Here is a 72,089-nt window from a genome sequence, read left to right on the forward strand (position 1 = left end):
GTGCCACACTAATGATTCACAATGGTCCCCACGTCTTAATTGCAAAGCCACAAAGATTCTCATTTAATTTTGATTAAACTTTTATTTTATTTATAAATAGAAAAAGATATTATTTAGCTTTAGAAAATATATTTTACATTTAATTAGGATTAGATATAAAAGGAAAAAGAATCACCCCTTCGGGCTTTTCTCTTTTCTTCTACCTCATTCCGCACTTTACAGTTTTACAGAATCTTAATTTTCTCTTTGAGCCATGAGCAACTAAACCTCTTCTGTTAAGGTTAGGAGCTCTGTTTATTCTATGGATTAATACTATTACTGTTCTATTTTAATTCATGTATTTATTTCAATTTCAAGAATTGTTTTCATTTTTTATCTTATGAATCTTGGTGGAACGGAAGTATGACCCTTGTTCTAATTGAGTTCTTATAAAACTTGGAAAAGCTCTTTACTTGAACAACAACTTGAAAACAATTTCTCCTAAATTTCTAATTATCTGGACTTAACGGGATACGTAACATATAATCCTCTTATATTTGGGTAATTGGGATTTCTGTGGCATATAAACTAGAATTGAACTTAACCCTCTAATTGAAATCAAGTGACCAAGGAATTGGCGGTTGATGAAGGTTAGAGGAGACTAAAAAGGTCTAAGAAATTAGGGTTTAGTCACATATAGTTTGCCATGAATTGAATCTTGCATGATTGAAGTAGTTGGTAAGAAAAGTTTATCCGGAAAATAAATATCTCTGAAACTTTAACTATTTTCTCCTATATTATTCACAATCCATTTACTGCTTGCTTTTTGATATTCTGAATTTACTGTTAATGTTTTTTAACACTCAAAACACCATTTTCTGTTTGTCTAACTAAGCAAATCACTTAACCATTGTTGCTTAATCCATCAATCCTCGTGGGATCGACCCTCACTCACCTGAGGTATTACTTGGTACGACCTGGTGCACTTGTCGGTTAGTTTGTGGGTTATAAATTCCAACCAGTGATCCTTGTTCTATATATACTAATCTAATAACTCAGGATTACAAGAAATAAGATAAACTAGTCTTGTAGTACAAAAATCCACTTTTCGGGCCCACTTGGTGAGTGTTTAGGCTGAGCTTGAGTGAAGCCACGAATTGGTACTCCCTTTGGGGCGTTAGACGCCATCTTTGGACTTCTTTTTGGGCGTTGGATGCCAGCTGCTCCCTTTTGGGCGTCCAACGCCAGGAATGGGATACGTAGTTGGCGTTGAATGCCAGTTTTGGGCCTTCATTTCCAGAGCAAAGTATAGACTATTATATATTTCTAGAAAGCCCTAGATGTTAGCTTTCCATAGCCATTAAGAGCACACCATTTGGACTTCTGTAACTCTAGAAATGTTCCTTCGACATGAATGGAGGTCAGAATTTGATAGCATCTGCAGTCCTTTCTCTGTCTCTGAATCAGACTTTTCCAAAGCTCCTCAATTTCAGCCAGAAAATACTTGAAATCATCATAAAACACACAAACTCAAAGTAGAATAAAAAAATATGAATTTTGCACTAAAACCTATGAAAATATAGCAAAAATTAAACAAAACCTAATAAAAACTATATGAAAATAATGCCAAAAAGTGTATAAAATATCCGCTTATCAACTATTCAGTCAAATAATCTGATATGTTCTTTAAATCTTAGATAAGTAAATTGATCATGCAGCTAACCAAAAATATAAATAAATTTATCATATATCACTTAAAATATTATATAAAAATATTATTTATGCATCAAAATCAGTTATTAAATATTTATATTGTTTAACTTATTTTGAATATATATTTTATTTTTAGTTATTTACAGTATTCCTCAATCCGATAGATTAAGGACTAATTCGTTATAGATTTGAGCTTCATTTAAGAGTCTGCCACTGGGTAATAGATTACTGCATGCACAAGACGGAATTCGAACCTCCCGACATTTTTATAAGCGGACGAGTGACCTAACTACTCGATCAACTCAAATTAGTTGGTTAATATATATTTTATATTTCAATATATATTATACCTTAGTGACCGGATTTAGTAATTAATTTTAGTGTGCACTTTCATGGTTGAAAATTATATTATGATTAAGCTATTATAACTTGACGCCGGGACGTCATTTGGGTCACCAATCTTGACGAGGTTAACAACCCCACTATGGTGACATAGTTTAAATTCACCAATCTTGACGAAGTTAGCAACTCCACTATAGTGAAAGTATATAGCTATGAACCCTTCTTGGTTGGCCAAACCAAGGATGCAAACTAGACTTCTTACTCTAAAGAAAGCCTAGAGTAAAATAAGCACCAAACTTATATCATATTCAACTCAACTCCATTTTATAAACAAAAAGTCCATGAGTCATTTATACTAGTGGGAAAGAGAAAAGTCTTCATGACTTAGACAATGTGGGACTAATACATAACACAAAGTTTACTATTCTAAACAACATAGGACTTGTATTCCCTTATTACAATTAACTAATATAATTAACCTACTAACTCTACTTGCTCCCGCATCATAACTAGTGATTAGTTTTGTTTCTCTTATAAGCATTCTGTTATAATAGTTAGCTCTAGCTATCTGAGATGTTGCTAAGTCTAATAATCACAACAAACTCGGTTTTCTTAAGAGATAAGTAACCTCACTTATGTTCTCATCTTCTGTGAAGTCTTTCTTCCCCTCACTGATCAACCTATGTTCTTGCTGCTATGTATAAGAGAAAGTCTAGCAGACTAACTAGTGGTCTAACTAATTAGAGTCAATTAAGATAAAAATAATTCCAAAAAAATTTAAAAATTAAAAATCACCCAAATTTAAATCTAATTTCACCTTCACATATATTTAGAGTATATAATGAATAAAATAACCACACCAACCCTAAATATCTATCTTCTAAGATCCCACGCTATGCTGCCCTTTATCCTAAGCCCTCCGCATGGCCGTTCGTCAGGCTGCCACCGCGTTGCCTCTGCAGTCACCGCTGTTGACGCAAGAACCCTCGTGAAGGCAAGAAAGCAGTCGCGCAATGCGTCGTTCAGAAATATGTTACCCTTCGTCCGTGACGAAATCAGCCGCAGCCACTGCCTTCATTGCTGTTCATGCAGGGGCGCTCATCATGGAGGAAGAAACAATGAGGAAAATGCTCACGCTGTCCATGCAGCAACGTCTCCCACCTCGTCATCATCACCACTGAAGTCGCAACCGCCTCTCCCCCTCCATCCGGGCAAGTTGTAGGTTGTCGGCGATGACTTTTTTCTTCTTCCTCCTCTTCCTTCTTCTTTTTCATATCGCTTCTGTCGCCGCTTCTTCTTCTTCTCTTTGCTTTTTCCGTGATGCCCTTCATTTTAGATTTTTTTGGTCTTAGATTTTGAATTTTTTCTATATTTTTAGATGTTTTTTTCCAAATTTTTGGATGTTTCTTTTCTAATAATTTTGGATGTCTAGTTTTGTAAAGTTTTGAATTTTTAAAATAAATTTTGAAATTTTACAATTTTAAAATAATTTTGAATTTTGAAAATAGTTTTAGATGGTTTTCTTAATATTTTAGATATTTTTTATTAGGATTTAGATATTTCTCGTGATAATTTGAATTGACGTTCCTTTCAAAGAAATTTTAAAAAATTTTTAGATATCTCATTTTTTGCTTGGTCATATTATGTTTCGGATGTTTTTTTTTTTGGTTTTTCATTATTCTTTTTACTGGTTTTGGATGTTTCTTTTTCTTAAGTTTCGAATGTTTTTTCTTATGCTTTTGATGTTTCTTTGTTTTGAATTTTAGATGATTTTTTAAATAATTTTAGGTGTTTTTTTCTTAATTTTTGGATGTTCTTTTTCTAATATTTTTTGAATGTCTCGTTTGTTTAAGTTTTAAAGTTTTTAAAATGATTTTGGATAATTTTTTTTTGTTAGATTTTGGATTTTTTTTGTTACGTTTCGGATATTTTTATTAGAAATTTTAAAAATAATTTTTAAAATGATTTTATAATTTTTATAATGAATTTTGAAAATTTTAAGATGATTTGAAATTTTAAAATGAATTTTGGAATTTTTAAGATAATTTTAGAATTTTTAAATGAAATTTGGAATTTAAAAAATAATTTTGAATGTTTAAAATAAATTTTAGAACTTTTAAAATATTTAAAATAGATTTTTAAAATAATTTATATAATTTTAGATATTTGTTATTATCGGAATTAGATGTTTTATTTTTTAAATTTTGGATTTTTTTTGTGAAGGTTTAAATTTTTTTTATGATAATTTAAATTTATATTCTCTCTAGAAAAAGTCAAAAAAACAAAATTAATTGATGGTTAACTACCGTTAGTTATTTTTTGTTGGTTTTCTAATGGAATTGTATATATATTGCTTTCACTCACGAGCAATGCAAGGATGGCGTTGAATTTTCTTTTCCATGCTTCGTTTTTTGTCTCCCCATAATTTTTGGATAGACCTCTCGTTGATTGGTTGAATTTGTAATTTGTATTGACTAATTCGTGCATTTGGTTTCCAAACCAAAAAATATATAGCACTGCTCTAAAATATTTCATCTATACATATATATATAATCCTTTCGTGATATGAAGTTTTGAGTGCTATATATGTATATGTCTAGCATTTGTACTATAAAAATTTTGTCCATATTTTTCTGGCTGTATACCTTTAATGCTTGTTAGTCAACTAACTTCACTTCTTTCGTACCAAAAATTGTCCAAATTGGATTATATTGCATATTGCATATTCTCTAATAGAAATTAAAAAGTATATGTAACTAATTTTACATTAGTCGTTGTTGTTAGCCAAATTTTTTTTATTAGTATATTTTTGAGGATTTAAAATTTATAATTAGATATTAGGATTAAGGATTTATAATTTAAATTTAAAATTTAAAATAAACAAAAGAATTTTTAAAAAATTAGTTGACGTTGATTAAAAAAATTTTTCTCCTAAGATTATTGTCTATTATCTATTCACTAACACATCCAAAATTAACTTATGTATATACATTAACCTTATTATTTTTGCATTACAAAAATATTAACACGCGCGGTCATGATATTATTATTTTTATTTTATAGTTTTTTAAGTAGAATAACAAAAATTAAATACTAAATTTTTTTATCGTAGACATTTTGATATCATATTAAGATATTATTTTTTTTAAAAAAATTTAAATTAATAAAAAAAGACACCAGAATAATTATATTTCTAGAAAAATAAGAAGCTAAGCCCTGTAAATCAATAATGGATTAAAAAATCTATCATTTTGCCGCTAAGAATGGAATCCTTTTATGAATGAGTTTAGGAAATATATAGATCATTCTCATTTTCACAGTCATGACATGGTGATTCTATTGCAAGCTAAGCTAGTTAGGTTCTAGCACAATAATCATGTCGCCATGAAGCAATAAAAGTACGTTGCATGTTGATCTGAGTTATCATATCCTCATCAAGATATGTCTCTACATGCGAAAACATATTCTCTACATGCATATATATTTGCTGATCTGATTTTGAATTGCTTCCATTCCCTTAGCTTGCTTGCGTGATGATCTTGCTCATCCGTTTCCATATACATTGATGATGGTTACTGAAATAGAAGAAGAGTTGGAGGGGAATTACCAGCCATCATCAAGTTCCGTTCCCGCCCTGAAGAATTTGATTCATGATGAATCGTTGTTGGTTTGAGATCGTTGTTTTCAGCTGATGATGATGATGAAGGAATGCTGATAGTGAGATCAAGGTTTAAATCCGGCAATAATAAGCCTTTATTGTTATTATTATTATTATTAGACTCATCCTCTTCTGATGAGACTACTTGATGATAACTATAGTTATGAATGTTATTGGATTTATTGGTTGTTGCCTCATCATTATTCTTGTTTTTCTTTTTCAATAAGCCAGACGATGATGAGTTTGAACAATCGGAAATGGGTGGAGTAGGGATTAGATTTTTTTGGGTTATTAAACGGTGGTTATTTGGATCAATGCCTTTGCTAATTAGCTTTCTTCTTATGTGAGAGTTCCAATAGTTCTTCACTTCATTGTCCGTCCGTCCCGGCAATCTTCCCGCTATTAGTGACCACCTATATAATTAAAAATACAATTTATTTTGTTTTGTATTATTAACGGTACAAAAAAGGTTTTTACGCATATCCAATCATATATACAGAAATTTAAGAAGAAATAGACCGAGTTTATATTATACTTATAGATTCGCACCGGTTGCCTAGAAGTGCATGAAGCTTGATGATGAGATCTTCTTCATCTTCAGCAAAGTTGCCTCTTTTAAGGTCTGGGCGCAAATAGTTTATCCATCTTAGCCTACAGCTTTTGCCACACCTTAATAGACCTAATCAACAACAATTTCTTAATTCTTAATGTGTAATGTGTTACATTAAATCAGATATATAGGTAGAACTACTTTATATGCATCAAAACGAACCCCTAATTATATTATTCCAACCTACAAATAGTTCTTTTATTTTTCCATGTATGGGAGTTTCTATGATACCCACGTTTGCAAGCTTCTAATTATAAAACATTCTAGTAAATCCATTAGTATAACGAAACATCAATGGACAAAACCCATAATCATACTTTTTGTCTTTTTTAATGTGTACCATGCTATTATATATTCTTAAAGAGAAATTATAGAAAATCGGTTTACATTAGTTAATTTTAGAATTTATAATTTAATATTTAAAGTTACAGATTCATAATTTAGGATTTCAAATTTAAGATAAATAAAATTATTTTAAAAATTAACTAATGATGTATGAAAAGTTAATTCTCTCCTAGTATTACTCATTTTTAAATCAGTATTTCATTTAGATCGATTAATCTAATTAAAATTATATAAAAAATTGCAATTACAAAAATAAAAGAGCACCAAAGTATATAAAATTAATATGCCTTATTGACTCTATATGAATTATATTTTATTTATTTCATAATATCTTTTACTTAAAAATTTCACATATAGATGATTTAGTATATTTACATACAATGTATCAATTTTAAAAATGAAAAATATTTTATAACAAATCGTTGTATATACCTGCAGCTTGAGGGAGGGTACGCCAGCAAACATCGCCATGTTTGTTGATATAGTCAATGAGTTTTTGGTCTTCTTGTTTGGACCAAGCTCCTTTGTTCATGTCTTTGTTGGTTTCACAGCATGGCTTCCTCATTATTATTATGTTTTCTATCTAGCTACCTTCAATTCCTTCCTTTAAGGCCAATAACGCAATGCAAGAAAGAGAGAGAGAAAGAGATTTATTTGAGGAAGCCCAAGAGGACAAGGAGGAAAATATATAGTAGCTAGTAAGAAAAAAAGAAGAAGAAGAGAGAGTAGGTACGGTTTGGATAAATAATAATTGAAGACAAAAAGAAATAAAGAGAGTTGACTTGGACCGGTGGTTTAATTTGCTCCCATATGCATGCATGCGAGACTGCGTGGTTTGTGCGTGCGTCACTCACTCACTCACAACACACATTCAGAGAGAATGAAATAATAATGGCAGAGTTGTTTTGGAAGTTTGGATCATGCATAATTTGTTTTTTTTTTTTTTTTTTTATTTAGCCACTCAAATACCAGTGTAATGTTGGTACCTTAGAACATATATATTCTACATGGCAATCTCTTGCACACTTAGCTTTAGCTTTGTTGAGATCATATCAAACATACATATATATTTTTAATAATAAATAACGAAAACATTTAGAAAATTTTAATGTAATATCATAAATTAAGATAGATTGACACCAAAATAAAAAAATAATAATAAATTAAGATAGATGAGTAGGTAGTAGTAATGGAATATGGATTTCTGCAACTACAGTATTATATATTTCACTATGGCAATACTACGAACTTGATTTGTCCAAAAAATATAAAAAAAATTATTTAAAATATAGGGTTTATTTTTTTAAAAACAACAACAACAACAAAGCTTTATCCCACTAAGTAGGGTCGGCTACATGAATCAAACGACGCCATTGTGCTCTGTCATGTATCATGTCTACAGAGAGACCGTTTACATGTAGATTTCGTTTGACCACCTCATGGATGGTCTTCTTAGGTCTTCCTCTGCCTTTCGCCCTTTGTCCATCTTCCATCTCATCCACCCTCTTGACTGGATGTTCTATCGGTCTTCTTCTCACATGTCCAAACCACCTGAGACGCGATTCAACCATCTTTTCCACAATGGGTGCTACTCCAACTCTCTCCCTTATATCTTCATTTCTTATTTTATCCAATCGCGTATGACCACTCATCCATCTCAACATCTTCATCTCTGCCACACTCAACTTATGTTCGTGCTCCCCTTTAACCGCCCAACACTCAGTACCATAAAGCATAGCCGGTCTTATAACGGTGCGATAGAATTTACCTTTAAGTTTTAAAGGCACTTTTTTGTCGCATATAAATTACCTTTTTTTAGAATTCAGCTAGAAAATTAATTTTTTCAGCTAATTTTTAAATTTTAAATTTTAAATATTAAAATTTTTAAAAATAAAGGTAAAAAAAATTATAATTTTACGATAAAAAGTTAGTTACTAAAAAGTTGTTTCCTAGAATTTAGAGATATATCTATTTATTTTGCCCTCTATTATTAACTTAAGTTTTTGAAAAAAATTATATCATAGCATAATATTAGAACTTCTATGAACTAATTAAAGAGTTAGTGTTCAATTCTTGTTGACCTCAAAAAAAAAAAAAATTTAGCATAAGGCTAATGAAAAAAAAATTTATATAAAAGTTATACAAATCAAAAAAAATTTATTGTATACAAAATATATTAGAGATATAATTATTTATATATTTCTTTCTATTAATTTAAATCTTAAGTATTTAGAAGAAATAGTATCATGAGACCTATATTTTTTCTCATTCTTATTTAATAATTTCTTTTGCCAAATTGGGAGGAAGACATTCGGTTGTTTTTAATGTGATGAGAAGTGAGGTTGGTTACTCTAAATTGGATCAAACTTACCCCTCAACATTTGAATCCGCATATAGAATAGAAAGGTTTCAAATGTGAGAACATGCTTAAATAAAAGTAAAAATAAAAGTGACAAATGTAGAAGGGAGATTGAGAAGATTTTGTATATGGCATGGGTGGTTCGTGACTCATTAGTCCGTTGTTGACTGTTAGTTTTTAATTTCATATATTGTTCTTCTATGTGGAGAATATAAAAACCGGATCATTAGAATAAGGTGGATGCATGGCTTGGTAAGCAGGGTACTTCTCTTTCTTCTTTTGTATATGGGGTAGGATAGAAATTGACTTTTAAGGATTATTTCCATTTTCATCAATATAATAAAGTTTGGTGTTTATATTTCGGTGCGATACTTAATTTTTACGTATCGATATAATAAACCAATAAATAAATAAAAAATTGTCATATATAAATTATATTTTTTTAATCATTATTTAATATTTATTTATTTTTAAAAACTATTAAATTAATGTATATACTAAAATATCTTTATAAATAATTTTAAATAATTATATATATTCGTATGATTATTTTTATTAAAGACCAAATAACTCTTCTTATTGATATGATCAAAATATTGTTTTATAATAAAAAAATCAGATCTTAGTCTAATAATTTTAAAACAGAAAAACGAAAAGCAAAACCAAATTTCCAGAAACAAATTGTAAACTTGTTAATCTCCTCTTCTCATATCTTTCACATATAAGAAGCATAAAACGCACCAAATCCTTCTTCACTCAATCACCCTTGTAACCATTTTTACTCATCAATTGGAGCCTCTGCTTCACTATGTAGCGACGACACCAGAAGTGCCATGAGCAATGCGTTTATTAGAGTTTCCAAGGCCCATGGCAGCGATGCCGCGGTAGAGCGGAGGGACCCTCTGATTGGAGAATTGAACAGAGGTTAGGACGGATCCTCACTAACTTCATGGGAAAACTATGTGATTTGGTTTTGAATCCAAATTGTTATATGAAAAATGGGATTTTTTGAAGCTGGGGTTATTTAGGGTGGTGTAATTGGGTAGGGTTTGAATTTGACTTTTGCTTTGTTATTGGGTTGACATAAACGATTAAACTAGGATTAATTTCATTACTCTGAATTAGGGGTGTGTATGGCCCGGTCCGGCCCGAAGATCCGGCCCGGTCTCAAACACTTTAGGGGCTAATTTGATGTGATTTCATCGGGTCTAAGGTCGGGTATGGGTCTCAAAAGTAGATCCGGTCATTATTTCGGGTCGGGTCGGGTCTGACCATAGCTCGGGTCACCCGAAATCGGCCCGGTGGCCCGGTCATCATACACAATTAATATTTTGTGTTATTAGTGATGGATGATGGCTATTATTATATGAAATTTAAGTATTGTAAACCTTAATATTTTGTGTTATTAGTCATTATATATAAGACTATAAGTTAATGTTTTATGTTTAAAATGCATAAGACTTTAGACTAATGCATAATCTTGTGTTATTTGTATTGATTTAAATATTTGGTGTTATTAGGCAATATTAGTATTGATTATGGTTATACTTTAATTTTAGAGAAGAGTTAGTTCTTATTATATTTTTCTAAGTGAATTTTACCATGTCAAATAATGGTTGGAGTCTTAGAAATTTGGATATTTTTACATGCTAACTTACAAGAAGGTATCAAGGTAATATAATGTTAACGACCCGGTTTTTACCCGGTTTTTACCCGGTATAATCGTGGCCCGAAAGTGTATAGGTTTCATCGGGTCTAAGGTTGGGTTCGGGTCTAACAAATAGGCGCGGTATATATTTCGGATCGGGTCTGGGTCACATCAAACCCGGTTTCACCCGACCCATGCACACCCCTACTCTGAATGGTGCGTGGGTGATGCTGGATTTCCAATTTGTTTTCTGGAAATATAGTTTTATTTTGTGATTATTATTAGATTAGAATTTGATTTTAATTATTTTATTGTAAAAAATATTTTAGTCAGAACAATAAAAAAAGATTATTTAATCTTTTAACAAAAAATAATCATATGAATATATATGTCTATTTATAAAAATATTTTAGTATTTATATTGATATTTTAGTATTTAACTATTATAAAGATATAATATTTTTATATGAATATATATAAATTAGTTATCGTACACCTAATAATTTTGTGAATGATCTTCTCATTGATAATTCAATATTTCGGGTGCAGCAAAAATAGTAACGAATTTTCTTCAATTTATAAAAAAAGGTTACGGTAAATTGCTTAAAACAAAATCATCATTAATTAATAAAAAGGTAAAAATATGTACCTCAAATAATTATTTATTATGTAGCAGTATATGGTATTTTATATTGGACTTTAATCTGCTAAGATGACAGTGGAAAGTAGGGTGACTATTATTCTAGAGGAGTATTAGGTGCCAACACATAGCGAGAATAATAAAATAATTTAAATCAAATATACTTATCTAAATACGTTTTAGTTATCAGTAAAAATATTTGTTTTTCGATTAAACGAAGGTCTTATACACATATCTGATCTATATGGATGTCAATTTTTACTATCAACTCTTTGATCAAAATAATAAAAGTTTGACATAAATCAAGAAATTCTTTGTACCAGAATTATTCTTTAAGAATTATATTACATATTTATGTATATAGATGTCCAGGGAGGAATAAGATTGTGAATAGAATTCTATGCCTTTTATTTACTAATGCTATATATATATATATATATATATATATATATATATATATATATATATATATATATATATATATATATATATATATATATATATATATATATATATATGACGTCTTTTGATAGTTTTCAAATCTTTTTTTTTTTTTTTTTCAAATTGAATCAGAACATATCTTAATTTAAAAGAAATTATATATGATTTTATTTAAACTTAAAACTTAAATTAAAACTCAACTAAAATAATTTATCATTCTTAATTAATATTTAGCATTTTCAATTATCATATTATTATTATTGATATTATATAATACTATTTTGATTGAGATAATTAATTATTTAGTCAAATAAAAATAAGAATGTTGTTATTTTGTGTCTTAATAACATAGGTTAAGTATACCATAAAAAAATATTTTAATATTATTTATTATAAAAATAAATTATTTTATGTTTTTAATGGATAAAAATAATAAATAATATTAAAAATATTTTTTTATAATATTTTTAATTTATGTCTTTAGGACACAAAATAGCAAAATTTTAAAAATAATAATTAAATAATTCTTTAACAAAAATTATAACACTCATTAGTATTATGTATTTTTATATATAAAAGTTTAATATTAAGTAGTAGTAATACATAATTATGCTAAATTTACTAATCAAAGTTGATGTGTAGTAATACTTTTCGGCGATTTGATATTATAAAAAAAAAATACAATAATACCCTACAACAAAGTGAATTACCTAATCAAATCCAACTAAGTTAGTATAACCTCTTTTACATCCATGCGCCACTTATATATAACTAGCTACCTTTTGATGTAAATGGATTCTTTCTTTGCGTTTCTATGCGAATTTTGTTTTTTTTTCTGTGTTCTCTACGAATTTTTTTCTCTTTTTTTCTATAAATTTTTCCTTTTATGATCAATGATGTTTGATCTGAATTCGTTTTCGATCAAATTATTAGCTGTTTCGTTGTGATTCTAGTTTTTTTTTTAAATCAAGTAGTGAAATTAGATTTGTATAGGTTTTTCATTTTCAAAAACAATGAATGATGCAAGTTCAAATCAGTTGAACCAGAGCGAATTAGATCATTGTTCTAAATCGAATCAAGTCAACGAGGTTTAATTCCTTCCTAGTTAATGTAGTTTGTTAGTAATTGATGCTGGTGTACATTACAAGAAACAGTGTTTTTCTCGACGTTAAAAATCGACGATTATCTCTCCCGTCGATATTTTTCGATAGCAAAGCTATTGATATGGTTAAAAAAAGATAACTGAAAATAAAATATTAAAATCGACAGCGAGTTCATCGATTTTTTTTATAATACATTAAACCATTCCTATTATCATCACATTGTCGACAAATTGTAGGTGAAAAATATTTTTATTTAAAAATCAATGAACATGACGTCTATTTTATTATTTAAAATATCGATACCGTCTTACTATCAATATATTTAAACGATCAAGATCACTTTCCAAAATCAAATAAATGGTTTAGATTTAATGTAAAAAATAAATCCTTAGATTATTCTTTTTTTTTTCAAATTAAAATCGACAACAGTGCGGTTGATTTTTAACACTAAAACCACACACCCGCGTCCACTTTCCGCGTACAAAATTCAGAAACACAATTCACCAATTTTCCCAAATTTTTCATTCATCACCAACCCTCATTTTACCCCAAATTCACCATTTTCAACCCTCATTCTCCGCTGTCACCGTCACTCCATCATGGTTGCACCACCATCGATCCTCTTGCACGCGCCATCGTCGCGTTCTATTGCTGCTGTGCTGTTGTCGGTCCTCACGTTCGCGTCACTGTCGCTCTTCACGCTCGCGGTACCATCGCTCCTCACGCTCGCGCCACTATCACTCCTTTTGCTCGCACCACCGTCGCTCCGCTACTGTCATGCTGCCATCCCTCCTTCTCTTTATTGCCGCTACCCTAATATTTCTCTTGAATTAAAAGTGGTCAACCAAAAATCAGTTACTCTCTCTTTCTTTCATTTTTCATTGATTTTTTTCATCAATTTTTTGGATAAAAAATTTTAGATGATTCACTACTTTTCTCAATGATATAGGTCTTTAAAGATTGATTTGGTGAGTGTGTGTGACAGCATTATAGTCTTTGAATTTCCTCCAGAAGTTACGACCTCCTTCTGTGCTATTCAATTTCATTGCCCTAACTATGTACATTTTCATCAAATATTCAATTGTTCGTTTCTTTCGCATATACAACTTCTTTTTATTTTGATTCTTTGTTTCTTTTCGATAGCTAACAAAATATTTGAGAAATAGATATGGCTAGGAGTGGTAGGTGAAAAAAAAGGGTGAGGGTATTTATGAAAAATCTTTGGTTTTGGTAGGAATGATGGAAATTTCTTATGAGGAATTGGAAAATACGAAACTGGTGGTAATGGTGGAAATCTCTTGTGAGGAATTGGAAAATGTGAAACTGGTGGAATCTTAGGCAAGTGAGGGTGTTTGAAAAGAGGGTGCTTGAAGAGAGGGTGGTGTAGTGTTTGAACAAAGGCTAGAAGAATTTTGAAAGGCTTGTAACTAATGAAAACTTAGTTTTTCAGCCGTGCTTATGGAACAAATTTTCCAATTTTATTTCTATGCTTTTCTGCTTACACACTCTCTTGCTCAAATTCTATCAATGGTTGAGTAATTATTTGGTATTTTTTTTATAAATTCCACTAAAAATATTTGTTTGCGAATGGGAAAGTTAAGGATATAATACAATTTATTATATGCACATTTGGGAGAAGGTATTCCCCTGAATATTTTTAGATTCAAACATCTTGAATTCATTCAAGGATGTATAATATTAATGGATGTGTTTACTTTTTCTTTAACAAACATCAACAAAATTTGTTTCTGCCTTATTTTCTCTTTCTTTCCCGGTGGGCAGCTATGTAACGACCTAATTCCTAGTACGTCATGATCATATTAAAAATCGAGTGTCACCAACTTGCTTACCTAAAACTTTAACTATTTATTATTAAGCCTGTAATCATATTAGCGCACTATCGAATTTTCGGGAAAATTTTTTCTTTATATAAAGATTTGCGAGGGCAACTAATTAAACATATATAAGCCATATAAAGAAATTAAGAAAAACATACACAAGGCCAACATTATATATAAACATAACATATATCATAGATCATACATACGTATAAGGGTACTGTCATACATACATACATATATATATATATATATATATATATATATATATATATATGTAATTTAGCGTACAATCCTTCACATCTTGCTATTATATACCTAATTAACACTCCGGACCTTGGTCCATATAGGAAGGCCCTAAGCTGACGCCCGAAACTAGCCTAGTCAACTATTTATATCCTATCCTCTCAGTGAGTCTACTCAAAAGTGAGAGACTAAAACACAAAAGCTAGACTAACACAAAAAAACTCCCAAAAGCCACTTCCTCAGCTTCCAAGCTTCAACTGTCGTCGTCAGAGAAAATCACAATCATATCTGAACACTCATGATCCTCGACCTTATCATCAGAAATCTCAATAATCTCAGGAGGGGCCCTGGCACTCGTACTACTGGTCTGGCTGACACTCGTCGGTCCACTAATGGAGGTGGTGTGCGACTCCTCAGATGACGGCTTAGACGAAGATACTGAGATCTGCTCTACAGGAATATCCTCCTCAAGTATAGGCTCTGTTATATGCTCCTCCATAGACTCAGGCTCAGGGTCCAGCTGATCCTCAGGCTGATCTGGGTGCTGATGTGGTACAAGTTTGTTTTAAGAACCAAAAATAATTAACCGATAACTTAGAATAAAATAATAAATTAATTGCCAGAAAATAGGTAAAAAATATAGAAGTCTAAATTTTAAAATTTGAAAGTGAGATTTGAATTTAGTAGATTTTTTCGAGTGGAAAAATGTAATTTTTTGCGAAAAATTGCATAAAAATACGTACCGGTAATTTAGCCAGAAGTACCGGCTTAAATCTATTTGGTACTATATGAGGATAATGAAAACAGTTGAAAAACTTAGAAAAATATTTAGAATTAAAAATCGGGCACTAATATTAAAAGTTTTGGCACAAAGTTGGGCCAAATGAACCTAAAACACTAACGGGTTAGACTGGGCCCAAACCCAACATATATATGTGATCATTAAGAGGCATTCAGCCTCATTTTTCAGAAAAGAGAGAGAGAGGGACGGTGAGAAGAGAGAAGAGAAGGGGTTTGGGATTTCACTATTCACTCAAACCTTGTTATGCTCATAACTTAAGCTATAGTACTCCGATTGACGAGTCATTTATGGCCACGCGAAGCTCTCACCAAGTCTGTCATTTTTAGCTAGGCATTGTTGGTAAGAAATTAAAACTCAAACTTTAGTTTCTAGTCCTAACAATTCTGTACTTTTGGGTTTGGATTTTGAGTAAGTTTTGTGATTTTGATTGTTTAGGTGAACTCTAGTAGCAAGTAATTGTCGGACTTTGCCCCAATTATTGTCGGATAAGGTAATGAACCTCTACATCCTTGTGGTTTGGTGTATTGTGAGCTTTAGTTATTAATATATAGAAAAATTGTATGTATGAAGCTTAAATTTGGTGATTTTGGAGTTGGTTCTGACATTTGGTTTGGCTTTGGTAGATTAGAGCTTGGTGGAGGCTTGTTGGAATCAAGTTTTGGTGTTTGAGCATATTGGGAATCATCCAATGTATGGTTTTGATTTTCTTTAGGTAATATGTAATGTTTCATGAAACTTAGGCTAGTGGACGCTAAGATAGCATTGAATAATGTTGGTGTATGATTAATTATACGTAAATTTATGTTTGATGATGAAGAGAATGATATGGAGTGTTGGGATGTGTGATATATGAATTATGATGATAATATGATGAGTATTGATGTTGTTTATGATTATAATGATTGATGATAGATATTGATGATTATTGATGATTATGATGTAAACCAAACACTCTATTATATCTGTATTTAACTAGTCGGACTAAACTCCGCGGGATACGGCTGGTATCCTTTTGACTATCAAACTTATATATATGTATATGTACCTAGATTATTAGTGTACTATGTCGTATTTTGTCTCTTTACGCTTGTAGTTATCGTGTGTGAACATTTCGAGTTTTGTAATTTCGCTTCATGCAAATGAGCTTTTACTCCTTCGCCGGGCTTCTAGTATTACTATTTCTTTCTATATATATAGTATGGTATGAGCTTTAGAACTGTCATGGCACTTTGTTATCCTTCGCTTTACGGCTAGAGGTAGGTGTTACATTTAGTGGTATCAGAGCGGTTCGTCCTCGTGAGCCTGAGGGATGAACCGATTGTGCTTTATTGTATACTCTGGGTCATTTTTCTTTTGTGCTATTTAGGATATCTATTTGATATGCATAGCATGCTTATTTGTGAGTGCCTTTTTGGGATAATTGAAGAAATAGGCTTGAGATATTGAGACTGATCACCTTGATATTGATTGTTTGGTATGGACAGGACCCTAAATGGCAACTCGCAGACGAGGTCAGACACATACTCGGAGAAAAAATGAGTGTAACCCGTCGCTGAGCAATCATGTTGAATTCATGACGGCGATGACTAACTTGGTTAACACGATTCAAGCGGGCACTGCAGCGACTATTCATGCTATGGGAAGCACAAGGCAACCAGTTGGGAACGGAAATGGAGAAGGGACTGGGAATAGTTTAGGTGATGTCCCGAGAACTCTAGCTGCTTTTTTGAAAGTTAACCTACCGGTTTTCAAAGGATCGACAAAACCTACTGAAGCAGACAACTGGTTTCAAGCTGTGGAGCGTGCATTGAGAACTCAACATGTATTGTATAACTAGTTCGTAGAAAATGCGGCTTATCAATTAGTGGGAGAAGCTCAGTAATGGTGGCAAGGAGAGCGCCGATTGCTACACCAACAGAATATGGACATTTCGTGGGCGTTATTCCAGATAGCTTTCTACAAGAAATACTTTCATGAGTCACTAAGGGAGGCCAGAGAGTTAGAGCTCATATAGCTGAAGCAAGGGGTCAAACTGTTGTTGCATACACCAGCAAGTTCGAGGAACTCTGTAGGTTCTCGAGAATATGTCAGGGTTCCCCTGAGTCCTACAAGGGTTGAAAATGCATTAAATACCAAGTAGGGCCGAGGAAAGATATCATGTGTGTTGTGGCTCCATTGGAGATTAGGAGATTTTAAGAATTGGTGAATGAGGCAAAAGTTGTGGAGTATTGCATTAAGAAGACGAATTTGACGAGAGATATTCGCGGGAGTACCAGTGGCAGAAGTCGTGGGAAGTACTTTCCACCGATGGGGAAAAACTTCAAGAGAGATGGACATGCTTCTCAGTATCTTCAAGGTCAAGGGAATTCGGAAGGAACAACAATGCTCAGTTTAACCAGATTAAGGGAAGTGGTCTATGCTATATTTGTGGACTACCTGGACATCTATCCAAGAACTGCCGTCGTAAGAGAAACCAAGATGCGGGTCAGAATTAGAAACCAGACCGTGAGTTTGCTTTGGATGTGAGTGATGTGACAGGATCGGATCCACTGAAGAGAGGTAAGTAGATAAAGTTGGTATGATATATTGCTAGGACCAAGGTTTAGCTTAGTTTTATCTCATGGAATGTCACCGTTAAGGATGGAAAAGCTTAGAGTTTGTTTCGAAGAACCAATGAGAAAGGAAAATTCTGGTAAATTGTTGAAGTGCAGAGATAAGTCAAAAGGAGAAAAATAAGTGAGCGAGATTTAGGCTGGGTTTGATAATGAGTGACATTTGACTTTGGTTACGATAAGTAGAAATTCATTAGTTGTTTAGTCTGTTTAAGGGAGGTTGAATTGTATACATTGGTGAAATTATAAATGAATTGAATAATTAAATATGGAATAAAGGTAGTATTGTGGACCTTAGGATTTTGTTGAATGAGTGGAGAAAATGGAGAATAGAATATTTTAGGTGTTGGGATGATTGAGTATGTTATGAGTGTGATTGTGTGGATGGTATTGAAATTGCTATTAGTATATGAACTGTTGTTGGGATTGAGTGACTTATTGTAGTGGATTGAATTTGAATTGTTAGGATTTGAAAGTGTTGGATGGTTGAAAATTGATGGATGAGTACTTGGAACTGTGAAAAAATGTTTAGCATTAGAATTGGTATAGTTGCGAATAGGAATAGTAGAATTGTGACCGAAAATATCTTAGGTTAGGGGATTAATGAAAATAATGATTTTCAGGAAACTAAGTTTGAATTTGACTGTAAGATTAGACTGATTCCAAAATGGTTGTGGAGATGAGTGTAGGTGAGTAAATTGGATTTGGGTAAAAAGTGAGTACAATTATCATGTTTGAAAGATAAGGATTGCGATATTTGATCATGATGACTTTGGGCTTAGATTGTAATGGATAAGTTGTTGGTTTTGTAAGATAGACTTGGAGAATATTGAATTGAAATGTTGATGTAGTATTAAGGTTGATTTGAGGGGGATAAGAAAGAGAAGGAGGGGTACGATATAGGCTTGAATTCGGTTTAGTATTGGCGTTGTAAACAAGAATAAAGGATGTAAGTATGAATTTGAGGCAATGTTGAGTGTAAGAACCACAACTAATCAACCGGTTAATTAAGTAATTAATATTGCCCACATTAGATTCCGAAAAGTTAGAGAGAGAATTTGAGGATTTAAAGGTTATTTTTGGACTCAGTGGTTTTTTCTGAGTCAGAAAATGTGCCTTCTGCAAAAAATGGCGAACTGGCAGTTGAACTGGTTCAAGTCTACCCGGTACCGCACGAGAAAAAGTGAAAACCGTCAAAAACCTTAAAAAATATTTAGAAATAGAAAACCGGCCGTTAATTTTAAAGGTTTAGCCCGAAGTTAGGCCAAACGGGCTAAAAACGCTAACGGGTTGGACCGGGCCCAAGTTGAGTCCAAGCCTAACATATAAAAGGGTTCATAAGTGAACCTGTTTCAGCATAACACATAAACAAACACACTCATACATGCTGAAAAGAGAAGAAGAGAGAAACCCCATGGTTACTATTTATTACCACCTTCACAAGCTCATATCTTGAGCTATAGAGCTCCGATCGCCGCACCGTTTGCGGCTACGCGTTCTTCGTGAAGAGCTCTACAAAACCCACACAAGAAACTGGAGAGGTAACCACGAAATCCTTTTTATTATCCTTTCCAAAATTTCGGTTCATAGGGTTTGTGATTAAGTGAGTTTTTGTGATTTTGGATGTTTAGGTTCACTATAATATTTGCTTAGCTTTGGGCTTTGACATCCAAATTGGTTGGAAAAGGTAAGAGCCACTAAACCCTTATGAATTTATGTTTAATTGGAACCCTTGGTTGATTTGAGGTGATTTATATGCATATAGTTTGATTGTTGTGGCTTTGGGAGCTATTGGAACTTAATTGTGCCTATTGGAGTGGAATTGATAGCTTGGATTGTGGTTGGGAGCTTGTTTGTACTAATTGGAGTTTTTGGTGCATATAGGGAATTGGCCAAGGTATGGTTTTGGTTTCCTCTATGTAGTATATAATATTCATGGACACTTAGGCTAGTGACCTATAGGATAGGTTGGATTTATGGTTGTTGATGATAGCTGGTTGAAGTTGTATGCTAAATTGATGTTGTTTTGTTGGGAAATGATGATGTTGAGTTGAGATGTTTGATGATTTGAATGATTATATGTGGTGGGATATTGATATAAGTATGAATGAAATTGATGATGAGAATTGATAGGAATAAATTGATGGTTGGTAAATGTGTCGGTGGAACAATTAAGCTTAGTGTCACATATTTTGTGTTTGATGATTAAGAATGGTCAATGTGATTTAAAAGGGTAGATTGTGCTGGAAATGGAAGTTTGGTATTGATCTAGTTGGGTGTGGCTTGTGAATTTGGTAAATTTGGGTACATGTGAAAATTGGGTAAAAAAGGAATTTTGGTGAACTTTATTCGATCATAACTTTTGCCTCAATTTTTGAAATTGATTGAAATTTATTTAGAATTAAAGATCTTTGAAAACCCTTTAAATTGATATAAAGTTTGTAAAAATTGGAATTTTGTAGAGTAAGTTATGATCATTCAAAGTTGGTGTTAAAAATCTGAAATTCTGCAAGGTTGCAGAATTTCATGATTTCTGATATGTGCGAGCGCACACCCTTGTGCGGACGCATAGGCAGGGAAATGCATTCTGTTTGCAGCGCTAGCACAGCTTGTGCGCGCACATATCTAAGGAAGAATTCCAACCTATGCGGACGCACACGTTGGGAAGGCCAGTCTGTTAGAGGCGCTGGCACAGGTTGTGTGAGTGAAATAAATTCTGTAAGTTTAGCCACCTGTGCGTATGCACACATTTTAAAATTTTCCTGGGCGTGCGCACGTACGGACCCCTGTGCGGCCGCACACGTCTTGTTTCTCAAATTTTACATGTTTTTCAACTATTCTACCTTCCCAACGAGGTTGTAAGCTTCTATAACACCATTTTAAGACTTTTGGACCTAGTTTTGAGTATTAGAACATGGGATATAACTTAAGGGTTCTAGTACATGATTTTATGATAAATTAGAAAACAGAGGCCTAGGTTTCTGGAGTTCTGATAATGGTTTGACGTTAGGTGAAGGATGATTGATATATGAGATGACGAATGATGAACTATTGATATTTGGAAACTAAGTTATGAATGGGCAGTGGTTGAGATGAGTCGCAGACTTTGAATGAGATGATGGATCCATGTATACTGAAAATGTTTTCTGAAAACCACTGAAATATTATTTTTACTGAGATTATGAGACGCTATGTGATGAGCGGATAATTTATACGCTTTTTGGCACTGTTTTTAGTATGTTTTTAGTAGAATCTGGTTACTTTTAGGGATGTTTTCATTAGTTTTTATGTTAAATTCACATTTCTGGACTTTACTATGAGTTTGTGTGTTTTTCTGTGATTTCAGGTATTTTCTGGCTGAAATTGAGGGACTTGAGCAAAAATCAGATTCAGAGGTAGAAGAAGGACTGCTGATGCTGTTGGATTCTGACCTCCCTGCACTCAAAGTGGATTTTCTGGAGCTACAAAACTCGAAATGGTGCGCTTCTAATTGCGTTGGAAAGTAGATATCTAGGGCTTTCCATCAATGTATAATAGTCCATACTTTGAATGAGTTTAGATGACGTAAAAGGGCTTTGAACGCCAGTTCTACGCTGCTGTCTGGAGTTAAACGCCAGAAACAAGTCACAAACCAGAGTTGAACGCCAGAAATACGTTACAACCTGGCGTTCAACTCCAGAAAGAGCCTCTGCTCGTGTAACATCCAAGCTCAGCCCAAGCACACACTAAGTGGGCCCCGGAAGTGGATTTATGCATCAATTACTTACTTCTGTAAACCCTAGTAGCTAGTTTATTATAAATAGGACTTTTTACTATTGTATTAGACATCTTTGGACGCCTAGTTCTTAGATCAGAGGGGCTAGCCATTCGGCCATGCCTGGACCTTTCACTTATGTATTTTTAACGGTAGAGTTTCTACACTCCATAGATTAAGGTGTGGAGTTCTGCTGTTCCTCAAAGATTAATGCAAAGTACTACTGTTTTTCTCTTCAATTCAACTTGTTCCGCTTCTAAGATATTCATTCGCACTTCAACCTGAATGTGATGAACGTGACAATCATCATCATTCCCTTTGAACGTGTGCCTGACAACCACTTCTGTTCTACCTTAGATTGAATGAGTATCTCTTAGATCTCTTAATCAGAATCTTCGTGGTGTAAGCTAGATTGATGGCGGCTTTCATGAGAATCCGGAAGGTCTAAACCTTGTCTGTGGTATTCTGAGTAGGATTCTGGGATTGAATGACTGTGATGAGCTTCAAACTCGCGAGTGCTGGGCGTAGTGACAGACGCAAAAGGAGGGTGAATCCTATTCCAGCATGATCGGGAACCTCAGATGATTAGCCGTGCTGTAACAGAGCATTTGGACCATTTTCACAAGAGGAAGGGATGTAACCATTGACAACGGTGATGCCCCTGCATAAAGCCAGCCATGGAAAGGAGTAAGACTGATTGGATGAAGACAGTAGGAAAGCAGAGGTTCAGGAAAGCATCTCTATACGCTTATCTGAAATTTTCACCAATGAATTACATAAGTGTTTCTATCCCTATTTTCTGTTTAATTAATATAATTTCGAAAACTCCATAATCGGGGGTTCCCATATTAGAAAATCTGAAGGGCGACATCTCCATGGAGATGTTTCGGGTTGGCAGTTGAACCGAAAATGTGATATCACAGCCATAGGGCAGGCATTCATCATATGAATTTTCTATCTGTTTGTTTGCTTTGTCGACTTGTAATTGTATACCTAATTGAATAACATGCCTATTTGTTTACTTGATCTACCTGCCTTGTATGCTTTTACTTGTGAATTACTTGCATTGTTATTAATTATGCTTTCTATTGGGATTGAGGAGGTTCAGAAGGCGGTGGCGATGAGATCGCATGGAGGATAGGTTGGTGAAGGCTGTGGGACAACGATGTTTGGTTAGAATAGTATTCCCCTAAGATAGAGTACCCTGCTTAGTTATGTTAAGGTTTCATATAATTATGCTTATTTGTTTTAGAATGCTTTAAGTTGAATCTTGTGATGGATATGGAGCTAGGATTGCCTTTGGCGTCTCGAGGTCTTATATCTTACATCACTGGGCACTGTTACCATATTGTGAACCCCCAGTTCTCATACCATATTTCTGTTGTGTTTTTCAGATGCAGGTCGCAACCCACCTCGGTGAGTTGCTTTGGATGGTGACAGAAGCGGAGGATCTTGGATTCTTTTGAAGTCTTTTTGGTTTATCTTGTTTATACATCTCTCCTTTTGTATTTTGTCTTTGCCTAGAGTCTTGTATTATGGGAGTAAAACTTGTATAAGCTGTTTTTTAACTGTCAGGCTTCTGTATGGTTCTGTATACTTGTATATGATTAGCCGGCTTAAACTCCACGGGCCGTGGCTACTTTCCTATGATATTATATACCTATCTTTTGTTATATCTTATCTATTTCTTGTGCCTTAAGTTAGTAGCTTCGTTAGTACGTTTTGCGCTTTTCAAATCCAAAAGTTTGAGCTATATCTTTCATCGGGCTTCTAGATTATATTATTCTTTCTATATATTATACGTATGAGCTTTAGAACTATCGTAATCTTAGGTTAACCTTTGCTTTACGACGCGAGGTTAAGCTTAGGCTAATTAGGGTGTTACATTTAGTGGTATCAGAGCGGTTCGTCCTCGTGAGCCTGAGGGATGAACCGATTGTGCTTCTTTGCATACTCTGCGACTTTTTCCTTGATGCTATTAGGTTATCTACTTGATATATGTATAGCATGCTTGTTTGTGAGTGCCTGTTTGGGATAATTGAAGCACTAGACTTTTGATATTGAGACTGATCACCTTGATATCGATTGTTTGGTGTAGACAGGAACCCTACATGGCCACTCGTGGGCGAGGTCGAACACGTACCCGAGAAAGTAGGAATGAGCAACCAGCTGACAGTCATGCCGAATTTATGGCGCCAATGGCGAATCTCGCTAATGCCATGGAAGATAATGATGCTGTGACTCTGCAAGCTGTGCAGAGGTTAGGCCAACCGGTAGGGAATGGCAATGGGAACGGAGAAGGAAATGCCAATGATAATACTGAGGGAAATGGCGATAACATGGGAGAAGTTCCGATGACCTTGGCGACGTTCCTCAAGGTTCATCCGCCAACTTTCCGAGGGTCTACTAATCCTACTGAAGCGGATCAGTGGTTTTAGGCTATGAAGCGTGCTTTATGGGCGCAACATGTTCCCCTCAATCAATATGTCATGTTTGCCGCTTATCAGCTAGTGGGAGAGGCCCAGCCCTGGTGGCAAGCTGAGTGTCTGATGGGAAGCAGAAGCTGGTGAATTAAAAATTTATTAAAATAGTTACGTTGCGAGTATAGTTCTTAACTCACCGAAAATCTGCCTATCAATTTAGAAATATGTCACAGAGAGTTTAAATTAAAATTACTGGGAGTTTTAAGTCCCAGGTCGTCTCCCAACGAGTTGCAGAAAAGTGTGTTGTTTTATTAATCAGATATTCCAAGAAGTTGAGCTAAGTAAATTGGAATTTAAATTGAGGAATTTTAAATAATATAAATAAAAGCCTTGACTTGGAATTGATCAGTTAGAATCTCTATCATTGATGGAGTGATTATTAAGATTGATTTATAATTAACGGTTACTCTGTTCGGTTATCCTTTACTAGGTAAGGGAAAGTCAAACAAGTTGGACTGCCAAATCTATTCACGAGTTACAACCCACTTAGTTCAAAGGGATTGGCGTTGGTGACAGGATAGCAATCCAACATTTAACCCAACTATAAATTTCTCCTTCGATCCTTCCAACTCAAAAGTTCCTTTTAATCAACTCCCTATCAAGTAATGAAACTACTCACACATTGTAAATAAAGAATCCATGACACATAAAAGGGAATTAAAAGAAGACATGATTATTGGAATTGAAATTGAATTAAAGAGAAATAATCCTTGCATTAATTAATCATAAAAGTATCTGAATGACAAAATTGAATATAACAAAGAACATGAAAGAATAAAACCAAGTTAAGAGAACAAACTAGAATAATGAAGTCTTGATGAGGAAATAACTCTTCTCAATGTTCCAATGCTAAGATCAATTGAAAATTAAAATCCTAAAAACTAGAGAGAATAACCTAAGAGAGTGAGAAAACTAGATCTAAAACTGCTGAATGAATGTGTGTGTTGTTTCTGCATATTCTCTGACTCTAGTCTGCTGTTCCGGGCTGAAAACTGGGCCGAAATAAGGTCCAAAATCGCCCCCAGCGGATTCTGTAGATTATGCAGATCGCACATGTCACGCGATCGTGTTGTCCATGCGGACGCGTCGCTTGCGCTTTTTCCTCTCCATGCGTTCGCGTCATCCACGCTACCGCGTTGCTTGCGCTTTCCAATCCGCGCGGCCGCGCAAGCCATGCGGCCGCGTCGCTGCAATTTGCGCTCCTTCACGCGGTCACATGAGCCATGCGACCGCGTCACTTCTCGCTGGTTATCTCCTCAAATTCTTGTGTTCCTTCCATTTTTGCTAGCTTCCTCTCCAATCTCCATCTCATTCATGCCCTATGAGGCCTGAAACACTTGACACACAGATCACGGCATCGAATGGAATAAAGAAGAATTAAAAGTAAATAATTATAGTCTCTAGGAAGCAATTTTCAAACATGTACTGAATTTAGGAAGAAAATCTAAATGCATGCTAAATTGATGAATAAGTGGGCAAGGATCATGACAAAACCACACAATTAAACACAATATAAACCATAAAATAGTGGTTTATCAACCTCCCCACACTTAAACATTAGCATGTCCTCATGCTAAATTGAAGGAGACAAGGAAATAAGTATGAACATGCAAAAACTCATGAAATGCAATACAGTCCTGCGTATATAAATAAATGCAACTATATGATTATTGTCCACTTGATCAAAAGTAAATAAGCCCTTCAAAACAGTTACAAATATAATTCCACTAATTCTATCATTATACAATAAAACCGATAAAAGTGCAGGAAGATAGCTTATGAAAGCAGGAAACATGAAAATTCAAGCATTGAACCCTCACTGATAATGTATGTACGCTCCAATCTCTAGTGTATAGGGTAATCACTCAATTCTTTTCTAGTCATGTTTTCTAACTTTTGTTTTTCTCTTAACCAATCAACAACAGTTAATATACTAATGCAAACATCATGAGGTCTTTTCAGGGTTGTAATGGGGCCAAGGTGCAGGTAAGGATATACATATGGCTAAGTGAGCTATATAAATTGAATCTTTAATTAACCTAAGCTCTCACCTAATATACATATATTGTATATGCTTTTAAATTCATGCTTAGCTACCCATAATTCCCTTTTTCAACCCATACTCATGTTTCAACTTTGTATTTTAATTCTATCATATGTGCATTGATCTTTGAATTCTGAATTTAACATTGGGGTAATTTTGTCCCCTTATTTATTGATTTTTTTTAAATAAATAAAGCTTATCAATGCACATAGATTTTTCATTCTCATATCTTCACATGAGTAGGTATCCAAATTTCCTTTAAATTTTCATGACACATTCCCTCAACAACTTTTGTTCCCACAATTTCCCATACTTAACTAGCACACACAATTCTATCTTAAGCTAACCAAAGATTCAATTTGGGATATATAATTGTTTTTCAGCTTAAGATTAGTAATGTGGTAAAATATAGAACAAATGGGGTTTCAAAGGCTCAAAATGGTAAACAAGGGTAATTGAAAAGGGTAGGCTTGATTTGGATAAGTGAGTTTAAACAAATAATGGCCTCAATTATATGCAAGCATGTAAATATAATAAATACTGGACATATAAGATAAAACAAAATATAGATTACAATCATAGAGAAGTAAACACACAAGAATAAAATGATTATGGTTAAATAATGTAACCATACATAAAGGCTCAAATCTTTCACAGGTTGTGTGTTCTTTAGCTCAAACATCATGTTCCAAATACAACTCAAGCATATTTATCATAAAAATTTTGAAAAAATTAGTGAAATTTTGTTCCAAAGATAGATTTTTAAAAGAAACTTATTGTCTTTTCAATCAAGTAGAATATGCATGCAACTATTCTAACCTATGCAATTTATTCTATTCTATAAAAGAAAGAAAATCTAACTAAAATATCCTAATTATTGGTGCCAGAGAAGAGAATTTACCTCCGGAAGTCAGGTACTGACCGACCTCCCCACACTTAAGGCTTTGCACTGTCCTCGGTGCCATCTGTTAGGAATAGGGGTGGGCTGGTGGCAGTATCTCCACAGTCAGGATCATCATGGCTCCCGGTGCTGGTAAAAGAAGTGGAGTCCGGGGTGTCTGACTCTCTGAAGCGTCCCTTGAGTAGCTCCTTGATGTGTTTGAATCGGCGCTCGTTACGGCGCTCTCTCATCTTAGCTTTCAGTTCATGCCGATCCAATTTCTCAAGTATCTGCTGGAGCAATTTCTCGGTTGTAGATGCTTGTGGTGTTGAAGAAGGAATATCTTCAACTGGCTCAGTAGGCTGGCTTGTAGTGGCTGCTGAGAGTCTGAGGTATTTCCCGTGAGGGATATATTGATCATCCCGTGGAAGCATGGCTTTGGTGTCTCCAGCTCTGTAGGAGACTCCGGCTGCTGAGACAAGATCTGAGACCAAGGCGGGAAAAGGTAGGTTGCCCGCGATTTGTACATGCTCCATAGCATTCCGGATGTGTCTTGAAAGATTCAGAGGTTGGTCTGTAATGATGCACCATAGTAGAACAGCCATGTCTGCAGTGAAGGAGGACTCATGAGTGCTCGAAAAGACGTAATGGGACATGATCTATGCCCATACGTGAGCCTCCAAGGTAAGTGCGGAAGCCAAGATTCTCTTAGGGCGGGAACGGTGGTATCCGTAGATCCAACGGCTGCCAGGTAAAGCGATGACTCCGAGAACGGAGTCCCAGTTAAATTGGTATCTCTGGCGCTGAAGGGTGGCTTCTTGAAAAGCGTCCATTCCTGCAGGAATAGGGGGAAGACTCAGAATTTGCTGAATGGCTTCTTCTGTGATGGGGACTTGCTTCTGCCGGACATAAACAGACTGCAGGGTCGGCATGTAGAAGTTGGAGTAGAACTCAACTACCCAAGAAAGATTGACCTGCCTTGGCTGTTTCTGTAGGAAACCCCATTGTCTTCGCTCAATTTGCGGCTCAACAAAGGTGGCAATATTGGACGGGAGGATAAGAAGGTATTCATTGTTATAGTTCCTTTCTGCCAGGATGGGGAACATCTGCTCACAGTAGCGATTGGAAAATTGCGCAGCGTCCTTTGCTGGAAAGGCTTTCTCCTTTTCGTCAACCTTTATTATCCTCTTGACTCGTTTTGTTGAGGGCTTGACTGCGGTTGAAGAAGGCTCTGCCACTAATGCTCTTTTAGTTCCCTTTCTTGCTGGTGGTCTGGAAGTTGCTTTCTCCTTTCCTTTCTTGGTGGCCATCCTGAAAGAAGGGAAGAGAAAGAAAATTAAATGCAAAGAGAGATACAGCAAGGAAGGAAACGGAAAAGAGGGTGAATGATGCACAGTAAAATGTAGATGACATTAACACATGCTCTCGAGTACATATGAAAAGCCATCAATGGGAAATAGCTAGTGAATAAAAAGACAAGTGAATGCAAGGTGTTTATTGGCATGCTGGCAAAGGGCATGAGTAGCATAGGCCAAGCATTACTTTGTAACAAACCATCACGTTTGTATTGACAATTGAATTCAATTAATAAAATAATAGGGGAAAGTTGTGAAAAGCAAGCATTGAATAGTATAGGAACATAGAGAAGTGCATAATGCCACATGGGCTTTTTCACAAACACATAGCATGCATGTTAAACAAGATGTAAAAAGTATGAAATTGAACGTGCAAGCAATTCCCTAAAATAATAATAATAATAATTGTTAAATAAATTGTAACAAGTCACAAGCATATGGTGAGGGATAATGACTCAAAAAATTTCTAACACCATGTAAAAAGGGAAAAGAAGAATAAACAAAATAAAAGTTTGAAAAGAAAAAGAAAAGAAAAAGAAATAATAATATATACATAATATAATAAGAATGATAGAAAAGAGAAGAAGGAAGAAGAAGGTAAAACCTTGTTAATGGAGGAGAGAGAGAGAGAGAGAGAGAGAGAGAGAGAGAGAGAGAGAGAGAGAGAGAGATAGAAAGGAGAAGGGGGAAAGAGGAAAGAAGGAGGGAAAAGAAAAATTAGGATTTGAAGGAAAGAAAGATAAGATAATTTGGCAATTGGGGTTTAGCTATGCGGCGCATGCGACGCCGCCTGAGGCATGCGTTCGCATGGGGGCACGTCAGGGAAGGGGACGCGATCGCGTCGGTCCCGCAGTCGCGTGACCTATGTTGCGCTGCTGGCACGAGTGCAGCCTCGCTCCAGCACAACTCTCTGTTCGATTCATTTCAATTGCCAAAATTGGGTGACGCGATCGCGTGGGTCACGCGATCGCATGAGTGTGCGTTATAAAATGGGGGACGCGGCCGCATCAGCGACGCTGTCGCGTGGCAAGGATTGTGCTTCCAGCACCAATCCAGCACCATTCTCGCACAATATAGCACTGTGCACCCCTTTACGTCGAAAATGCAGGGCACGCGGCCGCGTGAGGCCCGCGGTCGCGTGGGAGGCCATGATGTCCAAGCAACGCAGTCGCGTCCGCGACGCGGTCGCGTGGAGTAATTTGTGCCATTGGCACGACTCCAGCGCTCCTCCTGCGTAACTTTTGGTTCATTTTTATTTTTCTTTACTCCTCCTGCCACGCGGACGCGTCGCTGGTGCGATCGCGTCGCGCGGCGAAATTTTTTTTTTAGAGAAATATAAAGACATGTAATTGAAAGAGCACGGAAGCACTAATAAAGAGAAGAGTTATTAAAGAAGAAAAACTAAAAGTGAAGAAAGGAACGATCATACCGCGGTGGGTTGTCTCCCACCAAGCACTTTGCTTTTACGTCCGTAAGTTGGACGCTCTACTAGCTCAATCTGCTGCTATGTGGGGATCTTCCAAGTGGAAGATCTCAAGCTCTTTATTTTTCTGCACCTTCTCACCATGGTACAGCTTTAGGCGGTGTCCATTAACCTTAATAAGTTCAGAACTTGAAGGATGGCTTAGGTGATAAACTCCGTACGGTTCAGCCTTCTCTATTCTGTATGGACCTTCCCATTTTGATTTCAACTTACCGGGCATGAGCCTCAGTCGATATTTGTAAAGGAGAACAAAATCTCCAGGTTGGAACTCTCTCTTCTTGATGTTTTGATCATGCACAGCTTTCATCTTTTCCTTGTATATTCTGGAGTTCTCATAAGCTTCTAGGCGAAGGTTCTCCAGTTCCTGTAGTTGCAACTTTCTTTCAGTTCCGGCTTTCTTAATTTCCATGTTGCACTCTTTAACTGCCCAGAAGGCTCTGTGTTCGATTTCAACTGGAAGATGGCAAGCTTTTCCATAAACTAGGCGAAAGGGACTCATCCCAATGGGTGTCTTGTATGCTGTTCTGTATGCCCACAATGCATCTTGTAGTCTGGTGCTCCAGTCTTTTCTATGAGGCTTCACTATCTTCTGCAAGATATGCTTAATTTCTCTGTTTGACACCTCGGCTTGCCCATTAGTTTGGAGGTGGTAAGCTGTTGCAACTTTATGGATTATCCCATGCTTCTTCATCAATCCTGTTAGTCTCCTATTACAAAAATGGGTGCCTTGATTGCTCACGATCGCTCGTGGTGATCCAAAGCGGCATATAATATGGTTTCTCACAAAGGAAACAACAGTGTTAGCATCATCAGTGCGGGTAGGAATTGCTTCCACCCATTTGGAAACATAATCTACAGCTAACAAAATATAAAAATATCCACTAGAATTTGGAAATGGACCCATGAAGTCAATGCCCCAGACATCAAAAATTTCACAGAAAAGCATATATTGTTGAGGCATCTCATCCCTCTTGGATATGTTACCAAATTTCTGGCATGGGTGACAAGATTTACAAAACTCAGCAGCATCTCTAAAAAGAGTAGGCCACCAGAATCCGCAGTCCAAGATCTTTCTAGCTATTCTTTGAGGGCCAAAGTGTCCTCCACTCTCAGATGAGTGACAGGCCTCTAAAATGGACTGGAATTCTGATTGAGGTACACATCGTCTAATTATCTGGTCAGCGCTACATCTCCATAAATATGGGTCATCCCATATATAATATTTAGACTCGCTTTTCAGCTTGTCTCTTTGATGTTTAGAGAAATTTGGAGGAAATGTGCGGCTAACTAAATAATTAGCAACAGGTGCGTACCAAGGGACTACCTCAGATACTGCTTGCAGGTTGTCAAAAGGAAAATTATCATCTATAGGAGTAGAATCATCCTTAATATGTTCAAGGCGACTCAAGTGGTCCGCTACTAAATTTTGATTACCACTCCTATCCTTTATTTCTAAATCAAATTCTTGTAACAACAGTATCCAACGTATAAGTCTTGGTTTGGATTCCTTTTTAGCTAATAAATACTTTAGAGCTGCATGGTCCGAATACACTACTACTCTAGTACCAAGTAAATAAGCTCGGAATTTATCCAGAGCGAAAACAATAGCAAGTAGCTCTTTCTCAGTAGTAGTATAATTGGACTGGGCAGTGTCTAAAGTCTTAGACGCATAGGCAATAACAAAAGGATCCTTACCTTCACGCTGAGCCAGCGCTGCTCCTACTGCATGGTTGGAAGCGTCGCACATGATTTCAAACGGCTGGCTCCAGTCGGGTCCTCTCACAATTGGGGCTTGAGTTAGAGCAGTCTTCAGCTTATCAAATGCTTGTTTGCAATCTTCACTGAACTCGAACTCAATGTCCTTCTGCAATAATCTGGATAAGGGAAGTGCCACCTTACTAAAGTCCTTAATAAATCTCCTGTAGAAACCTGCATGGCCAAGGAACGAACGGACTTCCCTCACGGAAGAGGGGTAAGGTAAACTAGAAATAACATTCACCTTTGCTGGGTCTACAGAAATGCCATTATTAGATACCACATGTCCTAATACAATCCCTTGCTTTACCATAAAGTGGCATTTTTCAAAATTCAATACAAGGTTTGTATCAACACATCTATCTAATACTCTAGATAATCCATCTAAGCAAAGGTTAAAAGAATCACCATAAATGCTAAAATCATCCATAAAAACTTCCATACAGTCCTCAATAAGATCAGAGAAAAGGCTCATCATGCACCTTTGGAAAGTAGCTGGTGCATTGCACAAGCCAAAGGGCATTCTCTTATAAGCATAAGTCCCGAAAGGACATGTAAAAGTAGTCTTTTCCTGATCCTCAGGAGCTATATGAATTTGGAAATAACCTATGTAACCATCTAGAAAGCAATAATGTGATTTACCTGACAGGCGATCCAGCATTTGATCAATGAATGGAACTGGGTAGTGATCCTTACGGGTAGCTTGGTTGAGACGCCTGTAATCATTGCAGACTCTCCAAGCATTTCGAACTCTAGTTGCTATGAGCTCTCCATGCTCATTCTTCACTGTAGTGACTCCGGACTTCTTGGGCACCACTTGTACTGGGCTTACCCATTCACTGTCTGAAATGGGATATATGATACCGGCTTCCAATAATCTGGTCACTTCCTTTTTGACAACTTCCAAGATGGTGGGATTCAATCTTCTCTGGGATTGACGGACAGGTCTTGCTCCCTCTTCTAAAAATATTCTGTGCTCGCATACTTGAGGGTCGATTCCCACTATGTCTGCCAAACTCCACCCAATTGCTTTCTTATGCTTCCTCAGCACATCAAGTAATTGCTCTTCTTGTTGAGAAGTCAGTTCTCTCGCAATAATAACCGGAAGCTTCTGCTCATCCTCAAGGTAAGCATATTTGAGATGTGGAGGGAGAGGTTTCAATTCTAACTTTTGATCATGGGTAGGCTCTGGATTATCTGGGGCTTACGAAAATGGCGAAGTGTCCTCATTATCAGTTAAGAGGGTCCCCACACTTGGATCTTGTCCAGTGTGCCTCTCTTCAAACTCTTCTTTTTGAACTTCAGCCACACTCTCGTCTATGACATCACACTGGAAGATAGAACGATCTTCTGGGGGGTTGTCAATGACTCCATTCAGATTGAAGATCACTATGCGGCCATCTATTTCAAAGGAGTATGTTCCTGAAAAAGCATCCAATTTGAATTTTGATGTCTTCAGGAATGGTCTTCCAAGTAGGATTGATGATGGCTTATCTAAATCATTATGGTAAATCTCCAAGATATAAAAATTAGTGGGAAATGTGAGCCCTTTAATGTTCACCAAAACATCTTCAGCAACTCCAGCCACTATAATAATGCTTTTATCTGCTAACACAAAACGAGCTGCCGACCTTTTTAAGGGAGGGAGCCTTAAAACATCATATATAGACAAAGGCATTATACTGACACATGCTCCTAAATCACACATGCAATCATAAATTACTACACCACCAATAGTACAACTAACTATGCAAGGACCTAGATCACTACATTTTTCAGGTAATCCTCCCATTAAAGCAGATATAGAACTACCTAAAGGAATAGTTTCTAATTTATTAATTTTGTCTTTATGGATACATAAGTCTTTTAGAAACTTTGCATATTTAGGTACCTGCTGAATAACATAAAAAAGGGAAACAGTTACCTCAACCTTTTTGAATATTTCTACCATTTTAGGATCAGGTTCCAGCTGCTTCCTGGGCTTCCTTGCAAGTTGTGGAAATGGAATGGGAGTAGTGTTTTCTGTGGTGCCTGTGCCTTTTGGTGCTTCTTCCTGTGGTTGAGCTATCTCTTCTTCAGCCATGTCCTGTATATCCTCTTCCTCTTTAACATCTTCGATTTCCACCACCTCTTCAGCTGAGGCGTATTCTGGTGAGCTTGGTTCCTCCTGATTCCTCTCCTGCAGTGTGGTTCCGGACCTCAGGATGATGGCATTAATGCCTCCCTTCGGATTGGGTAATGGTTGAGAGGGAATTCTAGTGGTGCTTGAAGGTTGGTTACTGGAATTTTGTGCTGAACCAAGTTGTGTCAATAAAGCTTGTAGAGTAGAGGTGAAACCATTCAGACTGGTGTTAATATTGTTCACGATGGTATTTTCCATGGCCAGTTGTCTTTTCTCAAAAGCTTGTAATAAATCTTCATTAGAAGATACAGAAGAATGAGTAAACTGAGAGGTTTGCTGCTGATTGTTCGGTGGTCCTTGGTTTTGCCTTAGGTGAGGTACTCGGTAAGTTTAATTTTGCTGCCTGTTGTTATTATTATTCCACCTCTGATTTTTCTGATTATCTCTGCCTCCCCTATTATTGTTGTCCCTCCAATTCTGGTTTGAATTGTCCTGCCATCTATGGTTATTATTTCCACTTTGATTGTACCCTTGGTTGGGGCGGTCATAGAAGTTGTGAGTGGATGCCACCATGTTGTCTTCTTGTTGGAGCTGCGGGCATTCATCAGTGTAGTGGCTGTAATCAGCACAAATTCCGCAAATTCTTTGTGGAACTAGTTGTTGGTTTTGCTGCGGTTGAGTTTGCTAAGCTTGTTGATTCAACTGCATTTGCTTCAGCAGGTTGGTCATCTCACAGATGCTTCGATTTAGAGCAGCAGTCTCTATGCCAGAAGATACTTCTGCAACGGCTTTTGAACGACCTTGCTTCTGTCTGTGGTTCTGAGTAGATTTAGCTAAATCACTGATCAATTGCCAAGCTTCATCAGTGGTCTTGTACTTCTTCATAGACCCATTGCTGGCACTTTCCAATGTGGTCTTATCTTGGGGCCTCATACCTTGTGTGATATAGCTGAGTAGCACGATCTTGTCAATCATGTGGTGGGGGCATGCTTCCAGAAGATTATTGAAGCGCTCCCAGTATTCAAAGAGAGTCTCATTGTCATCCTGAACAATTGTAGAGATATCCTTCCTTAGTTTATCAGTAACTTCAGATGGAAAGAATTTCTCCAGAAACTCCTTTCTGAGTGTATCCCAGTTGGATACATTTTCTAGAGGTTGAGTGTAGTACCACTCTCTTGCTTTTCCCTCAAGAGAGAACGGAAAAGCTTTCAGCAGAATTGAAGTTTCATCAGTGCCATCACAGCTGACAGTAGAACAGGCTGCCTGGAAATCTCTCAAGTGCTTGATAGGCTCTTGAGCAGGTAGGCCATGAAACTTGGGCATAAAATTCAGCAGTGCGGTCTTTATTTCAAAATCGGTAGCTACCGCTGGATGATGCGCTTGAAACGGTTGCATTGTAAAATCAGGAGCTCCTTCCTCCTGAATGGTAACTCTTCTAGCTGCCATGTTTTTTGCGCGTAAAACAATCGAATCAGTAGAACGGGGGCTGGTTTCTTCCTCAAATTCACTTTCAGATCCGCCTTCAGAGCGGGCTAACCTACGCTGTTCTCGCCTTATTCGTGAAATTGTTCTTTCAATTTCAGGATCGAATATTAGCAAGCGCGGATCAGGAAGTGAACGCGTCATTTGACGGAAGAAACATGCAGCTCATAGTAGCAAAATTAAATAAAATGCAAATAAATAAATTCTAATTAATAAAATTAGCACTCTATTGCAACTCCCCGGCAACGGCGCCAAAAATTGATGGAAAGCAGAAGCTGGTGAATTAAAAATTTATTAAAATGGTTACGTTGCGAGTATAGTTCTTAACTCACCGAAAATCTGCCTATCAATTTAGAAATATGTCACAGAGAGTTTAAATTAAAATTACTGGGGGTTTTAAGTCCCAGGTCGTCTCCCAACGAGTTGCAGAAAAGTGTGCTGTTTTATTAATCAGATATTCCAAGAAGTTGAGCTAAGTAAATTGGAATTTAAATTGAGGATTTTAAGTAATATAAATAAAAGCCTTGACTGGGAATTGATCAGTTAGAATCTCTATCATTGATGGAGTGATTTTTAAGATTGATTTATAATTAACGGTTACTCTGTTCGGTTATCCTTTACTAGGTAAGGGAAAGTCAAACAAGTTGGACTGCCAAATCTATTCACGAGTTACAACCACTTAGTTCAAAGGGATTGGCGTTGGTGACAGGATAGCAATCCAACATTTAACCCAACTATAAATTTCTCCTTCGATCCTTTCAACTCAAAAGTCCCTTTTAATCAACTCCCTATCAAGTAATGAAACTACTCACGCATTGTAAATAAAGAATCCATGACACATAAGGGAATTAAAAGAAGACATGATTATTGGAATTGAAATTGAATTAAAGAGAAATAATCTTTGCATTAATTAATCATAAAAGTATCTGAATGACAAAATTGAACATAACAAAGAACATGGAAGAATAAAACCAAGTTAAGAGAACAAACTAGAATGATGAAGTCTTGATGAGGAAATAACTTTTCTCAATGTTCCAATGCTAAGATCAATTGAAAATTAAAATCCTAAAAACTAGAGAGAAAAACCTAAGAGAGTGAGAAAACTAGATCTAAAACTGCTGAATGAATGTATGTGTTGTTTCTGCATATTCTCTGACTCTAGTCTGCTGTTCCGGGCTAAAAACTGGGCCAAAATAAGATCCAAAATCGCCCCCAGCGGATTCTGCAGATTATGCAGATCGCACATGTCACGCGATCGCGTCGTCCATGCGGACGCGTCGCTTGCGCTTTTTCCTCTCCACCCCTTCGCGTCGTCCACGCTACCGCGTTGCTTGCGCTTTCCAATCCGCGTGGCTGCGCAAGCCATGCGGCCGCGTCGCTGCGATTTGCGCTCCTTCACGCGGTCGCGTGAGCCATGCGACCGCGTCACTTCTCGCTGGTTATCTCCTCAAATTCTTGTGTTCCTTCCATTTTTGCTAGCTTCCTCTCCAATCTCCATCTCATTCATGTCCTATAAGGCCTGAAACACTTGACACATAGATCACGGCATCGAATGGAATAAAGGAAAATTAAAAGTAAATAATTAAAGTCTCTAGGAAGCAATTTTCAAACATGTACTGAATTTAGGAAGGAAATCTAAATGCATGCTAAATTGATGAATAAGTGGGCAAGGATCATGACAAAACCACACAATTAAACACAATATAAACCATAAAATAGTGGTTTATCAGTGTCGCTTGCTATAACTTCAGAACACCAACATTCCGCGGGAAGTGTTCCAAACGGCCTTCTACAAGAAATACTTTCCTAAGTCTGCAAGGGAAGCAAAGGAGATAGAACTAATGCAGCTGAAGTAAGGTTCCCTATCTGTGGCAGATTACACCAACAAGTTTGAGGAGCTCTGTACATTTTCTAGGGTATGTCAAGGTGCCCCAAAGACTTACGAGAGCTGGAAGTGCATTAAGTACCAGAAGAGTTTAAACGATAGCATTATGACTGCTGTGGCTCCTATGGAGATCCGTGTCTTCTCCGACTTGGTGAACAAGGCGAGAGTGGTGGAAGAGTATGCCAAGACCGTGGCGGCATCCAAGGATACTCATGGAGGGAGCTCTAGTCAGGGGCGTGGCAAGTATTTTTATCCGAGAGGGCAAAGCTTCAAAAGAGGAGGATATGCGCCTCAAGGTCAACGAGGCTTCAGAAAGAACACCCATGATCAGATTCAGTGTGGAAAAGGGAGAGGAAATCAGAGTAAGAGTTCTTCGGATTTAGCTTGTGATCGTTGTGGACATTTTCATCCATATGACTCTTGCAAGATTGGTATAGGTGGGTGCTTCAATTGTGGCTTGCCTGGTCATTTTAAGAACGATTGTACGCGTGGGAAGAACCAAAGTACGGGTCAAGGTCAGCACCAGGGTCGAGTCTTTGCTGTGAATGCCAAGGATGCTTCTAAGGCGGATCCGTTGATGAGAGGTATATGTCTAATTGGTGATAAGTCCTTAGTTGCATTATATGAAACTGGAGCTTCACATTCATTTATTTCATTTGCTAAAGTTGAGGAATTCGGCTTGAAAGTGTCAGAGTTACTATTTGATCTGCATGTACATACTTTGCATCAGACAGTTATGACTAGGTCAGGTTGTAGACAAGTAGGTTTTAAACTTGAGGGTAGAGACTTTGTGCATGATTTGATCTGTTTGCCAATGATTGGATTGGAAATGATTTTGGGGTTTGATTGGTTGTCGAAGAATCAGGTTTTGTTTGATTGCTCTGAACGGACAATTCGGTTTATGCCGGAAGGAGAAATGGAGCAGTGGTAGCTACGGGATATTACCTAAACTCTGTAATAGTGTACTGTAGTGGGAGGAGTGTCAGGGTTATATTCTGTTGGCTGCTAATGCGTTGGGTGATGCCCAGAATGTAGATCAGATACCGGTGGTTAAAGATTTTCCAGAAGTGTTCCCGGAAGATATCCCTGAGTTCCCACCTCAAAGGAAAATTGAATTTGCGATTGAATTGGTGCCGGGAGCCGGACCAGTTTCGATTGTTCCGTGTAGAATGGCTCCGATAGAGCTGGCATAATTAAAGACTCAGCTGGAAGAGCTTCTGAACAAGAGGTTCATTCGACCGAGTGTATCACTGTGGGAGCGCTGATGAGGGAAAAATCGATTCCACACAAACTAACCAGCAAGTGAACCGGGTCGCATCAAGTAATAATAACTCACAGGATTGAGGTCGATCCCACAGGGATTGATGGATTAAGCAACTTTAGTATGGTGATGAATTTAGTTAAGCTAATATTGATGATTTGATTGGAAATTGATTGACAGAATGTAAATTGTAATGAATTTAAACTGCAGAATATAAATTAACTGAACTTAAATGGCAAGAAACTTAAAGTGCTGAATCTTAAAGTGCTAGAAATTTAAAAGATCTGAAACTAAAATTGTAAGAAATGTAAATAACTGAATCTTAGAGTGCAAGAAAATAAAATTGCAGAATTGAAATTGTGAGAAAATTTAAATTGCATGAATTATAAGGGAAATTGGATGCAGAGATTCAAACAGCAAAACAATTCAATTGAAAATTGGAATCAGAGAAGTTTGAAATGAAGAAAATTAGAGAAAATGATTCATCAGGGATTGGAGATACTGCAATCCTCCAAGAATCAATTGGGTCTCAACTACTTCCTCAATCATTTATGTAGATCTATGGCGGATTAAAATTGATTGGATCCCAATTTCTTGGCAATCCAATCTCTCTAATCACAATCAATCTTGCCAATTCCTTGATCTAATTGTCATGAGAAGAGTTAGAGCACATTCTCTTATCCATTAGCCACACAAATTCTCAAAATCTCAATTTCTCCCGAATAATGTTAGTAATGAGAATTGTGAAGGATAGAGCTTCAAATCTAATGCAAGTGATTCCCCTTCCGAGGCTCACACAATCATTCAATTGAATTTAACCCCCTTCCGGAGTGAAGAAATCTAAATCAAAACAGAAGATATCCAATAGCTACAAAAATGAATTGAGAAGAAGAAGAATTTCATTGATTCATTGGAATTACAATAGAGCTCCTCCCCCCAATGAATTTGGGGATTAGTTCCTCATTGCTCAAGTAAAACTAGAAAATAGAAAGTTGCAGAAAAAATGCAGAAGAAAAACTCGAAAAGGAAAAATTACAAAATCTCCTCTGCTATTTAACTCCCACTACATTTTCCTACTGACTAGCTAATTCCTTTTTGAATCAAATTCTTCTCTATTTATACACCTTCAATTGAGCCTTCATGTTCTTGGATTGAGCCTCTTGATCCTTGTTGGGGTTGATTGGGTTAGCGAATGCAATTGAGGAGAAGAGTGTGCCAATTATGCCTTTCTGGTATTGAAGTTGGAGCCAACGTTTTAAGCCTAATGTTGAGTCAAACGTTCTTGTGAAAAATTAGATTCTGGTTCTGTCATCAACGTTTGACTCAATTTTGGAGTGCCAACGTTCGCCTATCCATGCGTACGCGTGACTCACGCATACGCATGGATAGTGCAAAATACTACTCTCCACGTAAGCGTGACCTGCGCTTCTGCGTGCTTGGGGTCAGAGTACTCATCCACGTGTGCGCGTACTATATGCGTGCGCGTGGATGCAAATCCCTAAATTCCAGTTTTTAAAGCCTTGCGAAGACGTTGGGCTCAGCCTTTGAGTGGCAACGTTCCCTCCAACGTTGCTTCATCCACGCGTGTGCGTCATGTACGCGTGCGCGTGGATTGTCAAAATATCAGCTTACGCGTACGCGTTGTATGTGCGTGTGCGTCGTTATACCTTTTCAAAATTGACATTTTTGGAGCTCAGATCGCGCACGTTGGCACCAGCGTTGGTCTCAACATTGGAGTGCCAACGTTTCTCTAACCACACGTGCGTGCGTGTCGCTGCGATTTTCCCATTTTTCAGAAAGCATTTTTACATGAACAACGTTGGGGGTAACGTTGGCTTGCCAATGTTCCCTCCAACGTAGGCACTAGTTTTGCAATTGCCTCGCACGTTTGAGGTAGCGTTGGTGGACCAACTTGGCCACCAACGTTACTTCCTCTGCTTTCTTTTTCCTCTTCTTTCTTGTTCCTTTCTTGCCTCGTTTTCTCCTAAAATTAATCAAACAAAATGCCTCAAAGTTTGTTATAATCATAAGGTGTTTGCAATCATTCATAACATCCGTTAAAAGTAGCTCAAAACCTTATGAAAAATCACAATAACAACTATGTTTACTTGACTCAGGAGATGCATGAATTTTCAATCCAATTGCTTACTTGTTGCTCAAGAAAGTATGAAAACCTAATGAAAACTAGTGAAAAATGCTAGTGAAACTAGCATAAGATGACTTGTCATCACAACACCAAACTTAAAACTTGCTTGTCTCCAAGCAAGCATTAAAATAAGAAAGATCCATGAAAACAGATAAGCATATGTATGTCCTTATTAGTGAGTAATTGAATTTGGCTCATAGAGTTTTATGCAGACAGGATGCAGATCAATTATTAACTTTCAAATGTAAAATGTCCCTGTAAGTGTTAGCTAGAGTTGCTGCTTCAAGACTCTATTCTATATTAGTCCTTGTGAGATTTTTATTCTTTCCTATGCCTTAGAAGCTTATTTATCAATTGTAGCTCAGTGTTAAGTGTTGCTTCAGCTACTTAGCTTAATTTTCAATCAACACCTCTTCACTACAGACACTTGGCTCACAATTCTTCTTAAGAACATTGATGCTTAGCACCTCTTTGGGTTACTAAATGTTTTGTAATTAGGTTTCTCTTGATAATGGACTTTTGGTTGATAATCCCGGGTTATTTAACCCAAGTTACCAAGTGTTGAAACACTCCTTAGAACCTAATCATCCAAGCAGATCCCAGTACAAAGACACCACATGCATATGTCTTAAGGTCCAGGCTATTGGTGTCTAGCTTTTATTCTTTGTTTCTTTCATTTGTTTGTTACCAATTCTTGGCTTTTCTTTCTTTCTTTCTTACTTTTTTTTTCAAGGACATTTATTCATAAAGGATTCATAGCAGCAACTAAGTTTTCACTTGAAAGAAGCATTCTACCTTGCAGTTTTTATTATTGAGCTTAGCAACTAATCAAGCAATTACCACCACTGATCCTTATTCTAATGTCTACTATATTGGACAATTACTTTCTGTTTCAACCTTTTCTTTTATTATGCAAAAGGGGGTACAAAACAAACATTTAAGCAGATGAAAATGACAACAAGCACCTATACTAGAATATTTATTTTGGAAATTAAAGAGAGTAAACAATAAAATTCAAACTGCATAAAATGAAAGCATAATCTTTCTTATTGATAGACAAGGAGCAACACCACCTTTCAATCATCTGGTTGCTTCCCTTTGCTCGAGTCTCCTTTTTTTTCTTCTGTCACCATCATCTATAACTTTTTTATCCCCTTTGGTGATGATGTATTATTCCTTCAAGAGGTTGAATGCTTCCCTACATAATCATTGGAAGTTGCTTGTTTCCCAAGCACTTAGGAAGGCGGTTAGCATGCATGGACTGCTGTAGGTTTTTGAACTTACTTTGGTGTGGGAACACCAAACTTAGTCCCTTGCTACTGTCCATACTAAGATTAATCATAAGCATGAAATCTTGTAATTTTTATTAAGTAAACCAGTAAAGACATTCAAGTAACTGTCAAGAAATTTCCCTAGTTGTTTTGGAATTTATGACTCCTGATGTTCAAAGGGTTATAGTGTCTTTCCATCTAATCTTGGTGGGACACCAAACTTAAAACCAAACATTCATCCATTCTATCCTCCTTTTGGTGTGTAACACCAAACTTAATTCCTTGTAATACAGGGGAACTCTTGAATTTTATTGAAATAGTTATGAGAAGAAAACTACCTCCAGTTGGGTTACCTCCCAACAAGCGCTTGTTTATCGTCATTAGCTTGACATCTTTCATTCTTGTTCATCCCAGTTCATGAATGCTTTCCTCTTTGTTCCAGGGTCCTCCCAGGTAGTGCTTGGCTCTATGACCATTTGCTATGAATGTGTCCTTTATAGCTTTATTAAGAAGTTCAAGACTCCCATAAGAGAGAACTTTTGTCACCAAGTAGGGGCCAGTCCATTTGGACTTGAGTTTGCCAGGAAAGACCTTGAGCCTGGAGTTATATAAGAGCACTTGTTGTCCTGGTTTGAACTCCCTTTTCAAGATTTTATTGTCATGCCACTTCTTAGCTATCTCCTTGTATATCTTAGCATTCTCATAAGCTTCCAATCTGAATTCTTCCAATTTATTGAGTTGCAACAGTCTTCTCTCTCCTGCTGCTTGAGAATCAAGATTAAGGAGCTTAGTGGCCCAGAAAGCTTTGTTTTCAAGCTCCACAGGAAGGTGACAAGATTTTCCATAGATTAGTTGAAATGGTGACTTCCCAATTGGAGTTTTGAATGCTGTTCTATATGTCCACAGAGCATCATCCAATTTTCTTGCCCAGTCTTTTTTTGTGATCCCCACTATCTTCTCTAGAATTTTCTTCAGCTCCCTGTTTGCCAATTCAGCCTGGCCATTAGTCTGAGGGTGATATGGTGTGGCCACTTTGTGAATTACTCCATATTTGTGGAACAACTTTTCCATCTGTCTGTTGCAAAAGTGGCTGCCACCATCACTGATAAGGCCTTTAGGTACTCCATATCTAGTGAAGATTTGTCTCTTAAGAAATTGAAGAACAATTGGTGCATCACAGGTAGTTGTTGCTATGGCTTCCTCCCATTTGGAGACATATTCTACTACTACTAGAATGTATTTGAAGGAATAGGATGGAGGAAAGGGGCCCATGAAATCTATGCCCCAGAGATCAAACAATTCCACTTTCAAAATGAAGTTTTGAGGCATTTCATTCCTCTTTGTCAACCATCCAGCTCTTTGACATTCAAACTCTCTGGCATCTTTGAATATAGTTGGCCAATAAAATCCACTTTGAAGCACTTTAGCTGCTGTTCTTTTTGTCCCAAAATGTCTGCCAAAAGCTGAACCATGACAGTGTCACAATATGTCTCTCATCTCATTTTCAGGAATACACCTTCTAATCATCCCATCTGGACACCTCTTGAACAAGAATGGCTCGTCCCACAAGAATTTCTTGGCTTCATTACACAGCTTCTTCACTTGTTGCTTGGTAAAGTCTTGAGGGATCTTCCTTCCCACCTTGTAGTTTGCAATGTCAGCAAACCAAGGTGCCTGTTGGATTTGGAGAAGATATTCATCTGGAAATTTTTCATTCACTGGTTGTGGTGTATCCTGATTGGCTTCTTGTGGTAGTCTTGACAAATAGTCTGCCACTTGGTTCTCATTTTCTTTCCTATCTCTCACTTCAATGTCAAATTCTTATAGCAGCAACACCTATCGAATAAGCCTCGGCTTTGAATCCTGTTTAGACATGAGATACTTGAGAGCAGCATGATCAGTATATACTATAACTTTAGAACCAATCAGGTATTGTCTAAATTTATCAAATGCATATACAATTGCCAAGAGCTTTTTCTTAGTAGTGGTATAATTTTTTTGTGCCTCATTCAATACCTTACTTGCATAGTATATAACATGATGCAGCTTGTCTTTCTTTTGCCCCAATATAGCACCAACTGCAAAGTCACTTGCATCACATATAAGTTCAAAAGGCAATTTCCAATCTGGGGGTGTGATGATTGGTACTGTAATGAGGTTTTTTTTTAACGTTTCAAAGGCATGCTTGCAATTGTCATCAAAGATGAAAGGATTGTTAATCACTAGCAAATTGCTCAGTGGTTTGGCTATTTTTGAAAAGTCTTTGATGAATCTCCTGTAAAAACCAGTATGTCCAAGAAAGCTTCTTACTGCTTTCACATTAATGGGTATAGGAAGCTTTTCTATGATCTCTATTTTAGCCTTATCAACTTCTATACCTTTGCTTGAAACCTTATGCCCAAGAACTATCCCTTCAGGAACCATGAGATGGCATTTCTCCCAATTCAATACCAGATTAGTTTCTTGGCATCTTTTTAAGACAAGAGTTAAATGGTGCAAGCAGGTATCAAATGAATTGCCAAAGACAGAAAAAACATCCATGAAGACTTCTAAAAATTTTTCTACCATATCAGAAAATATAGAAAGCATACACCTTTGAAAAGTCGCAGGGGCATTGCACAGCCCAAAGGGCATCCTTCTGTAGGCAAAGACTCCGAATGGACATGTGAAGGAGGTCTTCTCTTGATCCTTGGGATCCACCACTATTTGATTGTACCTAGAATAACCGTCCAAGAAGCAATAATATGCATGGCCAGCCAATCTTTCTAGTATCTGATCAATAAAGGGGAGAGGGAAGTGTTCCTTCCTGGTGGCATCATTCAGTCTTCTATAGTCAATGCACATTCTCCACCCTATCACTGTCCTTGTAGGAATGAGTTTATTTTTCTCATTCAAGATTACAGTCATTCCTCCCTTCTTTGGCACAACTTGGACCGGACTCACCCAAGGACTATCAGAGATTGGGTATATGATTCTAGCATTCCACAGCTTCATCACCTCTTTTTGAACTACTTTCTTCATGGTTGGGTTGAGTCTTCTTTGAGGTTGCACAACAGGCCTTGAGTCCTCCTCCAGCAAAATCTTGTGCATACAGATGGCAGGGCTTATGCCCTTGATATCATCAATTGTCCATCCCAAAGCTGTCTTGTGAGCTTTCAACACTTCAATCAGCTTTGCCTCATCATCTACGTTTAAGGAAGAATTGATGATTATTGGCATGGTTTCTTCTTCTCCAAGAAATGCATACTTGAGATGTGGAGGGAGAGGCTTCAGTTCTTGCTTTGGTATTTCCTCTGTCTTGCCATCAAAGGAGACTTCAGCTACTCTTTCTTCTATGATAGCTTGTTCTACTTCTATTTTCTCTTCTTGTTCCTCCTGGTTATTGGTTTCAAGTAACTCCTTTTCCACTTCTTCTATCATTTCTACCCTCATGTGCTTTTCTTTCTCAGGGGAATATTGCATAGCCTTAAAGACATTGATGATCATTTGCTCATTGTGCACTCTGAGGGTCATCTCTCTTTTTTCCACATCAATGATAGCTCTTGCTGTTGCTAAAAAAGGTCTACCCAAGATGATTGAGTTGTGTCATTCTTCTTCCATGTCCAAAATGACAAAATTGGCAGGGAATATGAATTCTCCAATCTTCACCAGTAGGTTCTCTACAACCCCAATGGGTATTTTGAGTGATCTATCTGCCATTTGAAGTGATATTCTGGTAGGTTTGACTTCTTCTATTGCAAGCTTTTTTATTAGTGAGAGAGGCATCAAATTGATGCTGGCGCCTAAGTCACAGAGAGCTTTTTCTAAGGTCATATTGCCTATGGTGCATGATATGATGAAACTCCCTGGATCTTTGAGTTTTGGTGGAAGGCCTTTCTGAATTATTGCACTACACTCTTGGGTTAAGACCACTGTTTCCTTCTCATTCTAGCTTCTCTTCTTATTAATGAGTTCCTTGAGGAACTTTGCATATAGAGGCATCTGCTCCAATGCTTCAACAAGGGGAATGTTAATTTCCAGCTTCTTGAAAACCTCTAGAAACTTGGAAAATTGTTGATCCTTGAGCTCTCTTTGCAATCTTTGAGGGTATGGCAGAGGGGGAGTGTAAGGCTTCACTTCCTTCCTCTGTTCGTGTGAATGCTTCTCCCTGACTTGCTTTCCTTCTTTTGAGACTTGTGGCTCTTTATCCTTCTTCTTGAGCTCTTTTTGGTTCTTCTCTTCAATTGTCACTTCCTTATTAGTGCCAACCTTGTCATCCTCCAATGTTCTGCCACTATTGAGTTGAATTGCCTTGCATTCTTCTTTGGGATTTAGAATAGTATCACTTGGAAAAGTATTGGCTGGTCTTTCTGGCTGTTTGGACAATTGGCCTATTTGTCTTTCCAGGTTTCTCAATGAGGCTTCATGGATCTTATTAGCTAACTCTTGATGCTTCATCATCTTCTCCATTATCATCTCTAAATTGGAGATTCTTTGGGATTCTTGGGATGGTTGTGGCTGAGCATGGGATGAAGATGGTTGGTGAAAATTATTTTGGTTAGTTGATGGGTTGTGGGGTAGATAGAAGTTAGAAGTGGGGTAGTTGTTTTGTGATTTTCTGTATGGATTTTGGTTAGTTTGCTGATGATTGTGGTGGTTTGTGTTGCGGGAGTTATTTTGGTTGGAGTTTCTTTACCATGAATTTTGGTTCTGGTTGTCTCCCCACCTTAGATTGGGATGGTTCCTCCAAGAGGAGTTGTACGTTTCTCCATGAAATTCATTCTGTCCAGCACCTTGGTTGCGCATATAGTTCACTTGTTCTGGTTGCTGCTCTTCATATATTTCTTCATTCTGCCCCCATCCAGCTGGTGGTTGATTTGTAGTGCCTACTGCTTCTATTTGAAGACCATCAATCCTCTTAGCCATCATCTCTATTTGCTGCTGGATTTGTTGGTGCATCACTTTATTTTATGCCAAGATAGTGTTCACACCTTCCAGCTCCAACACACCTTTCCTTTGAGCTGGTTGGCGTTGCCTTTGATGACCATAGAAATATTGGTTATTGGTCACGGTGTCTATGAGATTTTGGGCTTCCTCAGCTGTCTTCATGAGTTGTACTGAACCTATTGCTGAATAATCAAGGGCCTCTTGAGCTTTCAGTGTTAATCCTTCATAGAAATTTTGAAGTCTATCCCATTCACTAAACATCTCTGGTGGGCACTTCCTGATCAAGGCCTTGTATCTTTCCTAGGAATCATATAGTGATTCTCCATCCATTTGAGTGAATGTTTGCACATTTGTCTTCAATATAATAATCCTCTGAAGTGGATAGAATTTGGCTAGAAATTTTCTCACTAGATCTTCCCAATTGTTGATACTTTTTTTGGGGAATGTCTCTAGCTATTGAGAAGCCTTATCCCTCAAAGAGAATGGGAACAGTAGTAGTTTGTAGATGTCTGGATGCACACCATTTGTTTTGACAGTTTCACAAATCCTCAGAAAGATGGATAGGTGTTAGTTTGGATCTTCAAGTGGACCTCCTCCATAGGAACAATTGTTCTGCACCAGAGTAATAAGTTGAGGCTTCAACTCAAAGTTGTTTGCATGAACATTAGGAGTGAGTATACTGCTCCCACAGTTTCTTGGATTGGGGAAGGTGTAAGAGGCTAGAACTCTCCTTTGAGGTGGGCCATTATTGTTGGCCACTTCCTCTGGTGGATTAGGGAGATTTCCCTCCATCTCTTGGTCTTCCTCTTCTGACTCTTCTTCTCCAATAACACCCTTCCCTCTTACTTCTCTTCTTAATCTCAAAAATGTCCTCTCTGGCTCATAATCGAAGGAGGTGGATTCATCTCTTCTTCCTCCTGGCATACAACACAAATAAAACCAGAACCAGAAATACAAAGCACTCTACTACTAGAGTGAGGTTAAGGTTAGCTTAAACAAAATTTTGAACAGTTAGTACACTTAACAAAAATAAAGAAAAATTCCTAATCTATATTATCACCTAATTAATTATTTTCAATCTAAATCAATCCCCGGTAATGGCGCCAAAAACTTGATGAGGAAAAAATCGATTACACACAAACTAACCGACAAGTGAACCGGGTCGCATCAAGTAATAATAACTCACAGGAGTGAGGTTAATCCTACAGAGATTGATGGATTAAGCAACTTTATTATGGTGATGAATTTAGTTAAGCTAATATTGATGATTTCATTGGAAATTGATTGACAGAATGTAAATAGCAATGAATCTAAACTGCAGAATATAAATTAACTGAAACTTAAATGGCAAGAAACTTAAAGTGCTGAATCTTAAAGTGCTAGAAATTTAAAAGAGTTGAAACTTAAATTGCAAGAAATGTAAATAACTTAATCTTAGAGTGCAAGAAAGTAAAATTGCAGAATCGAAATTGCGAGGAAACTTAAATTGCATGAATTGTAAGGGAAATTGGATACAGAGATTCAAACAGCAAAACAATTCAATTGAAAATTGGAATCAGAGAAGTTTGAAATGAAGAAAATTAGAGAAAATGATTCATTACGGATTGGAGATACTGCAATCCTTCATGAATCAATTGGGTCTCAACTCCTTCCTCAATTATTTATGTAGATCTATGGCGGATTGAAATTGATTGGATCCCAATTCCTTGGTAATCCAATCTCTCTAATCACAATCAATCTTGCCAATTCCTTGATCTAATTGTCATGAGAAGAGTTAGAGCACATTCTCTTATCCATTATCTACACAAATTCTCAAAACCTCAATTCCTCCCGAATAGTGCTAGTAATGAGAATTGTGAAGGATAGAGCTTCAGATCTAATGCAAGTGATTCTCCTTCTGAGGCTCATACAAGAATTTAATTGAATTCAATCCCCTTCCGGAGTGAAGAATTCTAAATCAAAACAGAAGACATCCAATAGCTACAAAAATGAATTGAGAAGAAGAAGAATTTCATTGATTTATTGGAATTACAATAGAGCTCCTCCCCCTAATGAATTTGGGGTTTAGTTCCTCACTGCTAAAGTAAAACCAGAAAATAGAAAGTTGCAGAAAAAAATGCAGAAGGAAAACTCGAAAAGGAAAAATTACAAAATCTCCTATGCTAACTAACTCCCACTACAATTTCCTATTGACTAGCTAACTCCCTTTTTAATCAAATTCTTCTCTATTTATACACCTTCAATTGAGCCTTCAGGTTCTTGGATTGGGCCTCTTGATTCTTGTTGGGGTTGATTGGGTTGGCGCTAAATGCAATTGAGGGGAAGAGTGTGCCAATTATGCCTTTCTGGAATTGAAGTTGGAGTTAACGTTTTTAGCCTAACGTTGAGTCAAACGTTCTTGTGAAAAATAGATTCTAGTTCTGTCATCAATGTTTGACTAGACGTTGGAGTGCCAACGTTCACCTATCCACGTATACGCATCACTCACGCATACGCGTGGATAGTGCAAAATACCACTCTGCGCTTAAGCGTGACCTGCACTTCTGCGTGCTTGGGGTCAGAGTACTCATCCACGCGTGCGCATACTGTACGCGTGCACGTGGATGCAAATCCCCAAATTCCAGTTTTTAAAGCCTTGCGAAGATGTTGGGCTCAGTGTTGAGTGGCAACGTTCCCTCCAATGTTGCTTCATCCACGCGTGCGCGTCGTGTACGCGTGCGCGTGGAGTCAAAATATCAGCTTACGCGTACGCGTTGCATGTGCGTGCGCGTCGTTATACCTTTTCAAAATTGAGATTTTTGGAGCTCAGATCGCGCACGTTGGCATGAGCGTTGGTCTCAACATTGGAGTGCCAACGTTGCTCTAACCACGCGTGTACGTGATGTACGCGTGCGCGTGGATTGTTATATTTTTCAATCCACGCATGCGCGCATAGCGTGCGTGCGCGTCGCTGCGATTTTCCCATTTTCCAGAAAGCATTTTTACATGAATAACGTTGGGGGTAACGTTGGCTTGCCAACGTTCCCTCCAACGTAGGCACCACTTTTGCAATTGCCTCCCACGTTTGACGTAGCGTTGGTAGACTAACTTGGCCACCAACATTACTTCCTCTGCTAGCTTTTTTCTCTTCTTTCTTGTTCCTTTCTTGCCTCATTTTCTCCTAAAATCAATCAAACAAAATGCCTCAAAGTTTGCTATAATCATAAGGTGTTTGTAATCATTCATAACATCCATTAAAAGTAGCTCAAAACCTTATGAAAAAGCACAATAACAACCATGTTTACTTGACTCAGGAAATGCATGAATTTTTAATCCATCTGCTTACTTATTACTCAAGAAAATTTGAAAACCTAATGAAAGCTAGTGAAAAATGCTAGTGAACTAGCATAAGATGACTTGTCATCAAGCGCCAGTTTTATTGGTGAAGAAGAAAGATGGAGGAATGCGACTGTGTGTGGATTACAAACAATTGAATAAAGTGACTGTGAAGAATAAGTACCCACTGCCAAGGATAGATGACTTGATGGATCAATTGCAAGGAGCTAGAGTGTTTTCCACGATTGATTTGAGATCCAGTTACCATCAAATAAGGGTGGAAGAGGATGATATCCCTAAGACTGCGTTCAGGATGCGCTATGGAAACTATGAGTTTACGGTAATGTCCTTTGGGTTAACGAATGCACCTGATGTTTTCATGGATTACATAAACAGAGTGTTTCTTCCCTTTTTGGACAAATTCGTGGTGGTTTTCATAGATGACATCTTAGTTTATTCTAAGACGGTGAAAGAGCATAATGAGCACTTGAGGATTGTGCTGCAAATCCTAAAAGAGCGAAAGTTGTACGCTAAGTTGTCGAAGTGTGAGTTTTGGAAGGAGGAAGTGAAGTTCTTAGGTCACGTGGTGAGCAAAGGAGGAATAGCCGTAGATCCTTCTAAGGTAGAAGAGGTGATTGAATGGGAAAGACCGACAATGGTGACGGAAGTCAGAAGCTTCTTGGGTTTAGCCGGATATTACCGGAGATATATCGAAGGATTTTCCCGGATTGCATTACCAATGACGAAGTTGACAAGGAAAGAAGTGCCATTCGTGTGGACGTCGGAGTGCGAAGAGAGTTTTCAGACTTTGAAGCAGAGATTAACTTCAGCACCTGTTCTAATCTTATCGAAACTGCATGAACCATTCGAAGTGTACTGTGATGCTTCTCTGAAGGGTTTAGGTTACGTGTTGATGCAACATCGGAATATGGTGGCTTACGCATCGCATTAGCTGAGACCGCATGAGGTGAACTACCTAACTCATGACCTGGAATTAGCGGCGATTGTGTTTGCATTGAAGATTTGGAGACACCACTTGTATGGAGTGAGGTTTAACGTCTTTTCTGATCATAAGAGTCTCAAGTACATCTTTGATCAGAAAGAGCTAAATATGCGTCAGATGAGGTGGATGGAGTTGCTGAAAGATTATGATTTTGAGCCGAGTTATCATCTTGGAAAGCCGAATGTAGTAGCAGACGCATTGAGTCATAAATCTTTAACAATAGCTTGGATGAGAATCAAGGATGAGGAGCTAGTAGATAAGTTTGTGGATCTTAAGCTGGATATTGATGAAGTTGTCGGAATAGCTTGTTTGAACCAGCTACAAATTTCAAGCACTTTTAAATCAGAAATACAAAGGGCTCAGCAAGATGAGCAGAAACTTTAGCAATTGTTTCAACCAGTTGGTGAGAAGAGGCTTGGAGAATTCACCAAAGATAATGAAGGATTATGGAGATACAAGGGAAGGATTTGCATACCGAATGTTGGGAGTTTGAGGCGAGACTTGTTGTCAGAAGCTCATAACAGTGGGTTTTCTATTCATCCCAGAAGAACGAAGATGTACTATGACTTAAAGAAGATGTTCTGGTGGCCTGGGATGAAGGGTGATGTAGCAACAGTGGTATCCAAGTGTCTAACTTACCAGAAGGTGAAGATAGAGCATCAGAAACCGTCAGGAATGTTACAGCCACTTGAGATTCCTCAGTGGAAGTGGGAAGGAATTGCAATGGACTTTGTGACTGGTTTTCTGAGGACTAGGTTGGGATTTGATGCGATTTGGGTGATCGTGGATCAATTAACCAAATCCACTTATTTTCTGCCTATCCGAGTAAACTGTTCTATGGAGGAGTTAGCAAGATTGTATATAAAGGAGATAGTAAGGTTGCATGGTGTGCCATCGAACATAGTGTCGGACCGAGATCCCCGATTCACTTCAAGGTTTTGGGGAGCTTTCTAAAGAGCTTTTGGTACGAAGCTATGTCTCAGTACCGTATATCATCCGCAAACTGATGGACAGTCGGAAAGGACTATTCAAATGTTGGAAGATATGATAAGAGCATGTGTATTGGATCAACCTGGAAGTTGGGATCGTTACATGCCATTGGTGGAGTTTGCGTATAACAACAGCTTTCATGCGAGCATTGGGATGGCACCGTATGAGGCCTTGTATGGACGGAAGTGCCAATCTCCACTTTGTTGATGTGAATCTGGTGAAGCAAGTGTTTTAGGTCCAGAGGTAATAGTAGAGACTACTGAGAACATCAAGAAGATTCGTGCAAGGATTCTAACTGCTCAGAGTCGACAGAAGAGCTACGCGGACCAGAGAAGGAAACTGCTAGAGTTTGAAGTGGGAGAACATGTATTTCTTCGGGTGAGACCAACAACTGGGATTGGAAGAGCAATTAAGACGAAGAAGTTGAACTCGAGGTATATAGGACCGTTGGAGGTTCTAAGGCGATTCGGGCTGGTGGCGTATCAAGTGGCTTTGTCACCTCATCTGTCTAACTTGCATGACGTATTCCACGTGTCACAACTCCGTAAGTACACATCGGATGCGACTCATGTGTTGGAGCCTGAGTCGGTAGAGTTGAAGGAGAACTTAACCTTCCAAGTGACGCCAGTGAGGATCGACGACACTAGTATGAAGAAGCTACGAGGAAAGGACGTTTTATTGGTTAAAGTTGCTTGGGAGCGAGCAGGAGTAGAAAAGCATACGTGGGAATTGGAGTCTGAATTGCGAAAGGATTATCCCGAGCTTTTCTCAGGTAATTCAAATTTTGAGGGAAAAATTTCTTATTTGGTGGGGAGAATGTAAGAACCGCAACTAATCAACAGGTTAATTAAGTAATTAATATTGCCCACATTAGATTCTGAAAAGTTAGAGAGAGAATTTGAGGATTTAAAGGTAATTTTTGGACTCAGTGGGTTTTTCTGAGTCAAAAAATATGCCTTCTGTAAAAAATCATGAAAAACCGTGACCCGACGGTTGAAGCAGTTGAACCGGTTCAAGTCTGCCCGGTACCGCACAAGAAAAAGTGAAAAATGTCAAAAACCTTAGAAAAACATTTAGAAATGGAAAAACGGGCGTTAATTTTAAAGGTTTGGTCCGAAATTGGGCCAAACGGGCTAAAAACGTTAATGGGTTGGACGGGGCCCAAGTTGGGCCCAAGCCCAACATATAAAAGGGTTCATAAGTGAACCCATTTCAGTATAACACAAAAGCAAACACACTCATACATGCTGAAAAGAGAAGAAGAGAGAAACCCCATGGTTACTATTCATTACCACCTTCACAAGCTCATATCTTGAGCTATAGAGCTCCGATCGCTGCACCGTTTGCGACTACGCCGTGAAGAGCTCTACAAAACCTATACACGAAACTGGAGAGGTAACCACGAAATCATTTCTATTCTCCTCTCCAAAATTTTAGTTCATAGGGTTTGTGATTAAGTGAGTTTTTGTGATTTTGGATGTTTAGGTTCACTATAATCTTTGCTTAGCTTTGGGTTTTGACATCCAAATTGGTTGGAAAAGGTAAGAACTACTAAACCCTTGTGAATTTTTATGTTTAATTGGAACCCTAGGTTGATTTGAGGTGATTTATATGCATATAGTTTGATTGTTGTGGCTTTGGGAGCTATTGGAAGTTAATTGTGCCTATTGGAGTGGAATTGATAGCTTGGATTGTGGTTGGGAGCTTGTTTGTGCTCATTAGAGTTTTTGGTGCATATAGGAAATCGGCTAAGGTATGGTTTCAGTTTCTTCTATGTAGTATATAATATTCGGACACTTAGGCTAGTGACCTATAGGATAGGTTGGATTTATATGGTTGTTGATGATAGTTGGTTGAAGTTGTATACTAAATTGATGTTGTTTTATTGGGAAATGATGATGTTGAGTTGAGATGTTTGATGATTTGAATGATTGTATGTGGTGGTATATTGATATAAGTATGAATGAAATTGATGATGAGAATTGATAGGAATAAATTGATGGTTGGTAAATGTGTTGGTGGAACAATTGAGCTTAGTGTCACATATTTTGTGTTTGATGATTATGAATGGTGCAACGTGATTTAAAAGGGTAGATAGTGCTGGAAATGAAGGTTTGGTATTGATCTAGTTGGGTGTGGCTTGTGAATTTGGTAAATTTGGGTACATGTGAAAATTGGGTAAAAAGGGAATTTCGGTGAACTTTGTTCGATCATAACTTTTTCCTCGGTTTTCGAATTTGATTGAAATTTGTTTAGAATTAAATATCTTTGAAAATCCTTTAAATCGATATAAAGTTTGTGAAAATTCCAATTTTGTAGAGTAAGTTATGATCATTCAAAGTTGGTGTTAAAAATCTAAAATTCTGCAAAGTTGTAGAATTTCATGATTTCTGATATGTGCGAGCGCACACCCTGCGAAAATTTTGACCTGTGCACACGCATAGGCAGGGAAATACGTTCTGTTTACAGCGCTAGCACAGCTTGTGCGGATGCATAGTCCTGTGCGGACGCACACGTTGGGAAGGCCAGTCTGTTAGGGGCGCTGGCACAGGTTGTACAAGTGAAACAGAATCTGTAAGTTTTGCCACCTGTGCATACCCACACCCCTGTGCGTACACACACATTTTAAAATTTTCCTGGGTGTGCACACGCACAGACCCCTGCGCGGCCGCACACGCTCTATTTCTCAAATTTTACTTGTTTTTCAACTATTCTACCTTCCCAACGAGGTTGTAAGCTTCTATAACACAATTTTAAGATTTTTGGGCCTAGTTTTGAGTATTAGAACATGGGATATAACTTAAAGGGTTCTAGTACATGATTTTATGATAAATTAGAAAACGGAGGCCTAGGTTTCTGGCGTGCTGATAATGGTTTGATGTTAGGTGAAGGGTGATTGATATATGAGATGAGGAATCATGAACTGTTGATATTTGGAAACTGAGTTATGAATGTGCAGTGGTTGAGATGAGTCGCAGACACTGAATGAGATGGTGGATCCATGTATACTGCAAATGTTTTCTGAAAACCACTGAAATATTGTTTTTACTGAGATTATGAGACGCTATGCGCCCGGCAGGGATGGCGGTTGGATCCTGCCTATCGAGGTAGCGGCGGCGGCGTAAGGGCGGTGGTTCGTCCCGCCTATGTTGAGATGTGAGGTCTGTGGCAAGAGTATCCCGCTCACATCCTTTCAGATCAATAGAGCGTGCAGGCGCCTATACCTGGACAGTGATCCGGGCACTATATCTCGGGGGTTCCCATATGAGAAAATCCGAAGGGCGACGTCTCTATGGAGATGTGTCGGGTTGGCAGTTGAACCGACAATATGATATCATAGCCAGTAGGGCAGGCATTCATCATATGCATTTTCTATCTGTTTGTTTGCTCTACCGACTTCTAATTGTATGCTTAAATGAATAACATGCCTATTTGTTTACTTGATCTTCTTGCCTTGTATTCTTTTACTTGTGAATTACTTGCATTGTTATTAATTGTGCTTTCTACTGGGATTGAGGAGGTTCGGAAGGCAGTGGCGATGGGATCGCATGGAGGATAGGTTGGTGAAGGCTGTCGGACAGCGGTGTTTGGTTAGAATAGTATTCCCCTAAGATAGAGTACCCTGTTTAGTTATGTTAAGGTTTCATATAATTATGCTTATTTGTTTTAGAATGCTTTAAGTTGAATCTTGTGGTGGATATGGAGCTAAGATTGCTTTTGGCGTCCCAGGGTCTTATATCCTACATCACTGGCCACTGTTACCATACTGAGAACCCCCGGTTCTCATACCATATATCTGTTGTGTTTTTCAGATTCAAGTCGCAACCCACCTCCGTGAGTTACTTTGGATGGTGACAGAAGCGGAGGATCTTGGATTCTTTTGAAGTCTTTTTGGTTTATCTTGTTTATACATCTCTCCTTTTGTATTTTGTCTTTGCCTAGAGGCTTGTATTATGAGAAAAAAAACTTGTATAAGCTGTTTTTAAACTGTCAGGTTTCTGTATGGTTCTGTATACTTGTATATGGCTATCCGGCTTAAACTCCGCGAGCCGTGGCTAGTTTCCTATGATATTATATACTGGTGCAGAATTTATAACCACAGACTAACCGACAAGTGCACCGGGTCGTACCAAGTAATACCTCAGGTGAGTGAGGGTCGATCCCATAAGGATTGATGGATCAACCAACAATGATTGAGTGATTGGCTTAGTTAGACAAGCAGAAAAGAGTGATTTGGTATTCAAAAGCGTTAAACAATAATTCAGAAATTTAATAAAGCAAGCAGTAAACAGGTTGTGAAATATGTATGGAGAAACAGTTAAGGTTTCAGAGTTATCTATTTTTCTGGATTGACTTTTCTTATTAATTTATTTTAATCATACAAGATTTAATCCATGGAAAACTATATGTGACTAGACCCTAATTCCTTAGACCTTTCTAGTCTCCTCTAAAATTCATCAACCGCCAATTCCTTGGTCACTTAATTCCAATTAGAGGGTGAAGTTCAATTCTAGTTTATATGCCACAGAAATCCTAATTACCCAAACATAAGAGGATTATATGTCACGTATCTTGTTAAGTCCAGATAATTAGAAATTTAGGAGAAATTGTTTTCAAGCTGTTGTTCAAGTAAAGAGCTTTTCCAAGTTATACAAGAACTCAATTAGAAAGAGGGTCATACTTCCGTTCCACCCAAATTCATAAGATAAAGAACGAAAACAATTCTTAAATATAAATCAGTACATGAATTAAAATAGAAAAATAATAGTATCAATCCATACAATAGACATAGCTCCTAACCTTAACAGTGGAGGTTTACTTGCTCATGGTTCAAAAAGAAAAATAAGGATTGTAAATTGGGCTGAGGTGGAATGAAAAGTGAACTAATGTTCCAAATCCCCCCAGAAGAGAAGTTTCTTTTCTCTTATATATCTAATCCTAATTAATTTAAAAATTTATCTTCTAAAACTGAATAATATCTTTTCCTATTTTTAAATAAAATAAAGTTTAAATAAGAATTAATAGGAATCAGCGTTTTCTGCATTTTCTGCACGTGGCGCATGTCACGCGTACGCGTCAGTCACGCGTACGCGTCGATGGTCTTCGTCGCGTTTCACGCGTACACGTCAGGTATGCGCACGCGTCGCTGAGCAAATCTCCAAATCACGCGCACGCTTCAGGTATGCGCACGCGTTGCTCCTCGCTGTCATCTCCTTTAATTCTTCTTCTCTTTTTCTGCGGAAGCTCCATCAAACCCAACCAAATGCTACCTAAAATAAACAGAATTGCACACGACTCAAAGTAGCATTCATAGTGGTTAAAAGATAATTAATTCTTGATTAAACTCAATAAATTAAATGCAAATTCACTAGGAAAAGATAGGGAAGATGCTCACGCATCACAACACCAAACTTGAATTGTTGCTTGTCCTCAAGCAACCAAACTAATATAGGCTTAGGATGTGAATTTGCATGAGAATGAGAGTTCGATTAAACTCATGTCTCTTCTTATAGTGGGGTTTACAACTGCAATCTTGAATAGTTTTGGCATTTCATTCTCCTTTGAATCAGAAGGATGTCACTGTCCTTCGGAATTAGAATCCGGATAATATTAGGAATTCTCTGATCTTTTGTAATTCAATTTAACCCTTGAACACAACAATTTTTCTTTTATTTTCTTTTCTTTGGTGCTTTGCACCTTGAGCCTAGCCGTGACTTAAAATGTTTTGTCTCAAGCTTCACTTGACACAGAAACACCACAAGCACTTAACTGGGGAACTCTCTTTAAGTTTTGATTTTTCTTTCAGTTACTCCTAGATAGTGGTGCTCAAAGCCTTTGGCATACTCTATTAATTGCAATTGATCTCGACTCTAAATGTCTTGTCTCAAGGATTACTTGACACAAGAACACCACAAGCATATGACTAGGGAAACAACTCTTTGAGCTTTTAATCACGTCTGACCTCCCTAGTCATTGATGCTCAGAGCCTTGGACCTTGCTTTTATATCTCTTTTTTTTGTTATTTCTTTTGCTTGAAGGATTAAACTTTTACTTATTACAGAGACTTCATAATAATTCTCTAAATTCCTGTTCCTTGTACATCAATATTCTTTGATTCAAATTTAAATATGCACTGTTCATGTCATGCATTCAGAGTCACAGAAAATACTAACACATTTGAATAAATGAGACTACTCTAAAAATTAAACTCAATTTCTCATGCACTACATCTTGTCTTCTTTCTTTTTGATTTCAAGCTCAGTGGGCAATACATGAGGCACCTTTCAACATTAAAGAAAATAACATAAAATTTCAAAATAGTAGAACTAAACTAGAACCTATGAATTTATCTAATAAAGGATCATGCAATAAACGAGACAAAATAGCAGAAAACCGAAACATAACACAGTAAAAGCGGAAAGGAATATAGAATGAAAGGAATTCAACCACCTCAGTTATGCTAGTGGCTATCTCATTCCTCCATGAAGAACATTCATCTCCCTTTGGTGCTAATAAAATAAACAGAAAAGCCATAAGCGAAGCGACAACACCAAACTTAAAGGTTTGCTTGTCCTCAAGCAAAGAAGAACTGAAAAAAAAACAAATATTATGATGAAAGAAGAATAAAAGGATAAAAGAACAAGACAGAATTAGGATTTGGGAGGGAGAGAGAACGAAAATTAAAACTAGACGGCGCACTAGTGGAGGTGTGCGGTGCAGGCGACGCGTACGCGTACAGCACGCGTATGCGTGGGTCGCCCGATTTTGAAAGTGATGCGTAAGCGTCTAGCACGCGTACGCGTGCCCTTGGTTTGTGAAAATCGCGCGAAGGCGGTCGCGAGCACGCACAACTCTCTTTTCGCGTGAGCTGGGAACCAAAATTCTCATATGACGCGTGCGCGTCATGCACGCGCACGCGTGGATGGCCATTTGTGGAAAGGACATGCAGTCGTCAGGGACGCGTACGCGTGATCAAGTTTGTGCCTCTAGCACAATTCCAGCCCCAAGCCATCACAACTCTCTGCCCAAACACTCATTGACGCCGATTTTCAGGGTCACGCGTACGCGTCAGGGACGCGCACGCGTGGGTGGCTAAAAGCGCAAATGATGCGCACGCGTGAAGTACGCGTACGTGTGGGCTTGTTTGTGCGCAAGACATAGTTCCAGCGCCACTCCTGCTCAACTCTCTGTTCACTTCTTTAGTGTTGCGTACTCATGCATGACGCGTATGCGCCAGGGACGCTTGCGCGTCGAACACCCTTTTTTTTTTGCTCTCCCACGTTGAACTTGGAGATAGGCAAAAATTTTTTGAAGTGTTCGGTTCTTGTTCTAAAATAGCTGCATGATCAAAACATACGTAAAACGAAAGAAGAACAGTAAAAACTCAATAAAAATCAAATAAATAAGAAAACCACTACTACGAAAAATAACTAAGGATACGAAATTATCGGGTTGCCTCCCGACAAGCGCTTCTTTACCGTCACTAGCTTGACGATCAGCTCCTCTAAGGAGGAGGATCCTAGGGGCTCAGCTCTTCACCCCTTACTTTGAACTTCTTTCCTGTGTCTCCATAAAATAGCTCAATATGCTCCAAAGAGAGGATCCTGTTTACTGTATAAATCCACACTGGATTGCTAGTCAACACCACTTTCATTCATGGGGAGAAATCTTCAGTGGGGATCTTTCTGTTTCTCCATCCCCTGGGTACTTTTTTCTTTTTGGGGACCTCCTCCTTGGTGGATGATGCATTCCCGACACCAAACTTAGGTTTGATGTCAGGAGGAATTTTATTGATTGTCACCAAGGGAGGTTTGAGCTGTAGATTCTGTGGTGTATCATCAGGGGGTTTTTGAAGGTTTGGATCAATAAGCTTAGTCTGCATGCACCTCTCTTCTTCACCTACTGAATGTATATCTTTGAAGACATGAAAGACCAGTTGCTCATTATGCACTTTAAGCACTAATTCACCTTCTTCCATATCAATCAGAGCTCTTCCAGTGGCTAGGAATGGTCTTCCTAAAATTATAGAGGCATTCTCATCCTCCCCTGTGTCAAGAATCACAAAATCTGTTGGGAGTAAGAACTTACCCACTTTGACCAAGATATTCTCCACTAATCCGTATGCAGGCTTCATAGATTCATCTGCTATCTGTAATGCTATCTTTGTGGGTTGTGCCTCTTGGATTTGCAGCTTCTTCATCATAGATAAGGGCATTAGATTTATGTTTGCCCCCGATCACATAGGGATTTCATAAAGGTTGTGCTCCCAATGGTGCATGGGATTTGAAAGCTCCCTGGATCTGGTATCTTCTTTGGCAAGTTATTTTGAATTATGGCACTACATTCCTTAGTCAGGACCACTGTCTCATCTCCCTTTAAAGGCTTCTTCTTTGACAACAACTCATTCATGAACTTGACATAGAGAGGCATTTGCTCCAAAACCTCAGCAAAAGGAATATTGATTTGCAACTTTCTGAAGACTTCCAAGAACTTTGAAAACTGCTTGTCCTTGGTCTCCTTTTGAAATCTCTAAGGATATGGCATTTTAGGCTTGTACTCAGGAGCCTTTGGCAATGTAGGATAAGTGTCAAGATAGTCTGGGAATGGGTTGTCTGCACGCTTTGGAGGGACGTGCTCTACTTCTTCCTTCTTCTCCTCTGTAGCTTCTTTTTCAACTGGCTCCTCATTAACTTGTGCTTCCATACTTGCCACTTGTCCACTTATCAAGGTGATAGCCTTATATTCCTCTCTTGGATTTGGAATTGTGTTACCAGAAAGGCTATTAATGGTCCTCTTATCAATTTCATTAACTTTTGTGGCTAATTGACCCATCTAAATCTCCAAGTTTTGAATTGTATTTGCAGACCTCTCAGGTATTTGCTTGCTCAATTGGCCCATTTGCACTTCTAAGTTTCTAATGGAAGCTCTAGTTTCCTGCGTAAAACTCCTTATCATCTCCCAATTAAAATCTTGTTGGGACTGAGGGTTTGTCTGCTGAGGTGGTTGTTGTTGATGAGACTGAAATTGGCGGTTATTATGATTGTTATGTTGGAAACCGCCCTGAGAATTATTGTTAAAATTATGAGATCTCTAAAGTTGGTCCATCCACCCAAGATTGTATGTCTTAGAGTATGGATCATCATTGGGGTTTCTAGGACCACTCCTCATGTAATTTACCTGTTCAGAAAAAGATTGAGCATAATCATAATTCTCATTTTGTACAAAATTACCTGTCATGTCATAAGAGACCTCTTGAGGTGGATTTTGGGTGTTGATAGCTGAGACTTGTATGCCACCCATCTGCTGAGTGAGTAAATTTATTTGCTGAGACATAAGCTTATTCTGAGTAAGAATAGCATTAACAGCTTCCACTTCCAACACACCTCTCTTCTGAGAAGTCTCTGAGTTCACATGATTCTTGTTAGATGAGTATAAATATTGGTTGCTAGTAACCAATTCAATCAGCTCAATAGTCTCTTCCGGTGTCTTTTTCTTGTGCAATGAACCACCTGCAGAATTATCTAAGCACATCATGGACATTTCACCTAAACCTTCATAAAAGATATCTAGTTGGGTCCATTTGGAGAACATGTCCGGAGGGCATTGCCTAGTCAGTAGCTTGTATCTCTCCCAAGCTTCATAAAGAGTTTCACCATCCTTCTTTCTAAAGGTCTGAACCTCCACCCTAAGCTTAGTCAGCTTCTTTGGTGGGAAAAATTGAGTAAGAAACTCAGTAACAACCTTGTCCTAAGTATCCAAACTCTCCTTGGGTTGGGAATCTAGCCATAGCTTTTCTCCATCCCTCTGAGCAAATGGGAAGAGCATGAGTTTTTACACCTCTGGGTTCACTCCATTTGTCTTCACAGTATCACAAATCTGTAGAAAGTTAGAAATAAATTGATTTGGGTCTTCTTGGGGAAGACCATGATACTGGCAGTTTTGTTGTACCAGGGTGACCAATTGTGGCTTCAACTCAAAGTTGTTCGCAGCTATAGGGGGCACCACAATGCTTTTTCCACAAAGATCTGTAGTAGGGGCAGAGTAAGAGCCAAGCACTCTCCTCTGTTGCTCATTCCCATTCAGATTTGCCACATTGGCATTAAAAGCATTATTAGGATCCATAGTGGATTCTGCAGCCTTGTAAAGTCTTACTTGTTGCAAATGCCACCTGAACGTTCTTTTAGGTTCAGGATCAAAGTCTAAGAGATGTTCCTTGTCTCTGTTCCTACGCATAAATAGATAGAACACAAGAAAAGATGGAAATCTTTACGTCAGAGTGTAGAGAATTCCCAGTGAGGTAACCTTTGTAAAAGAAGTAAAAAAAAAATAGTAAAAAAAATTAACTCTAAATTTTGAAAATTACTTATTAAAATTAAGACAAAGAATTTTCGAAATTACCAGGCAAACTAAATAAGAAAAATTAAAATAAGACAAACTAGGAAACACCAAACTTAATTTTAGAAATTAAAAAATATATTAATGCTATTTATTTATTTATTTAAACTTTTTTGAAAATACTAAATCAAAATTTAAATAAAATTAAAATTAAAACGCCTAATCTAAGCAATCAAACAACTAATAGTTGTTAATCACTATCAATCCCCGGCAACGGCGCTAAAAACTTGGCGCAGAATTTATAACCACAAACTAACCGGCAAGTGCACCGGGTCGTACCAAGTAATACCTCAGGTGAGTGAGGGTCGATCCCACGAGGATTGATGGATCAACCAACAATGATTGAGTGATTGGCTTAGTTAGACAAGCAAAAAAGAGTGTTTTGGTATTCAAAAGAATTAAACAATAATCCAGAAATTTAATAAAGCAAGTAGTAAACAGGTTGTGAAATATGTATGGAGAAACAGTTAAGGTTTCAGAGTTATCTATTTTCCGGATTGACTTTTCTTATGAATTTATTTTAATCATGCAAGATTTAATTTATGGTAAACTATATGTGACTAGACCCTAATTCCTTAGACCTTTCTAGTCTTCTCTAAAATTCATCAACTGCCAATTCCTTGGTCACTTAATTCCAATTAGAGGGTGAAGTTCAATTCTAGTTTATATGCCACAGAAATCCTAATTACCCAAATATAAGAGGATTATATGTCACGTATCCCGTTAAGTCCAGATAATTAGAAATTTATGAGAAATTATTTTCAAACTATTGTTCAAGTAAAGAGCTTTTACAAGTTATACAAGAACTCAATTAGAAAGAGGGTCATACTTCCGTTTCACCCAAATTCATAAGATAAATAACGAAAACAATTCTTAAATATAAATCAGTATATGAATTAAAATAGAAAAATAATAGTATCAATCCATACAATAGATAGAGCTCCTAACCTTAACAGTGGAGATTTAATTGCTCATGGTTCAAAGAGAAAAATAAAGATTGTAAATTGGGCTGAGGTGGAATGAAAAGTGAACTAATGTTCCAAATCCCCCCAGAAGAGAAGTTTCTTTTCTCTTTTATATCTAATCCTAATTAATTTAAAAATCTATCTTCTAAAACTAAATAATATCTTTTCCTATTTTTAAATAAAATAAAGTTTAAATCAGAATTAATAGGAATCAGCGTTTTCTGCACGTGGCGCATGTCACGCGTATACGTCAGTCACACGTACGCGTCGATGGTCTTCTTCGCATTTCACGCGTACGAGTCAGGTACGCGCACGCGTCGCTGAGCAAATCTCCAAATCACGCGCACGCGTCAGGTATGTGCACGCGTCGCTCCTCGCTGTCATCTCCTTTAATTCTTCTTCTCTTTTTCTGCGGAAGCTCCATCAAACCCAACCAAATGCTACCTAAAATAAATAGAATTACACACGACTCAAAGTAGCATTCATAGTGGTTAAAAGATAATTAATTCTTGATTAAACTCAATAAATTAAATGCAAATTCACTAGGAAAAGAATGAAAAGATGCTCACGCATGATATACCTATCTTTTGTTATATCTTATCTGTTTCTTGTGCCTTAAGCTAGTAGCTTTGTTAGTACATTTTGCACTTTTCAAATCAAAAAATTTGAGCTATATCTTTCATCGGGCTTTTAGATTATATTATTCTTTCTATATATTATATGTATGAGCTTTAGAACGGTCATAATCTCTGGTTAACCTTTGCTTTATGACTCGAGGTAAAGCTTAGGCTAATTAGGGTGTTACATTGAGGATATAAGCATATTTTGTTTAAAGGTTAGTAAGGAATTGAGGAACTAGGAGTTGGAAAAAAAAAAGAAAGCCAAGCTTGATTAAGTTTTGAATTGGTTCCAATGGATGTTATGAAAAGGAAGTTCCACTGGTTAAGGTTCCACGGAGCTGAGCCAGAATGGACGGGATCTACCATTGCTTATTTTTGTGGAGACTAACATTATCGAGGGTGAAATTTTATTAGGAGGGAAGAATGTAAGAATAAAAAATAATTAACCGATTAATTAACATAAAATAATAATAAATTAATTTCCTGAAAATAGGTCAAAATATAGAAGTCTTAATTTTAAAATATGGAAGTGAGATTTGAATTCAATAGATTTTTCCGAGTGGAAAAATGTAATTTTCTGCGGAAAATTGCGTAAAAATGCGTACCGGTAATTTAGCTGGTAGTACCGGCTTAAATCTATCCGGTACTATGTGAGAATAACGAAAACAGTATAAAAGCTTAGAAAAATATTTAGAACTAAAAATTGGGCACTAATCTTAAAGGTTTTGGCCCAAAGTTGGGCCAAACGAGCCTAAAACGCTAACGGATTGGACTTGGCCCAAGTTGGGCCCAAACCCAACATATATATGTGATCATTAAGAGGCATTTAGCCTAATTTTTCAGAAAAGAGAGAGAGAGAGGGATGGTGAGAAGAGAGAAGAGAAGGGGTTTGGGGTTTTACTATTTACCCAAACCTTGTTTTGCTCATAACTTATGCTACAATGCTCTGATTGACGAGCCATTTCTGGCCAAACAAAACTCTCGCCAAGCCTGTCATTTCTAGCTAGGCATTATTGGTAAGAAATCGAAACTCCAGATCCAGTTTCCAGCCCTAAAAATTCCATGATTTTGGATTTGGTTTTTGAGTAAGCTTTGTGATTTTGATTGTTTAGATGAACTCGAGTAGCGGGTAATCGGACTTTGCCCTAATTACTGTTGGATAAGGTAAGGAACCTCTATACCCTTGTGGTTTGGTGTATTTTGAGGTTTATTTATTAGTATATCAAAAAATTGTATGTATAAAGCTTGAATTTGGTGATTTGGGAGTTGGTTATGGCATTTGGTTTGGCTTTGGTGGATTGGAGCTTGGTGGAAGCTTGTTGGAATCAAGTTTTGGTGTTTGAGCATATTGGGAATCGGTAAATGTATGGTTTTGGTTTTCTTTCTGTAATATGTAATGTTTCGTGAAACTTAGGTTAGTGGACACCAAGATAGGATTGAATGATGTTGGTGTATGATGATGGAAAAGATAATATGGAGTGTTGGGATGTGTGATATATGAATTATGATGATAATACGATGAGTATTGGTATTGTTTATGATTATGATGATTGATGATGGATGTTGATTATATAATGTGTGACGATGAATGTTGATGGCTATGATGAGTGATCATGATTAGTAATGTTGATGAGGATTAGTAGTGGTTAATGGTGTTGTTGTTGAATGATGATGACTATAAGGTTTGGTAACATATTGAGAAATTTTGGATGGGGATTGAGAATGAATTGAGTGATTAGATGTGAAAATATTTGTGATATGACTGAGGATTAATGGCATATGTGTGGTAGTGTTTTGGTAATAAATTGTGATTATAAATGAATTGGTTTGGTTTGATGTTTTGGAAAACTTGAGGACCTTATGACTTTTGTAAAACCTTATTTTTGATGAATTTTGGCAGTTCATAACTTGAGCCTTTGACCTTAAAATTGAGTATTTTTCTTTTAAATTGAAGATGGTTTAAAGAGCTTTAAAATGATATAAAGGTTGAGAAAAACAAAATTTTGTAAAGGAATTTATGAATATCGCAAGTTCGGTACAAAAATCTGAAATTCTGCAGCTTTAAAATTTTTCCAAGTCTGCTATGGCTCGCGTACGTGGCACACGCACGCTTACGCAGGTAATGGCTCTGTCCAGCACTTCCGTATATGTGGCGCATGGACGCATACACGACATGGTCCAATTTCAGGGCATTTGTACACGGGACAGGGGTTCGCGTACGTGAGACCCCTGTTTTGCTGAAAAATTATTTTCTTCAATTTTTCAAGGATTCTTTAACTTTCTAAACTTCTTTAATAACCATTTAAGATTTCTATCTAGTAATTAAGCTCTAAGACTATTAGCGATGAGTTAGCAAACTAAATGATGAATTTCTGTCATAAGTTTAGAAGACGGTGATTTAGGCTTGGGAAGTTCTGTGGATCGAATAGCTGGACTATTTGGGCAGAGTGTTGAGGTGACCATGAATTGAGAAACATGAATGATTATGGCTAATAAGATGAGTATAAGCGGACTTGTGCTATGAGCAATGATATCTGATATTGAGTATATGATTGTAATTTGCATTGTTCTCCATCGTAGGGGCTGTGGCAGTCTCCCGCCTATGTTCGGATGTGAGGGCTGTGGCAGTTGGTGCACGAAATTGTGATCTCCAGGCTCGAACAAATCCTGGTAATGGCTCCAAAGCTTGGTGCTCTGATCTTAATTCATGATTGTCACAACTTCGATACAACTAACCAGCAAGTGCACTGGGTCGTCCAAGTAATACCTTATGTGAGTAAGGGTCGAATCCCACGGAGAATGTTGGTATGAAGCAAGCTATGGTCACCTTATAAATCTCAGTCAGGCAGATATAAAATAATCATGGAGTTTTCGAATAATAAATAATAAAATAGGGATAGAGATACTTATGTAAATCATTGGTAGGAATTTCAGATAAGTGAATGGAGATGCTTTTCGTTCCTCTGAACCTCTGCTTTCCTGCTATCTTCATCCAATCAGTCTTACTCCTTTCCATGGCTGGCTTTATGTGATACATCACCACTGTCAATGGCTACTTTCGGTCATCTCTCGGGAAAATGATCCAATGCCCTGTCATGGCATGGCTAATCGTCTGGAGGCATCACCCTTGTCAATGGCTTCATCTTATCCTCTCAGTGAATAATATGCTCACGCACCCTGTCACGGCACGGCTATTCATCTGTCGGTTCTCGATCATGCTGGAATAGGATTTACTATCCTTTTGCGTCTGTCACTAACGCCCTGCAATCGCGAGTTAGGAGCTCGTCACAGTCATTCAATCATTGAATCCTACTCGGAATACCACAGACAAGGTTTAGACTTTCCGGATTCTCTTGAATGCCGCCATCATTCTAGCTTACGCCACGAAGATTCTGGTTAGGAGATCTAAGAGATACTCATTCTAGCTTAATTCATGTAGAACAGAAGTGTTTGTCAGGCACGCGTTCATAGGGGAGAAGGATGATGAGCGTCACACATAATCATCACCTTCATCACGTTCTTGGGTGCGAATGGATATCTTAGAAGCGAAATAAGAAGAATTGAATAGAAAACAGTAGTACTTTGCATTAATCTTTGAGGAACAGCAGAGCTCCACACCTTAATCTATGGAGTGTAGAAACTTTACCGTTGAAAATACATAAGTGAAGGTCCAGGCATGGCCGAGATGGCCAGCCCCCTAAAACGTGATCAAAGGATCATAAGGTAATCCAAAGATCCAAAGATGTCTAATACAATAGTAAGAGGTCCTATTTATAATAAACTAGCTACTAGGGTTTACATGAGTAAGTATTTGATGTATAAATCCACTTCCGGGGCCCACTTGGTGTGTGTTTGGGCTGAGCTTAAGTGTTGCACGTGCAGAGGCCATTTGTGGAGTTGAACGCCAGTTTTTGTGCCAGTTTGGGCGTTCAACTCTGGTTTTGGATCCTTTTCCGGCGCTGGACGCCAGATTTGGGTAGAAAGCTGGCGTTGAACGCCAGTTTACGTCGTCAATTCTTGGCCAAAATTTGGACTATTATATATTGCTGGAAAGCCCTGGATGTCTACTTTCCAACGCAATTGGAAGCGCGCCATTTCGAGTTCTGTAGCTCCAGAAAATCCACTTTGGGTGCAGGGAGGTCAGAATCCAACAGCATCAGCAGTCCTTTTTCAACCTCTGAATCTGATTTCTACTCAAGTCCCTCAATTTCAGCCAGAAAATACCTGAAATCACAGAAAAACATACAAACTCATAGTAAAGTCCAAAAATGTGAATTTAACACAAAAACTAATGAAAACACCCCTAAAAGTAACTAGATCCTACTAAAAACATACTAAAAACAGTGTCAAAAAGCGTATAAATTATCCGCTCATCACAACACCAAACTTAAATTGTTGCTTGTCCCCAAGCAACTGAAAATCAAATAGGATAAAAGGAAGAGAATATACTATAAATTCCAAACTATCAATGAAACATAGCTTCAGTCATATGAGCGGGACTTATAGCTTTTTGCCTCTTGAATAGTTTTGGCATCTCACTTTATCCATTGAGGTTCAGAATGATTGGCATCTATAGGAACTCAGAGTTCAGATAGTGCTATTGATTCTCCTAGTTCAGTATGATGATTCTTGAACACAGCTTCTTTATGAGTCTTGGCCGTGGCCCTAAGCACTTTGTTTTCCAGTATTACCACCGGATACATAAATGCCACAGACACACAATTGGGTGAACCTTTTCAGATTGTGACTTAGCCTTGCTAAAGTCCCCAATTAGAGGTGTCCAGGGTTCTTAAGCACACTCTTTGTTTTTTTGCTTTGGACCTTGACTTTAACCGCTCAGTCTCAAGTTTTCACTTCACACCTACACGCCACAAGCACATGGTTAGGGACAGCTTGGTTTAGCCGCTTAGACCAGGATTTTATTCCTTTAGGCCCTCCTATCCACTGATGCTCAAAGCCTTGGGATCCTTTTTATTTGCCCTTGCCTTTTGGTTTTAAGGGTTATTGGCTTTTTCTGCTTGCTTTTTCTTTTTTCTTTCTATTTTTTTTTCTCGCCTATTATTTTTTTTTCTTTCTTTTTTTTTTCTGCAAGCTTTGTTTTTTTTGCTGCTTTTTCTTGCTTCAAGAATCATTTTTATGATTTTTCAGATTATCGAATAACATGTCTCCTAGTCATCATTCTTTCAAGAGCCAACATATTTAACATTCTTAAACAACAACTTCAAAAGACATATGCACTGTTCAAGCATACATTCAGAAAACAAGAAGCATTGTCACCACATCAATATGATTAAGTTAAGTTCAAGGATAAATTCGAAACTCATGTACTTCTTGTTCTTTTGAATTAAAACAGTTTTTTATTTAAGAGAGGTGATGGATTCATAGGACATTTATATCTTTAAGACAAAGTTACTAACTACTAATGATCATGTAATGAAGACACAAACATAGATAAGCACAAAACATAGAAAACGAAAAACAGAGAAAGCAAGAACAAGGAATGAATCCACCTTAGTGATGGTGGCGTTTCCTTCTTGAGGAACCAATGATGTCCTTGAGCTCTTCTATGTCTCTTCCTTGTCTTTGTTGCTCCTCCCTCATTGCTTTTTGATCTTCTCTTATTTCATGAAGCATGATGGAGTTCTCTTGATGTTCCACCCTTAGTTGTCCCATATTGGAACTCAATTCTCCTAGGGAGGTGTTGATTTGCTCCCAATAGTTATGTGGAGGAAAGTGCATTTGAGGCATCTCAGGGATCTCATGGAAGTGAGCTTCTTGCGCCTCTTGAGCTCCATGATTGGGCTCTCTTGCTTGCTCCATCTTTTTTCTTAGTGATGGGCTTGTCTTCTTTGATGAGGATATCTCCCTCTATGTCAATCCCAGCTGAATTGCATAGGTGGCAAATGAGGTGAGGAAAGGCTAACCTTGCCATGGTGGAGGATTTGTCAGCCACCTTGTAGAGTTCTTGAGGTATAATCTCATGAACTTCTACCTCTTCTCCAATCATGATGCTATGGATCATGATGGCCCGGTCTATAGTAACTTCAGACCGGTTGCTAGTGGGAATGATTGAGCATTGAATAAACTCCAACCATCCTCTAGCTATAGGCTTGAGGTCCAATCTTCTTAGTTGAACCGGCTTGCCTTTGGAGTCAATCTTCCATTGAGCTCCTTCTACACATATGTCCATAAGGACTTGGTCCAACCTTTGATCAAAGTTGACTCTCCTTGTGTAGGGGCGTGCGTTCTCTTCCATGTATGGCAAGTTGAACGCCAACCTCACATTTTCCGGACTAAAATCTAAGTATTTCCCCCGAACCATTGTAACATAGTTCTTTGGATCCGGGTTCTTACTTTGATCATGGTTCTTGGTGATCCATGCATTGGCATAGAACTCTTGAACCATTAGGATGCCGACTTGTTGGATGGGATTTGTTAGAACTTTCCAACCTCTTCTTTGAATTTCATGTCGGATCTCCGGATACTCATTTCTTTTGAGTTTAAAAGGGACCTCAGGGATCACCTTCTTCTTGGCCACAACATCATAGAAGTGGTCTTGATGGGCTTTGGAGATGAATCTTTCCATCTCCCATGACTCGGATGTGGAAGCTTTTATCTTCCCTTTCCCTCTTCTAGAGGATTCTCCGGTCTTAGGTGCCATCAATGGTAATGGAAAAACAAAAAAGCTATGCTTTTACCACACCAAACTTAGAATATTGCTCGCCTTCGAGCAATAAACAAAAGAATAGAAGTAGAAGAAGAAGAAATAGAGGAGAGGGAGAGGGTGATGTGGTTCGGCCAAGAAGGGTATAGAGGGGTTGTGTTGTGTGAATTTGATGAAGAATGGAGGGCTTTATATAGGGAAGGGAGGGGGGGTTAAGGTTCGGCCATATGGGTGGGTTTGGGTGGGAAATTGGTTTTGAATTTTGAAGGTAGGTGGAGTTTATAAGGTAGGTTTATGGGGAAGAGTGGATGGATGTGAGTGGTGAAGAGAGTGGTGAGAAGAAGTGAGTGGAGGTAGGTGGGGATCCTGTGGGGTCCACAGATCCTGAGTGGATCCTGTGGGGTCCACAGATCCTGAGTGGATCCTGTGGGATCCACAGATCCTGAGGTTTTCAAGGATTTACATCCCTGCACCCCTTAGGCATGTAAAAATGCCTTTGTATCCAACTCTGGGCGTTCAGCGCCAGGTTGGTGGCCATTTTGGGCGTTCAGCGCCCATTTGTTGCCATTTCTGGCGTTGAACGCCAGAACCATGCTTGTTCTGGGCGTTCAGCGCCAGGATGCTGCCCATTTGGGCGTTCAGCGCTAGAACCATGCTCTGTTCTGGCGTTGAACGCCAGGCAGATGCTTCCTCCAGGGTGTGATTTTTCTTCTGCTGTTTTTGATTCCGTTTTCAATTTTTCTATTTATTTTGTGACTCCACATGATCATGAACCTAAGAAAACATGAAAAACAATAAAAATAAGAATTAGATAAACATTGGGTTGCCTCCCAACAAGCGCTTCTTTAATGTCAATAGCTTGACAGTGGGCTCTCATGGAGCCTCACAGATGTGCAGAGCTTTGTTGAAATTCTCCAACACCAAACTTAGAGTTTGGATATGGGAGTTCAACAC

General features: G+C 37.6%; 3 protein-coding genes and 1 non-coding gene across 4 annotated transcripts; 3 read left to right on the forward strand and 1 right to left on the reverse strand.

Annotated features, from left to right (window-relative positions):
• Positions 1-5,294: 5,294 nt before the first annotated feature.
• Positions 5,295-7,269, reverse strand: LOC107637760 (transcription factor MYB8-like). Its single transcript, XM_016341095.3, has 3 exons — positions 7,080-7,269; positions 6,242-6,371; positions 5,295-6,105 (listed from the first exon to the last, which is right to left on the reverse strand). Exons 1-3 carry the CDS (start codon positions 7,210-7,212, stop codon positions 5,607-5,609), a joined length of 762 nt encoding a protein of 253 aa, XP_016196581.1. The 5' UTR covers positions 7,213-7,269; the 3' UTR covers positions 5,295-5,606.
• A 27,912-nt stretch (positions 7,270-35,181) lies between these two features.
• On the forward strand, positions 35,182-35,289 carry LOC148567390 (small nucleolar RNA R71). The gene has a single exon (XR_015881716.1). It is a non-coding gene; the product is annotated as a small nucleolar RNA R71 (small nucleolar RNA).
• Positions 35,290-37,685: 2,396 nt separating this feature from the next.
• LOC107636449 (uncharacterized) lies at positions 37,686-38,772 on the forward strand. The gene is made up of 2 exons (XM_016339955.1): positions 37,686-38,444; positions 38,551-38,772. The coding sequence occupies exons 1-2, from the start codon at positions 37,686-37,688 to the stop codon at positions 38,770-38,772; spliced, it is 981 nt and encodes a 326-aa protein (XP_016195441.1).
• Positions 38,773-52,056: 13,284 nt separating this feature from the next.
• LOC107636448 (uncharacterized) lies at positions 52,057-55,476 on the forward strand. Its single transcript, XM_016339954.1, has 4 exons — positions 52,057-52,119; positions 52,516-52,588; positions 52,727-53,263; positions 55,451-55,476. The coding sequence occupies exons 1-4, from the start codon at positions 52,057-52,059 to the stop codon at positions 55,474-55,476; spliced, it is 699 nt and encodes a 232-aa protein (XP_016195440.1).
• Positions 55,477-72,089: the final 16,613 nt, after the last annotated feature.

The sequence above is a fragment of the Arachis ipaensis genome, chromosome B4, assembly GCF_059453495.1.
Source record: "Arachis ipaensis isolate K30076 ecotype BB chromosome B4, ASM5945349v1, whole genome shotgun sequence".
In the NCBI taxonomy this organism is placed as follows: domain Eukaryota; kingdom Viridiplantae; phylum Streptophyta; class Magnoliopsida; order Fabales; family Fabaceae; genus Arachis; species Arachis ipaensis.

Bases quoted from the DNA above. Each gene is read 5' to 3' on its own strand.
- LOC107637760 (XM_016341095.3), bottom strand. From the start codon at position 7,212: ATGAGGAAGCCATGCTGTGAAACCAACAAAGACATGAACAAAGGAGCT. The intron at 6,372-7,079 runs GTATATACAACG...GTTGTTGATTAG, and splicing joins TACCCTCCCTCAAGCTGCAG to GTCTATTAAGGTGTGGCAAA. The intron at 6,106-6,241 runs GTGCGAATCTAT...TTAATTATATAG, and splicing joins CATGCACTTCTAGGCAACCG to GTGGTCACTAATAGCGGGAA.
- LOC107636449 (XM_016339955.1), top strand. From the start codon at position 37,686: ATGACTGCTGTGGCTCCTATGGAGATCCGTGTCTTCTCCGACTTGGTG. The intron at 38,445-38,550 runs GTTTTGTTTGAT...AGTGTACTGTAG, and splicing joins ATTGGTTGTCGAAGAATCAG to TGGGAGGAGTGTCAGGGTTA.
- LOC107636448 (XM_016339954.1), top strand. From the start codon at position 52,057: ATGTACTATGACTTAAAGAAGATGTTCTGGTGGCCTGGGATGAAGGGT. The intron at 52,120-52,515 runs GTATCCAAGTGT...ACTGATGGACAG, and splicing joins AGGGTGATGTAGCAACAGTG to TCGGAAAGGACTATTCAAAT. The intron at 53,264-55,450 runs GTAATTCAAATT...ATGAATGTGCAG, and splicing joins TTATCCCGAGCTTTTCTCAG to TGGTTGAGATGAGTCGCAGA.